The sequence below is a fragment of the Pocillopora damicornis genome, chromosome 10 (genome assembly GCF_964200805.1).
Source record: "Pocillopora damicornis chromosome 10, jaPocDami1.2, whole genome shotgun sequence".
Taxonomy (NCBI): Eukaryota; Metazoa; Cnidaria; class Anthozoa; order Scleractinia; family Pocilloporidae; genus Pocillopora; species Pocillopora damicornis.
This window is the reverse complement of record NC_142679.1, coordinates 20471284-20540597: the sequence shown is the minus strand read 5'-3', so window position 1 is coordinate 20540597 and position 69314 is coordinate 20471284. Positions and strand designations below refer to the sequence as shown.

Below are 69314 nucleotides of genomic sequence, written 5' to 3'. Positions count from 1 at the left end.
ACAAGTTTTTGGTACAGCTATGGGTTCGCCTGTTTCTGCTGTCATTGCTAACATGGTAATGGAAGACGTGGAACAAAGGGCCTTAGCCACTTCACCGGTTAAACCCTTTTTCTGGAAACGATATGTCGATGATGTTATTTCTGCGGTATCCGGAAATGAAGCGGAGCGCCTCTTGTCGCATTTGAATTCAGTAGAGCCGTCGATCCAATTCACCCTTGAACGTGAAAAGGATAGACATTTGCCCTTTCTTGATTTAAATGTGTCTAGAGGGGTTCAGGGTAATTTAGAGACAAGTGTCTACCGTAAACCCACCCACACCGACAAATACCTCGCTTTCGATTCTCACCATCCTATTTGCCATAAAAAGTCTGTAGCCAAAACTTTACTTAGGAGGGCTGATTGTCTACCATCATCACTCGATTCGAAGGCTGAGGAGAGGAAATATGTTTCCAATGTCCTAAAGGCAAATGGCTATACAAAAACTTTTCTCCGTAACTGCCAAAAACCAGTTACAAATAGTAACGCTCTTGATGAAAGGGAACCAGCGACTGGTTTTGCTGTTATTCCTTACATACAGGGTGTTACTGAACCCATCAAGAGAATTTTGAATAGCCACAACGTTAAAGTTGCTCAAAAACCTTTTCAGACTTTGGGGCATATTTTCGCCAAACCTAAGGATCCTGTTACGAAAGAACAACGAACCGACGCCATTTATTCTATTCCTTGCAATGACTGTGATAACGAATACATCGGACAGACCAAACGCCAGTTTGGTACACGGTTAAAAGAGCACCAAAAAGCGGTTTTTCTTTGCAAAAAGGAAAATTCAGCTTTATCGGAGCATACTTGCCTAACCAACCATACAATTGGGTGGGATAATTCTAAAATTATCACTACTAATCGGCGTTACCACCAGCGCCTTTGTTTGGAGGCTTGGCACATTAACTCCGCCCACGCTCCCTTACATCGTGACGATGGCGGTCTGCTTCCTGACGCCTATTTACACCTCGTCAGAAAAAAGGCCGCTAATTAGTGATCATATAAAAGGACCTCTTGTTGCAGCGTTTAGATCACCCCTGATGAAGGCACTAGACAGGAGTGTCGAAACGTTGGGTCTATGAATTGTAACTTCTTCGGTTACATTCATTAAATCTGCAAACCAGTGTAGCTTCAAACTATGTCTGATTGTCCACCTGGTTGCCGTGTGAACTTTAATATAAGATAAGGTTTTGTTAGTTTGTCATCACCTCAGTGGCTCCAGATAAAAACCTTGCTTTAACCTTAAGCTGGTGTTTTTTTTCTGTATTTCAGCTCTTACTTCTCTAAAAGATTCTGTAAAAAATCCTACTTGTTCGGCTCTAGCCTTTGGGAACTTTCACTTGAAATGTGGGCCACACCCTAAACTCCTCCCTTAAAACAGATGTTTTCGTTTGTCTGTAGCATTCTTTGAATGTTTTAATTATTTTTCAATATTTTTTCCCCCTCAGGTTCAAACACAAGGCTGCAAGGTTTGCCTCTGCAGCCTTGCTCGTCTACACACAGCCAAAATTGCAGAAACGAGTTATTAACAGTGCTTACCTCCGTCAGTTGTCATGTCACAAAATACTTTTGAAGAACCTCCTTTTTTTTCAGGGACGATCCAGTACTCCCCATCTCCTTTAGAGTCTCCAGCTTCCAAAATGTGCTTGCAGGACAACGCAGCTGCGAATTTAAATATATTTCATTTTTTAGTGTTACGGTTCAGGCTCAATTGCCAAATTATGTCCTTACAGGAATGACCAGGCTGATTGAAATATAAGCCTCTGGTAGCTGAAAAAGGAAATGAGCTTCAATCTTGATGGATTTACTAATCTTCACTCACTAGTTAAGACGTTTAGAATAGGGGAAAAACCTATACGCAAACTTGAACAGAACTGTCTACACTTATCTTCAAAAATGGGCATTGAAAGGATCGGAGTCCCCAATTGAATATTTATACCATCCTCGTAGCACTTGTAGTGATGTATTTCGTTTGGCAACGTCTAAAGTACAACTTTTCTAGAACAGTCTCACTACTTACGTGTTTCACAATGTTTTCCTTTGTATCCTGGATGACACTGGCCGCTTTTCGTTGTTTGTTTTCGCCCGCGAGAAACATCCATGCAGGAGGCCTGATTAGTAAAACAGAAAGGTGAACTTTTTTCTTCCCGTTCTGCCATCGATAGTTGTTCAGAGTAAACAAAGCTTGTTTTCTCGTAACCAGTATTCAGAGTATATAGCAGTAGTTCCGAAACATTGTTCTTGGCAGTAAATAAGATAGGAAAGTTATCAACAAACCTGCTTAACCCAAAACCCACCTGAACAGAGCTATAGTATGAAGATCCTTTCTTCTTTTTAAAATGACCTGGCTTCATCTGCCGTGTTTTATTATTCAACTCACAGCTACGTTTTCCATTGCTGTCACCGCGATGAACATTGATCGACTTACAGCTGTTATTTCCCATACATTTTAACTGGCATTCAAACTCGTCCACAACAACATTGGTCTGGATAACATGACCTACCAAGGCATGGTCTGAAAAGCGAAAAAACGTTCTTTCTTGTAACCAGTAGCTATACAAAGAGAGTATAAGAATCTCTTTTTCTCTTTTTTCCGTTTTTGTTTTGTTTTGTTTTTTTTGTTGAAGTATTTACTCACCGACTCGAGTTTCAAAAACGCTTCCACAAAAATCTTTGTTTGCCAGGACAATCAGGATTCCCAAAAGGATGTTAAGAGTAACAATCACAGACTGGGTCAGCCATAAAACAGCCATACTAAAATTAGCCGTTTTATCTTGTCCAGGTGGAGCTCCTTAGTTTTCTTGTTGCATATCAGCTTTCTTATATTTGCCTTCCTCTGTACGTAAGCAGAGCGTCATTGACTCTCAGTTGAAATACTTATAATCTATAATTCATGATTCCTTTTTATTCACTGCTTTATCGCTAAGTAGGGCCCCTCCTTATTGGATGACAATTTTAATAAATTTTAAGAGGTCATGGGTTCAAATCCCGTACGGGCCTGAATTTTTTTCCGGTCCAATTTACGACTACTCGTTTCAGTAATGTTCTTAGCTGCGAGGATCTGTTAATTTCATCTCTCCACCGCAGTGCAAATATATGAATTTTCATATATCTAAAATCATCATTCACTTGGATGTTTATTTGTACCCAATTCATTGACCAGCTCCCAGTTGGCTTGTTAGCTCAATTGGTAGAGCGCTGCACCGGTATCGCAGAGGTCATGGGTTCAAATCCCGTACGGGCCTGAATTTTTTTCAGGTCCAATTTACAACTACTCGTTTCAGTAGTGTTCTTAGCTGCGAGGATCTGTTAATTTCATCTCTCCACCGCAGTGCAAATATATGAATTTTCATATATCTAAAATCATAAATATAACACATTTATAATTCAAAGCTCTTCTTCAGTTACGTTGTAGTCCTTTAATTGCTTTTGAGGCCTTATTTTCTCTCTTTTTTTTAAAAAAGGTTTTTTTCATAAAATAAAACTGAGAGCTTTGTTATGTTTTTCCTTTTTCTTTTTTGAAAGAGTTAGCACACTTTTCAGAATGTAGACTGGATCAGCCATAAAACAGCCATCCTAAAATTGGCCGTTTTATCTTGTCGAGGTGGAGCTCCTTAGCAGGTAATTTAGTGTTAACAACTGAGTTGAAAACGTAAATTAGCCACCGTAAAGGGTAAAAAGCTGAAGTTTCGAGCTTTAGCCCTTCGTCAGAGCGATTGGATCTGTGGAGCTCCTTAGTTTTCTTGTTGCATATCAGCTTTCTTATATTTGCCTTCCTTTGTCAGCAGAGCGTCATTGACTGACAGTTGAAATACTTATTATCTGTAATACATGATTCCTTTATATTCATCGCTTTACTGCTAACTAGGACCCCTCCTTATTGGATGAGAATTTTAATTAAATATCAACATCATTTATAATTCAAAGCTCTTTTTCAGTTAAGTTTTAGTCCTTTAATTGCTTTTGAGGCCTTATTTTCTCTCTTGTTAAAGAAGGAGTTTATCTCTTTCAAAAATAAAATTTCAATTTCGTTATGTTTTTTAATTTTCTTTTTTGAAGGAGTTAGCACACTTTTCAAAATTTTCACCTAATCTGCATTTATATCTGTCTCCCTTAAATTTGTTTTCCTACACAAGTAGGGCCCCTCCTCATCGGATGACAATTTTAATTAAATATAAACATCATTTATAATTCAAAGCTCTCTTTCAGTTAAGTCTTAATTCTTTAATTGCTTTTGAGGCCTTATTTTCTCTCTTTAAAAAAAAGGGATTTTTTTATAAAATAAAACAGAGAGCTTAGTTTTGTTTTTCCTTTTTCTTTTTTGAAAGAGTTACCACACTTTTCGAAATTTTCACAACATTTCGAAAGCAACCTTAATGTTTCGAAAGGTCCAAAGTATTTGATTGGCTAACGAAAGAACAGATGTCAATCACAAAGTGAACCTTACCTATAATATCAATTGTAATTGGCTTTTAGAGTGGATACCCATCAAATTACAGTTCATTTTTTAATTAATTTAAAAATTAAGAAATTAAACTTCATGTTTCTTGTTCGTTGGCGTAGAATCCAGCCAAGTCGTGGCTCACGAAAACGTGCACTTTTTCGGTAAACAATTACGAAACAAAGAGCTAAACACTTCCTGATGAAAAATGCAGCAAGACTGACCGAACTTGTGACAAGTGGGAAGATCTGAAAGCTGCCTTCCTGATTAGAGGACATGTTAGAGCGACCTTTTAGTTGATAACTCATTAATTCATGACCATGATAAAAACTCCATTAGGCATAATATATTGGCTTATTTGTTGTAGGTTCAAACACCCGTAAAAACATTCATTTCAAAGTAGAGAATATCGGGAGACTATTGTGCTCCAGAGCAAAGGTATCCTGCCTCACAGGCATTGTTCTTGTGTAGTGACAATAGAAACAAGAAACATCAAAGCGTATAATTCCTTTTTAAATTGATCCAAATCCCGCCATACGAGTCCTGAAAATAGTTCATTACTGTTGATGTATACCTTCGCTTTCAATGCCATAATAATAATGTGTGAGTAAAAATGAAAACAAAAATGGAAACTGTCAGCTAAGTTTCGTGTTTATTCCCAAGTCTAAGGATCCGCTTTCAGAGCAAAAAGCTGACCAAATTAAGAGAGGATGTCGGCGTCCATCGAACAAATTTGAAATATTGTGGCAAGTCGCCCAATATTCAGTTTCACTCCTACTTTCACATTTTGTAGCCCAGTATGTTCTCATAATTGTGGTGTAGTTTTTTTGTGAAAATATATTTTGGTTTTCGAGAAATGACTTTTTTCGTACGACCGCTCAAATATGCAAATTTTCACCGTGAATATTACCCCAGTTGTATGACTTCATGTAACGATTCCACTCGACCTCCGGCATTTCTGTCAACGTAATCCTTTGTTTTATCACCTAAACTTAATCCCCTGTCATTATTGAAGCTGGAAAAGAATGTAAATTTTTTGGTGAATATTTTTGTCCGACATACTTTTCCCATGTCGACTAGTAGCATCAAAACAAAGACAGTTTTAACAATGACCGATATGACAGAATATACTAAGCTTCAAGCTTTTAAAAGACAAAGGGATGGTTATATAGTTACTGTAAAAATTTCCTTGTGCATTTATGTTGTTCTATCTTGAGACGAACTCAAATTCAGGCAAAATTTACCTGATAGCGACTATGAAATATACATGGTGTGCCTACTTGTCGCCACCGTTAACTGGCATAAATCACTACAATCTGCAAAAAAATCTAACATAGCACTCTTGTTTATGATTTTACTAGCTGTTTCGATGATCACGTTAATTATGCTCTACCAAATTCTAGCCAGACTTGAGTTCCAGTTTTTATATCTTCTCTATCTTAATATATCAGTTGCATGACAAGCGTGACACAGAAATTCAAAGATGAGTCAACCTCCGAAATATCAAGAGATGAGTTTTTTCCCTCTTCGCATGACATCTAGAAAAACCTTTCAGGAATCACTGCATTCAGAAAACTAAAATGTCTAGATCCGTCAATGATTCCTTTGCCGGCTGAAGTCAGAAAATGGTTACAATAGTCAATTTGAATGACAAGGTACATCATGATCTGTTTTATAAGCGTCTCATCTTACATGCTAACATGGAGATTTGCTGTTCAGTTAAATCGTTCACTGGTGGAAATTGTGGGTTTAGTTATCGAGAAGACCCAAGTTGTATATCTCAAGTCTTTCTCTTGCGTGGTTGTTAAAAAGACATTTCAAGTCACTTGCGGAGTAGCAAGTTTTCAGACCCAGAATATGAGGTTGATCTTATTTTGTTGCGTGCCGACATCTTCGAGACGCCAAAAGATATTGATGATTTTACAAACTGCCCCACTCATAGATCAAATCTCGGTGTTGGGTGGAGTCGTGGTTCCAGCAGATGTAGGGTACCAAAAGAAGTGTCCGGCCATGGTAAAGGTAGGGTTAAGTCGATTCAAAAAGGCGATAGGGGAATTGGCAAGCGTGTATCACAGATGGAACTCAAGAAGTCTGGAAAATTCGTACAATCTGGCTTCGGTAAGTAGGCTACTTACCACCGTGAGCAGCTTCAATAATGACATGGGATTAAGTTTAGATGATAAAACAAAAGATTATATTGACAGAAATACCGAAGGTCTGGTATATTCGTTACATGAGGTCACACAACTGGGGTAATATTCACGATGAAAATTTGCATATTTGAGCGGTCGAACGAAAAAAATAATTTCTCGAAAACTGAAATATATTTTCACAAAAAAACTACACCACAATTATTAGAACATACTTGGCTTCAAAATATGGGAGTAGGAGTGAAAGAAAATTTTAGGCGACTTGCCGCTGTTTGTCTGATGCATGCTGACATTAGCTCTTAAAACAAAGTAAAAAATAAATAACAGCAAGATGAGGAAATCCTTCCTGATGGAGGTAACTATGAATGAACTGAACAGGTGATGTTCTCTGGGCATGGTACAAATCATGAAAAGATATTTGTGACTTACACGCACTAGTGAAGCGCGTCAAGATCCGAAGTCAATCTTCTCCTTGAATAAACAATGACGTCAGACGAAAGATGAACTTAAGGTTTAAGTTGTTCAAGAGAGCTGTTAGCGCTAAAGATCAAGAAATTTATACAAGATACAAGATAATAAGAAATGAGATTACATCTGAGATAAGAAACGCTAAGGCATAGTACTTCAACGAGAAGTTAGCTGAAGTTAAGTCTGCAGCGGCTTACAGTGGAATTTAATTGCGGAAGCGACAAATCCAGTCAGAAGGAAAAGAATCGGTCCGTTAAAGAGGGAGGACGGAAGCCTTGCTGTAGATGACACAGAAAAGGCAAACTTAATACATGATTTCTTTGCTAATATCGGCACTAGACTTGGACGAGCCAACAGCGATCGCACTGGTTCAGTGCCCTCTGTGACTGATATCACCGTCAGCGAGGATTCGGTGCGACGCAAACTAAAAGCAATCAAGCCGAATAAATCAGCAGGTCCAGATGACATTCCACCAAAATTATTAAAACTAGCTGAGGCTGCCATAATCTCTCTCTTGACTGGTATATTCTCATTCTGTGCTTACCTCGGAGAACCTTCACCGATTGGAAGAAAGCTCGCCTGATTCTGGTGTACAAGAAAGATGACGAAGCTGACACGAACAAATACAGCCCGATATCGCTTCTGAGTGTTCCCAGCAAGATTATGGAATCTTGTGTATCCGATACAGTGGATACATGTTTTCAAAAATAACTTGGTTGCAGATAAACAGTGGGCCTACCGCGAGGGGTACCTTCTCTTTCAATGCCTCAATAATAATGTGTGAGTAAAAAGGAAAACAAAATGGAAACTGTCAGCTAAGTTTCGTGTTTATTCCCAAGTCTAAGGAGCCGCAGAAAAAAAATTAAAACAAAGCAAAACATAAATAACAACAAGATAAGCACATCCTTCGTGATGGAGGTAACTATGAATGAATTGAACTATTGGTTTCATGATGACAAGGCTAAAAGAGAATCATACACAACACTATAATCTGTGGAGCTTAAATTTATTTTGGAAAATACCAACTGCATTAAGTGCTCTAAATTCCAGCTCCTTTCGACTCGTGTCTAACTAACGTATTTTTCTTTTTACATACCTCATTGTGCACTTCTTGGCTTAAATTTATCTGAAAATCCACGATGAACAACATTCTTAAAAAGACAAGTGAGAATACACCTATTTACAGTAAAAAACGATTGAATGATCTTATCAGGAGTCGCAGGGAAGGTTAATTGGACTGATAAATTGTTATATTGTATTCACAACAAAACATCTCATCCCTGAATGGTCGATGATCGATACAAAATGTGTTATAGCATGCCGACTTGTTGTTATAATAGTAAAACACGCAAAGAGTGCGGGCTGCATAAAGTCCATGCCCCTGACAACTTGAGTGACGTGCTTCAGGTGTATATTGCGATTCTTCCTACCCATAACAATACATATAAGTTGAGAAATAGTGTTTAAGACATCCAACAAATACCAATTCCCGAGAGAGGCCCGACGGTTTCTGAGAATACAACAATGGTGCCTTTAGATACGCTGTTACTTAGATATTACATTAACTTTTGTTTTTCCAAGGTGTTAAGTTGATAAGTTGATTTAAAGATCTTTAAAATTAACTCGGTTATTAAAAGATAATAAATGAATAAAGGGGTAAGTTTCTAAAGAAACTGTGGTGCTGCGTCGGTGGGAGAGTATAGCAGGTAATTTAGTGTTAACAACTGGGTTGAAAACGTAAATTAGCCACCGTAAAGGGTAAAAAAGGCTAACGTTTCGAGCGTTAGCCCTTCGTCAGAGCGATTGGAGGAATTGTGGGTTGTGCGTGGGTTTATATGCAGAAAGTGGAGCTACGCCATTGGTGGGAGTATGCTGACGAGAAAACAGGAATAAATTAATTGAATAAAAAGCGCTCGTTGATTCCGTGGGGATTAAGGATGCCGATTTAGAAGATAAATTTTTGTTCTAGTGTTTTATGGCTTTCCGAACTGCCTAGATGTAAGGAAAGGCCGCAAACTACCATATGCTGTTTAGAATGATTTGGAAGATTAAAGTGTCTAGCGGCTGATTTGGATGCGTCCTTGTCATTTCTTTCCACGTCGCGAAGGTGTTCTCGGAATCGGTCACCTAGTCGTCTTCCTGTTTCGCCGATGTATAACTTATTGCAATAAGTGCAAGTTATGTAGTAAATAACATTGGCGGAGGTACACGTAAAAGTCTTAATGGATCTCGTGGGTCCCGATATTTTCTCTACGTTATGAATGAAAGGACAAGTTTTGCATCCTGAGCGAGCGCATTTAAAAGTTCCAGATTGGTCATTGGTTTGAAATGAACTCCTAACTAAAAAGTTGCCTATGTTTTTGTTACGTTTGAATGAAATAAGTGGGGGTTGCGAAAAGATAGTGCCAGTCTCTGAATCTATCATTCTTAAAAATTTTAAATCACTCCAAAACGATGCAGAGACTGGCACTATCTTTTAGCAACATATTAAAAGATGAGTTGTATATTCAATATGAGGAGGTTGCTATTCATGGAAAAAGAACGAATTTTCGACAGGCGCAAAAATCTTATGCTGAAATTTCATGACGCTGTAATCTTAACGTATCTTTGTTTGCTGCTTCCACGTCAGTTGCGGGAGTTTTGACTTAGGAGTCGCAAAGCGTTGCATTCATTAACGGACATAAATCTTCCAAAAGTCGCCGCGCGACAAATCGTCCGCCACGTCATCGCATAGCCAGATGTGATATCCAGGCCACGTGCGCCAATGACATCGACCCCGAATGAATGCTGAGTATATATACAGCTCCTTATACCCTTCATGTCCCCATTTTCCAACACGATACGCGCCGTTTTCCTTCCCCCATTCTACGCATCTACTCGCAAGGACTGAGTTGTCTCCCTTGAGTTTCTCAAATGAGCCACAGGCTTTGGGAAAAACGTCGGTATCACCGGCAAAGAATCTGGCTACAGCTTCACCAGAGCTGTTCGCGGCCGTTTTGACATGAAACGTTCGTCCAGGTTGCTGTTTATGGCAGTGGAATCTCAGCTGAGTGAAAGATATGCGGGATCTCAGCTCTCGCATACCGTCAGGAGAGAGAACCATTCTGTTGTTTCTGTAACGACTGACTCCTTCATATGTCTCTTCTTCATTCAAATTGGTGGGGGGTACTGTTCCCTCAGCAATCACGTTATATATTAAGAGCCAGCCTCCTGCCAGAAATTAAAAAAGAAAATGTGAATTGCACTTCTTGGGAGACCGGAAACAAGTCTATTGTTCTTTCGATAAAAAATGGGCGCGACTTCTAGTTACGCCTTTACGCCACGGCTTTATCCATTTAAAGAAGATAAGGTAGTAGAATGGTTTTGTTCGTTTGTTATCACCTCAGTGGCTTTAGATAAAAACCTTGGCTTAACCTCAAGCTGGAGTTTTTCTACATTTCAGCTCTAACGCCTCTAACAGTCTAAAAAAAACCTGCTCGTTTGGCTCCAGCCTTTGGGAACTTTCACTTGAAATGTGGGCCCACACCCTAAACTCCTCCCCTAAAACAGATGTTTTCGTTTGTCTGCAGCATTATTTAAATGTTTTAATTATTTTTCAATAGTTTCTTTTCCTCAGGCTCACACATAAGGGTTTGCCTTTGCAGCCTTGCTCTTCTAAACACAGCCAAAATTGCACAAACGAGTTATTAACAGTGCATACCTCCATCAGTTGTCATGTCACAAAATACTTTTAAAGGAGTTCCATTTTTTTCAGGGACGATCAAGTACTCCCCATCTCCTTTAGAGTCTCCAGCTTCCAAAATGTGCTTGCAGGACAGCGCAGCTGCGAATTTAAATATATTTCATTTTTTAGTGTTACGGTTCAGGCTCAATTGCCAAATAATGTCCTTACAGGAATGACCAGGCTGATTGAAATATAAGCCTCTGGTAGCTGAAAAAGGAAATGAGCTTTAATCTTGATGGGTTTATTAATCTTCACACACTGGTTAAGACGCTGAGAAAAGGGAAAAAAGCTATACGCAAATTTGAACTGGACTGTCCGCATTTATCTTCAGAAATGGGTTTCAAAAGGAGTCCCCAGTTGAACATTTACACCATCTCCATAGCACTTAATAGTCATATATTTTGTTTGGCAACGTCTAAAAGAGAACTTTTCTAGAACAGTCTCACCACTTACGTGTTTCACAATGTTTTCCTATGTATCCTGGATGACACTGGCCGCTTTTAGTTGTTTGTTTTCGCCCGCGAGAAACATCTGTGCAGGAGGCCTGATTAATAAAACAGAAAGGTGAACTTTTTTCTTTCCGTTCTGCCATCGATCGTTGTTCAGAGTAAACAAAGCTTGTTTTCTTGTAATCAGTATTCAGACGCTTAATGTGCGATTTCAAAAAAGGAAGTTTGACGTTACCCTTACACTCATGTCAACACTCAGAACACGCTATACAAGCAGAAAAAAAACCTTTTGGTTCGCAGGTTGTTGCAAAACGGGAATTGTAAAATGATGAAGATAGCTAAGACGCTTGAAGAAACGTTTTCATAAGATTTTTAACTGCTTGGTGTTCCGTTTACGAAGTGAACGCCTACTCATAAGCCAATAACAATTGATTCTCTCAGTTTCCATAAGTACATAACAGTAGTTGCGAAACATTGTTCTTGGCAGTGAATAAGATAGGAAAGTTATCAACAAACCTGCTTAACCCAGAACCCACCTGAACAGAGCTATAGTATGTAGATCCTTTCTTCTTTTTGAAATGACCTGGCTTCATCTGCCGTGTTTTATTATTCAACTCACAGCTACGTTTTCCATTGCTGTCACTGGGATGAACATTGATCGACTTACAGCTGTTATTTCCCATACATTTTAACTGGCATTCAAACTCGTCCACAGCAACATTGGTCTGGATAACATGACCTACCAAGGCATGGTCTGAAAGGTAAAAAACGTTCTTTCTCGTAACTACTAGCTATAGAAAGAGTGTATAACAGTCGTTTTTTCTTTTTTTGTCGTTTATTTAAGTATTTACTCACCGACTCGAGTTTCATAAACGCTTCCACAAAAGTCTTTGTTTGCCAGGACAAACAGGATTCCCAAAAGAATGTTAAGAGTAACAATCGCAAACTTAGTCAGCCATAAAACAGCCATACTAAAATTAGCCGTTTTATCTTGTCCAGGTGGAGCTCCTTAGTTTTCTTGTTGCATATCAGCTTTCTTATATTTGTCTTCCTCTGTAAGCAGTGTCATTGACTGACAATTGTAATACTTATTATCTATAATTCATGATTCCTTTTTATTCATCGCTTTAATTGCTCTTCAGTTTGCATGAAAATTTATTTTGTGCGTCGCGGTAAGAGAAAAGTTTGTTTCTACTTTTATCATTATCACTGATATTATAATTCGCCAAATTAACAGAGTGACTTTTGTTCTGGGGAATTTCCAATTAACGGATCGACTTTGCTTACGCGAAACATTCAGACAGGAAGTCTGACATAATTGAAACAAAATAAAAGAAAATTGATTTTTTTCACTTTTTTTTTTCTTAAAATAGGCATCGAGAAAACAAAAACTCATCCATTTCATCCTTTGAGTAACTTTTTTTCTCTTAATTAAGTAACATGTGGATTACATCCATTTAGCTCTGATCACCTTATATCACGTAAAAGTAACGAATGGCCGTTCAAAATCATATCCTCTTTTTAAACTAAAGAACTATTAAGAACGTCGATGCAGATGCCGAGAACATACCAAAAACATAATTAACCTGAGAGTTAAAGATGAAGCGTACCTAATTGCATCAGGCTGCAAACTTTTCGTGAACAGGTGACACTACCAACTCGTGCCTCAACACATTATCTTTGCAGAAAAGGAACGGATATATATAAGACACTTTAAACGTTCCGTCTGTACGAATTAACATATCTTTTTCTTGTCATTCTCTGCTCTCCGATCGATAAATAGAAAAAAAAAGGTTAAGTTCCGAATTTCTCTGCCTTGTAACCTATAAAATTAACAAGATCGTTTTATGCTCAATAAGAAAGACGAAATGAAGACCCCCCATTTTTGCTTCGCCTTAAGCAGTCAAATTAGTCAGAGCTATATTTTTTTAGCACTCAAGAACTAAAACCGCTCTCGGCTTCGCCTCGAGCAACTCTTACGCTTTTCTCGGGAATGCATCTGTTTAATCATAATTAACAAACAGAGAAGCCTTGACTGTGCCCTGTTATGTTGTAGATCACGTAGCGGCCAAAGAAAAAAAGAAGTAGCGAGAAAGAATTCTTAAAATTCCCCACACATTACGTTCAATTTTCAAAATAAAATTTATCGCCAAAGCAAACAACAGTGTCGTCAGCATGCTCCGTGCTGTCATAAAGCACGCTACAATAAGCCAATAGGAATCCTTGTTATAATGGTTTAAATAATCAGATTGGTTGACAAGACTAAGCTGTCAAAAATGTCAAACCATCCCAGTTCAAAACCATCAAAGTTCACAATCTGCAATAGTTTACAAACTGAAACAGTTGGGCAGGTCGAATTTACTACTTCTGCCTGAAGTTTTTCTCTATTGTTAGTCTGGAGTTAGTCTCTAATGCAGAATATCAAGCTGAAATGTTCAGTGAAATCCGGCCAAATTGTGGCTCATAACAATACGCAAGTTTTTTACATAACAATCAGAGAACAAACTGCTCAAGGCGTGTGTGTTTTATGAATAAAGGAATGACGTAAATTACGGCGTTTGGCACGTTTACAAACCTTTGTTTGGTTCTTCGGTTGCTACTTGCCGGCTCGTTTGTTCCAAAATTTCACCTTCAATTAACGATAACAAGCAAGAGAGAAGTCCGGGAGATGGTCGGACATGGTACAATTTGGCAGATGGCGTGACAGCTCTAGCTCAGCTCTATACTTTGTACTCTGAAAGAGCACGCTCTTTCAACCAATGACAGCACGCTCTTTGTCATTTAATTTTTTGAGCCCTTTGAGGGCTTGTTTTCCACTCATTTTTAGAAAAAACGTTTTTTTCTTTTTTCATAAAACAAAATTGCGAGCTTAGTTATGGTTTTTATTCTTTTGTGAAGGAGTTAGCCAATTTCTCAAAGGCTAAAAGAGATCATACACAGCACTACAATCTGTTGAGCTTAGGATTCCCAAAATGATGTTAAGAGCATCAATCGTAGACTGGATCAGCCATAAAACAGCCATCCTAAAATTGACCGTTTTATCGTGTCGAGGTGGAGCTCCTTAGCAGGTAATTTAGTGTTAACAACTGAGTTGAAAACGTAAATTAGCCACCGTAAAGGGTAAAAAGCTGACGTTTCGAGCGTTAGCCCTTCGTCAGAGCGATTGGATCTGTGGAGCTCCTTAGTTTTCTTGTTGCATATCAGCTTTCTTATATTTGCCTTCCTCTGTAAGCAGAGTGTCATTGACTAACAGTTGAAATACTTATTATCTGTAATACACGATTCCTTTTTATTCATCGCTTTACTGCTAAGTAGGGCCCCTCCTTATTGGATGAGAATTTTAATTAAATATAAACATCATTTATAATTCAAAGCTCTTTTTCAGTTACGTTGTAGTCCTTTAATTGCTTTTGAGGCCTTATTTTCTCTCTTTTTTTAAAAAAGGGTTTTTTTTTCATAAAATAAAACTGAGAGCTTTGTTGTGTTTTTCCTTTTTTTTTTCAATTCCTTTTGAATTGATCCAAATCCCGCCATATCTTAGCATGTGGGGAAGTCCTAAAAATACTAAAAATAGTTCATTACTGTTAATGTATACCTACGCTTTCAATGCCTTAATAATAATGTGTGAGTAAACATGAAAACAAAAATGGAAGCTGTCAGCTAAGTTTCGTGTTTATTCCCAAATCTGAGGATCCGCTTTCAGAGCAAAAAAACTGAACAAATTAAGAAAGGATGTCGGCGTCCATCGAACAAATTTGAAATATTATGGCAAGTCGTCCAAATTTTTTTTCACTCCTACTTCCACATTTTGTAGCCCAGTATGTTCTTATAATTGTGTTGTAGTTTTTTTTGTGAAAATATATTTTAGTTTTCGAGAAATAACTTTTTTCGTACGACCGCTCAATTATGCAAATTTTCACCGTGAATATTATCCGAGTTGTGTGACCTTATGCAACAATTCCACTCGACCTCCGGCATCTCTGTTAACGTAATCCTTTGTTTTATCAACTAAACTTAATCCCATGTCATTATTGAAGCTGAATATTTTTGTCCGACATACTTTTCCCATGTCGAAAAGCAGCATCAAAACAAAGGCAGTTTTAACAATGACCGATTTGACAGAATCTACTGAGCTTCAAGCTTTTAAGACAAAAGGATGGTTATAAAGTTACTGTAAAAATTTCCTTGTGTATTTGTGTTGTTCTATCTTGAGACGAACTCCAAGTCCGGCAAAATTTACTTGATAGCGACTATGAAATATATATGGTGTGCCTACTTGTCGCCACCGTTAACTGGCATAAATCACTAAAATCTGCGAAAAAAAAGCTAACGTAGCACTCTTACCTTGTTTATTTATGATTTTACTAGCTGTTTCGATGACCACGTTAATTATATATGCTCTACCACATTTTAGCCAGATTTGAGTTCTAGTTCTTCTCTATCTCAAATTTTTTGTTTTTTGACGGGGCCGGGGGGGGGGGGGGGGAGGGAGAGGCGATCGGAAATGGGTGAGAATGCTTGTGTCGTACGTACCTTTTAGGAGTCAAAATCAGCGACCTGCGCCTCATTCATTACGAGCTCCATCTTTCAGGTGATCATGTCTTCCACTTGGGTGCGTTCGTTTATTTTCAATATACCACTGTTCCTTTTTTCGACGTTGATGAGGAAAGTGACAATTCCTACATGGCGCTTTAGCCTGAGTTGTGAATGTCAAAAGCCTATTCGCTGTTGATATTGGCGTTGGTGTCCCTGTTACTTATGGTTGGTTTGTATTCCACAGTCGTGTATACCCTCAACCTACTAGTCTTGGAGATGAATCTTCGCAGCCTGTCGAGAACACCAGCCGGCGAATGCAATTCAGCGGCCACACTAAAGGCTTGCACAAATGAGTCAATCTTGGCTGACCGTTCGCCCATTTCTCGTGTAAAATTTAAATAGGAAAACATAAGTAACGACCATTGTGACTCAAGAAACTGTAAAGGGAAATGAAAATAGAGAACAGGAAAACTTAGGACTTTTCGTATGCAGAGGTTATTTGCTCACGGGTGTCTGGTTGTTTTAAACTCATGAAAGTTATGAGCTTTTAGGACACTATGACTCATTGTGAGACAACTTGGTCCTGGCAGCGTGAAAGAACACCATGGGCTATTACAACGTCTGCACATGCGCAGAAGTTTGACCGCTGTATTGGTGAAAGTAAACGTGCTCCTTTTTACAACACGCTACATTTCTTATTTAAAACATGAATTATGATCACAAAAGCAAACGAATATCGATCGCACACTATTAGTTATGCTATTTATATTTCTACTCGCTAAAATACCTAAACTTCGCATAGAACAGTTTTCAATCCAATTTCGAAAAACTAAAATCAAAATAATCAAAACTACCGATCAGAACAAGAAAGGTTAACTCTTTAACTCCCAGACCAAATTTGTAATTCTCCTTACTGTCAACCGTACAATTCCTATATGTTAGTTCAGAGAATTTAGTATTGGATCGACTAATTGTCCCGAAATTGATAGTTTTCTTTATTCTCATCACTTGTCTGGTTGATATTGCATTGATATTGTATGGAGAGATTCTGTCTCAGTTACTTATGGGTGTTAAAGGGTTAACATCATAATTATCCAATGGGACCTCAAAATAAAAAATAGTCAGCTTACTAGAAGCGCGGGAAAACGCGAGTGGCATTGGGTTTAGCTTTATATTTAATTCGTTGAGATAGCGGCATGAGTTTCCAGATGAAAAGCAATCCGGGGTCACTTTCGTCGCTCAATTGAAACCTGCTCTAACTTTGAGCGCGTATATTGTTACTAATCCTCAGCTCTCTATTGATCTCTTGATTTATTTCACCTGCTGAAGACCGAAACAAATACACATTTTGCCTCTTTTTTTGTGCAGACTGATAGGATAATATAACCGAAGCTTTTAGGTGCATTATATTGTGTGGATCTCCCAAAAATAAAGCAGCAGAACAATAGTTGATAGACACCCACGCTACCAAGAAATATCTTCCTTAATTGAGGAGAAATTACAAACCTGGGTGTCCTGGAAATGGAAATAATCCCCTAATGTGATCATATTTGCCCACTAAAATTTGTTACATGTTGCAAAATTTATGTCTTTTAATTTTTGTGATGCCTTAGTTATTTAGCTACTATCAATTATCAATCTCGAATAAGCAGGTTATGCAATGGGAGATTTCTTGGCAACTTAATAAAAACAATATTTGTAAATGAAAAAAAGAAAAGAAAAAGTTTCTCTAATTTTCTAGCCTACAGAGCAGGCCTAATATTGGGAACGAGTGCTCAGTGACCTCTAGGTGAAAATCATAGCTGCTGTAGTAATTTGATGTTCGGGTTAAGGCTAAGGAAGGCACGCATTTCGTGTTGGGTGTAACTCAACTGTAGTGATCTCTTTCTTAGATCATGTTACATTACGTGTGCAATGATGTAATCACTGCGGCCGCCGTCTTTAATTTTCACAGAGTCGAAAAGCTGGTGCGAGAAATAAATCGCACCAACGGGGTGAGCGACGGTCAAAACGATGGAGAGGGGAGAAAGGGGATAATTGTGCGAAAAAATTTCCTTTTAACAGATCCAAATCTCACCATACGTCAGCATGTGGGGAAGTCCTCAAAATAGTTCATTATTGTTGATTTATGCCCTTACTTTCAATTCCTTAATAATAATGCATGAGTAAAACTGTCAGCTAAGTTTCGTGTTTATTCCCAAGTCTAAGGATCCGCTTTCAGAGCAAAAAATTAACAAACAAATTAAACAAAGTTGAAAATAAATAACAACGAGATAAGCACATCCCTCCTGGTGGAGGTAACTATGAATAAACTGAACTATTGGTTTCATGATGACAAGGCTAAAAGAGAATCATACACAGCACTACAATCTGTCGAGTTTAAAGTAACTTTGGAAAATAGCAACTGCACTAAGTACTCTAAATTCCAGCTCCTTTCCACTCATGTCTACCTAACGTTTCTTGCTTTTTCAATACTTCTTTGTGTACTTCTTGACGTCAGTTTATCTGAAAAACCGCGATGAACAGCAACATTTTCTATAAGACATGTAAGAATATATCTATTTATAATAAAAAAAAAAGATTGAATTATCTTATCAGGAGTCGTATCTTTATCAGAAGATGACTTGTTTATTAAACATGAGGAGGTTACCACTTATGAATAAAGGACGGATTTCGACAGGCGCAAAATTCTTAAGCTAAACGTTCAAGATGCTCTAACCTTACTTCAGTGGCTCCTTCAAGGCTAGTTACGGGAGGTCCCACTAAAGAGTCGCAAAGCGTTGCATAAACTAACGGACATAAATCTTCCAAAAGTCACCGCGCGACAAATCTTTCGCCATGTCATCACATTCTCATCTGTCATGGCCTGGCCACGTGTTCCAATGATTGTAACTCTTAATGAATGCTGCGTGTATATATAGCTCCTTCTGCCCTTCATGTCCCCATTTTCCAACATGATAAGCGCCGTTTTCCTTCCCCCATTCTGCGCATCTACTTGCAAGGACTGAGTTGTCTCCCTTGAGTTTCTCAAATGAGCCACAGGCTTTGGGAAAAACGTCGGTATCACCGGCAAAGAACCTGACTACAGCCTCACCAGAGCTATTCGCTGCCGTTTTAACATGAAACGTTCGTCCATGTTGCTGTTTATGGCAGTGGAATCTCAGCTGAGTGAAAGATATGCGGGATCTCAACTCTCTCATACCGTCAGGAGAGAGAACCATTTTGTTGCTGCTGTAACGACTGACTCCTGCATATGTGTTTTCAATATTCAAATTGGTGGGGGGCACAGTTCCCCCAGCAATAACGTTATAGATTAGGAGCCAGCCTCCTGCCAAAAATTATAAAAGAAAATGTGAATCGCACTTCTTGGGAGACCAGAAACAAGTTCGTTGTTCTTACAATAAAAAATGGGGGACTTCTAGTTATGCCTTTGCGCCACGGCGCAAAAGGATGGTCTCTCCCTCTACCTACCGGCTTTATCCATTTAAAGAAGACAAGATGGTAACGTGGTTTTGTTTTTTTTTTGCTTGTTATAACCTCAGTGGCTCCAGATTGAAACCCTGCTTAACCTCAAGCTGGAGCTTTTCTCTGTATTTCAGCTCTTACAGCTTTAAAAGAGTCCTAAACAATCCTTCTGGTTTGGCTTTAGCCTTTTCGTACTTTCACTTGAAATGCGGGCCACACCTTCAACTCCTCCCCTAAAACAGATGTTTTTTTTTTGTCCGTAGCATTCTTGGAATGTTTTTTCTGTATTTGATTATTTTGCAGCAATTTTTTTACTCATGTTCAAACAGCTTTGCAGCCTTGCTCTTCTAAGCACAGCCAAAATTACAGAAACGAGTTATTTACAATGTTTACCTCCATCAGTTGTCATGTCACAAAATACTTTTAAAGAATTTCCATTTTTCTCTGGGTCGATCCAGTACTCTCCGTCTTTTTGAAAGTAACCTGAGTCCCGGATGTCCTTACAGGAATGACCAGGCTGAAATATAAGCCTCTGGTAGCTGAAAAGGAAATGAGCTTTAATCTTAATGGGTTTATTGATCTTCACACACCGGTTAAGATGTTATGAATAGGAGAAAAAGCTACACGCAAACTTAAACATGACTGTCCGCATTTATCTTCAGAAATGCGTTTTAAAAAGAGTCCCCAATTGAAAATTTACACTATCCTCATAGCACTTAATAATCATGTGTTTTGTTTGGCAACGTGTAAAGTAGAACTTCTCTAGAACAGTCTCACCACTTACGTGTTTCACAATGTTTTCCTTTGTATCCTGGATGACACTGACCGCTTTTAGTTGTTTGTTTTCGCTCGCGGGAAACATCCGTACAGGAGGCCTGATTAGTAAAACAGAAAAGTAAACTTTTTTCTTCCTGTGCTGCCATCGATCGTTGTTCAGAGCAAACAAAGCTTGTTTTCTCGTCATCAGTATTCAGACGCTTAATATCCGTTTTCAAAAAGGAAACCTGACGTTGCCCTTACACTAATTTCAACACTCAGAACACGCTATACAAGCAGAAAAGAAACCTTTTGGCCAAAAGATGAAGATAGCTTGGAGAAACGTTTGCCCGAGACTTTTAAGTGCCTGGTGTTCCGTTTACGAAGTGAACACCTGCTTATAACCCAGTAACAGCTGATTCTATACGGCAGTAGTTCCGAAACATTGTTCTTGGCATTGAGTGACTAAGATAGAAAAGTTATCAACAAATCTGCTCAACCTAGAACCTACCTGAACAGAGCCATAGTATGTAGATCCTTTCTGCTTTTTAAAATGACCTGGCTTCATCTGCCGTGTTTTGTTATTCAACTCACAGCTACGTTTTCCGTTGCTGTCACCGGGATGAACATTGATCGATTTACAGCTGTTATTTCCCATACATTTTAACTGGCATTCAAACTCGTCCACAACAACAGTGGTCTGGATAACATGACCTACCAAGGTATGATCTGAAAGGCAAAAAAACGTTCTTTCTAGTAACTACTAGCTATGGAAAGAGAGTACAAGAATCAGTTTTTACTCTTTTTTTGTTGTTGTTGTTTTTGGAGTATTTACTCACCGACTCGAGTTTCAACAATGCTTCCACAAAAGTCTTTGTTTGCCAGGACAAACAGGATTCCCAAAATGATGTTAAGAGTAGCAATCGTAGACTGGATTAGCCATAAAACAGCCAGCCGTTTATCTTCCATATTTCAAAGAGAAGGAAAACTGCACTGCAGCTTAACAGGGCGGAAACTCTGAAGCCAGGTAAAAAAATGCTCACGTCATCTTATTTACGCACGGGCGTGCGTAAAGAAAGATTTTGTTCACAGCGGCTCAATAGGACTTAGAGAGGGAAAGCACGCGCGCTATGTTATAAATTATATTCACAACAAAACATCTCATCCCTGATTGGTCAATGATCGATACAAAATGTGTTCTAGCATGCCGACTTATTGTTATAACAGCAAAACCAACAAAGAGTGCGGGCTGCATATAAAGAACACGTCCCTGAAAACTTGAGTGACGTGCCTCAGGTATATATCGCGATTCTTCCCGTCCATAATAACACATAAAAGTTGAGAAATAAAGTCTAAGACATGCAAAAAATACAAGTTCCCGAGAGAGGCCCAACGGTTTCTGAGAATATAACAACAGTGCCTTTAGATACGCTGTTACTAAGATATTACATTAAAGTTTTGCCAAGATGTTAAGATGATGAGTTGATTCAAAGATCTTTAAATGAACTTGTTTATCAGAAGCTGACGTGTACATTAGATTTGAGGAGGTCACCAATTACGGATAAAGAACGGATTTTCGACAGGGGCAAAAATCTTAAGTTAAAAGTTCAAGATGCTCTAATCTTAACGTATCTTCGTTTCCTCCTTCAATGCCAGTTAAGGGGTTTCCACTAAAGAGTCGCAAAGCGTTGCACTAATTAACGGACATAAATCTTCCAAAAGTCGCCGCGTGTCAAATCTTTACGACTGTCATGCCCTGGCCACGTGACCCAATGATGGTGATCGTTAATGAATGCTGAGTACATATACAGCTCCTTATGCCCTTCATGTCCCCATTTTCCAACATGATACGCGCCGTTTTCCCTCCCCCATACTGCGCATCTACTTGCAAGGACTGAGTTATCTCCCTTGAGTTTTTCAAATGAACCACAGGCTTTAGGAAAAACGCCGGTATCACTGCCGAAAACCCAACTACAGCTTCACCAGAGCTGTTCGCGGCCGTTTTACATGAAACGTTCGTCCATGTTGTTGTTTACGGCAGTGGAATCTCAGCTGAGTGAAAGATATGCGGGATCTCAGCTCTCGCATACCGCCAGGAGAGAGAACCATTCTGTTGCTGCTGTAGCGACTGACTCCTGCATATGTCTTTTCAATGGTCAAGCTGGTCGGGAGCACAGTTCCTCCTGCAATAACGTTATAAATTAGGAGCCAGCCTCCTACCAGAAATTAAAAAGGAAAATGTGAATCGAATTTCTTAGGGGACCGGAAACAGCTCTTCTTTGACCCTCTCTTGTTCTTACAATAAAAAATGGGCTACTTCTATTTATGCCTTTGCGCCACGGGGTAAAGGTATTGTCTCCTTCTCTACCCACCGGCCTTATCTATTTAAAGAAGAGAAGATGGTAGAATGGTTTTGTTCGCTTGTTATGACCTTAACGTATGGCGTGGATCAATCCAGTGAGGAAGAAGAGCTAGAAAGGAATGAGCTGATAACAGAGAAGGCAATCGAAGAAATGTCCAACGAAGTAACGAAAGCGTTAGCTCTTCAGCATCCCATCATGTACAAAACATACAACATCTCTGAGACCGTAGATCAGTCTACGCTGGCGAAATTTTCGATACAAACGCTGCAGAACATCTGTGGAGCCTTAGAACTAGATGTAGCATCTATGACTGGTAAGCGCAAGCAGCCCAATATGGAAATTATTGAAGGCGTTGTGGCCACGTGTGGCTGTAAAATTAGCACAGAGTAGTTGTTAGGCTGACCAGAATATGCAGAGATTAATCTCCGAAACAGTCAGCGATGTCGAGAATGTCTTTCTTGAGGTAAAATGAAATTGATGGCTCTGTTTGGCGTTACGTGTGTCGTCTAAAGACTTTTTTAGAGACACTCTTTTAAGAGTGAGGACTGACGGGGTTTGTAAAGTGTATCGTCAAAATTATCCTGGTAGCTTTTTACAAGAGAAGAGAGGCAAAAGCCAGCAAAAGGAAAAGTGTAATAGGAAATGTAATAAGTTGTCATAAATTAATAAAGTCTGTGGAGAGAAAAGGACCCACAGCCACGCCCACAAAGGGAGAATCTTGTCCATCCTCGAGTAGATTTAAAGTTTTTTCAGAAATTTAAAAGGGGGGTGGTCTAATGTAAAATATTTTCAAGCTATCTCATGACTTACAATTTAACACCAATCATAAAAAATTTCCAATTTTATGTTTCAAATTTGTTTAAACTACATCACGTGATCAACCACGCCCTATTCTATCAAGTAATCCTTCGAATCGAAAGGCCCACTGGACTGAAAGCAAACCGTTCTCCTTTTCTAGGTCCAAACAGTGGCCAATGATATTCTTCTTGTGAAAACAGTCAGAATGAAAAGAAGTCATAAGCGTCTCGTCCTGACGAAAACTAAGCTAGGGGAGGACTGGCACTAGTCAATGAACACCAGTTGCACCTGCCAGTTGTAACGATTCGGGAACCATTCCGAGCCGATTCCGCATACACTTTATAAAGTCAATGCTTTGATACAGAAAAACTGGAGCTACACGTTTAGAACTAGTGGTGGGAGTCGTTAGTTACAATTTTCGAACATCGGAGGCTAAAGGGCGTAGTCGATCATGTGACCAGAAGTCCATAAGAGTAACAATCGTAGACTGGATCAGCCATAAAACAGCCATCCTAAAAATTGGCCGTTTTATCTTGTCGAGATGGAGCTCCTTAGTTTTCTTGTTGCGTATCAGCTTTCTTATATTTGCCTTCCTCTGTACGTCAGCAGAGCTTCATTGACTCACAATTGAATTATTTATTATCTATAATTCAAGATTCCTTTTTATTTATTGCTTTATTGCTGAGTAGGGCCTCTCCTTATTGGATAACAATTTTAATTAGATGTAAACATCATTTATAATTCAAAGCTCTTTTTCAGTTAAGTTTAGTCTTTAATTGCTTTTGAGGCCTTATTTTCCCTCTTTTTAAAAAAGCAGTTTATCTTTTTTCAAAAAATGAAATTGCAATTTTGTTGTTTTTCATTTTTCTATTTTGAAGGAGTTAGCACACTTTTCGAAATCTTCACATAATCTGCATTTATATCTGTCTCCCTTAAAGCGCCTACGACACGAATCTATTTAAAATACAGTTAACAGCCAGAAAATGTAAAAACAAATTTCGGGTCATAGGCACTTTAATTCGTCTTAATTTGTTTTCCTGCACAAGTAGCTAGGGCCCCTCCTCATTGGATGACAATTTTAATTAAATATAACTATCATTTATAACTCAAAGCTCTTTTTCAGTTAAGTCTTAATCCTTTAATTGCTTTTGAGGGCTTATTTTATCTCCTAAGGGTTTTATTTTTCATAAAATAAAATTGCGAGCTATTATGTTTTTTCCTTTTTCTTTTTTGAAAGAGTTAGCGAACTTCTCAAAATTTTTACAACCTTTCGAAAGCAACCCTAATGGTAGTCTCCCTCGCAGCCGTTTTTTGGATGTCACGCAACGTTCCCCCAAAACAACGAACGTTGCGTGACATCCAAAAAACGGCTGCGAGAGAGACTACCTTACTGGTTCAAATGGTCCAAAGTATTTGATTGGCTAACGAGCGAACAGCTGTCAATCGCAAAGTGGACCTTACCTATAACATCAATTTTAATTGGCTTTTGGAGTGGGAACCCATCAATTTAAAGTTCGTTTTTAATTAATTTAAAAATTAAGAAACTTAATGTCTCCTGCCCGGTGGCATGGAATCCAGCCAAGTTGTGGCTCACGAAGACGTGCCCTTTTTCGGCAAACAATTACGAAACAAAGAGCTAAACACTTCCCGATGAAAAATGCAGCAAGATTGACCGAACTTGTGACAAGTGGGAAGATCTGAAAGCTGCCTTCCTGATTAGAGGAAATGTTAGAGCGACCTTCCAAACTTCCCAAGTTTATCCATAACTCGATATACGCATAGCTAAAAGCATGAGCAAATTCTTTTATAACAGAGCGACAACAAGAATCTGCGCGAAGAACCCTTTTATTGTGATAGAGTGCAAAATTTACACAACGCACAAAAATTAAAAAATAAAAACAAATGTCTCTATTGGCTGGTCAAAAACATGCCACATTTATACTTTGGTTTGAGCGAGAACTTTTGATCCAGTTAACTGATAACAATTGAAAAGCTCAAAATTTACGGGGAAAATGGAGAAAATGAAAGCCAAATGAACTCAAGTGTCACTAAAAAATGTTTTAAAAGTCAAAAACCAGAGGTTATCAAGACAAATTTGCGAAACGTGTAACTTGCGAGTTTTTTTCGGCTTTTTTTTGTTGCTTGTTGGATCAGGACCTAAAAGGTCACTGCCGATAGAAAAATTAGGCAGTTCTTCGGTGGTTTCTTCCATATTTCAAAGAGAAGGAAAACTGTACTGCAGCTTCACAGGGCGGAAACTCTGAAGCCAGGTAAAAAAAAATTGCTCACGTCATCTTATTTACGCACGGGCGTGCGTAAATAAAGATTTTGTTCCTAGCGGCTCAATAGGACTTAGAGAGGGAAAGCACGCGCACTATGTTATAAATTATATTCGCAAAAAAACATCTCATCCCTGATTGGTCAATGATTGATACAAAACGTGTTATAGTAGGCCGATTTATTGTTATAACAGCAAAACCAACAAAGAGTGCGGGCTGCATATAAAGTACATGCCCTTGAAAACTTGAGTGCTTCAGGTGTGAATTGCGATTCTTCGATTCCTATCCATAATAACACAGAAAAGTTGAGAAATAATGTCTAAGATATGCAGAAAATACCAATTTCCAAGAGAGGCCCGACGGTTTCTGAGAATACAACAATAATGACTTTAGATACGCTGTTACTAAGATATTACATTAAATTTTTGTTTTGTCAAGTTGTTAAGATGATGAGTTGATTCAAAGATCTTTAAAATTAACTCGTTCATCAGAAGATGACTTGTACATTAGATTTGAGAAGGTCACCAATTATGGATAAAGAACGGATTTTCGACGGGCGCAAAAATCTTAAGCTAACAGTTCAAGATGCTCTAATCTTAAAGTATGTTCGTTTGCTCCTTCAACGCCAGTTACGGGGTTTCCACTAAAGAGTCGCAAAGCGTTGCATTAATTAACGGACATAAATCTTCCAAAAGTCGCCGCGCGTCAAATCGTTCCGACTGTCATCACATTCCCATCTGCCATGGCCTGGCCACGTGGCCCAATGACGGTAATTTGCAATGAATGCTGAGTACATATACAGCTCCTTATTCCCTTCATGTCCCCATTTTCCAACATGAAACACGCCGTTTTCCTTCCCCCATTCAACGCATTTGCTTGCAAGGACTGAGTTGTCTCCCTTAAGTTTCTCAAATGAGCCACAGGCTTTGGGAAAAACGTCGGTATCACCGCCGAAAAACCCGACTGCAGCTTCACCAGAGCTGTTTGCGGCCGTTTTGACATGAAACGTTCGTCCATGTTGCCGTTTACGGCAGTGGAATCTCAGCTGAGTGAAAGACATGGGGGATCTCAGCTCTCGCATACCGTCAGGAGAGAGAACCATTCTGTTGCTGCTGTAGCGACTGACTCCTGCATATGTCTCTTCAATATTCAAATTGGTGGGGGGCACAGTTCCTCCAGCAATAACGTTATAGATTAGGAGACAGCCTCCTGCCAAATATTTAAAAAAAATGTGAACCGCGTTTCTTCGGAGACCGGAAACAGCTTTTCTACGACTCACTGTTGTTTTCACAGTAAAAAATGGGCTACTTCTAGGTATGTCTTTGCGCCACGGCGCAAAGGCACGGTCTCCCTCCACCTACCGGCCTTATCTATCTAAAGAAGACGAGATGGTAGAATGGTTTTGTTCGCTTGTTATGACCTCAGTGGCTCCAGATTAAAAACCCTGCTTTGACCACGAGCTATTGCAGTCATGGTTGCAGATTTCTAATAGTTAATTCTGATTCATTTCTCCTTCAAGTTCAAAGCAACTAAATAATTTGAAAAGGAAATTTCAATTTCAATTTCATTTTCAATTGAATTGTATTTTTTGGTAAACTTGCCGATCATAAATAACTGAGAAACTCTTTCTAAAAGTCAGAAGATAGATGGAAGCAATGAGACAGAGAACTGACTTCAATAAACTTTGTTTAAACTTAACTCTTAGTGGACTTTTCAACGACAGGAATTAAGTTCCAATAAGCACCACTGATAAATCGATAAGCACGGAAAGTATATAGAAGAAATTCCATCCAAACAGTTTCATTGTTTAACTGCAAAAATAATTCGTCGATTCATTTCCTCGCTCGAAATAAATATCGATGACAAGGTAAGCACTAAACCCGAAGAAATCGTATTTTGTCATTCGAACTTTGTTGAAAAAGTTAAAAAAAAAACAAACAAACAAACAAAAATATATATTTCCCATCATATTTTGCTATTCGAACTTTGTTGAAAGAGCTAAAAATACAAAAATATATGTAGTTTCAGTAACCAAAGAGTGAAAACGCGACTTCGTGAAACGGGAGTTGTTAAGATCTTTAAGTATTAACCAAGAAAATGTAATTTAAAGGAATTCACGCAAACAACTGAACTTACCTGCACCAAACCGTAGTAAGTAGATCCTCTCCTCTTTTTAATATCACCTACATTCATCAGTCGAGTTTTGTTGTTTAGCTCACAAATAACATTGTTCTCTTCCAGGTAAACGTTACACGATTTACAGCGGCTTTCCTTCTCAATACATTTCTCCTGGCATTCAAATTCGTTTTTAACAATACCCTTTTCCATGACATTACCAACAAAAATATGATCTAGGAATTATGAGTACATGAAAATCTTTTAAGAACTGCAAAATATCGTTACTGCACTATTCATGATTGTCTGACAAATGCAAATCGAAAGAAAAAGAAGTAATAGTTTCTACGGGTTTTCTTTTTTTCTTACCAACTTGTGTTTCGAAGACACGTCCGCATAAGTTAGAGTTTGCCATCACAGATAAAATCAGTGAGGAGATGATAAGGATTGTAAAGGCCAACTGAATCGGACCCGTATTAGCCATTGACTGATAAAGGCTTCCCTTGAACTCTTGTAGTAACTGAATCAAAACTCTTTCAACGGCAGCTTTTACAAAAGAGAGATTTCAATGTTTTGTACAGAGGGGCGGTGGTTGAACCGAAAGAAATTATATTTTGTGTATTAACTCTGCTTTTTGAATTCTTTCCGCAACCTTGTATTGTTTTAAGTTGGTTTTCTCACAATTGATAAAATAAACAAAGCTTCCTAATAATTATAGTTTTATAGTTTTATAGTTTAAATTCCAAGGGGCAAATAAGCTCAAAGTTAATTTCAATGAAACTGAAAGCAACCGAAAAAAGACTTTAAAAAAAATGTGTTTCTTATCGATTTAATCATCACCCACTTAACGCAAACAAAAGAGATTCAATCTCCCACCATGAATATTTTTTTAAAACATTTTTGTGCATAATTGTCAGTGTTGTGTTTTTTCTTAAACCCTCATAACAATTTTATAGCAATTTTTGTTTTCTTACTATCATCGTCAAGACTAACCAGGCGTGGGAGCTATGAAAATAACTCCCAACACCTGCTCTTAGTGATAATAAAATACATTTCCTTTTCCATATTTCACCATACCCTAAAAAAACTCGAATTTCTTTTAGTTTCCATTCAAACGTCATTCCATGAAGACGAGTGTGATTACTCTTTATTTATTAATCCGCAGTTACATTCGCAATCATTCAAACCTCATTCCGTTGATCCTTAGATCCTCAGATGTTGTCAAAGCTGTAAAAAGGAAATTTTTCCTCATCGCGATCACTATTCAGTTTCAATGATAATTAATTCAATGTTAATATGAATAAAATTTGAAAACATTCGGGAAAATTGTACGGCTGGAATTTTTTACCTTGCTTTGTGTCATGCAATTGGAACAGAATCTATTTTCAAATATTCTCACTGGTATCCACGGTCTCATCAGCCTGATGTGCTCTGAATACTGCTGATGATAACAAATTATTACTTTTTCATTATTTACGGGTCTCATTTCAAATGCTCTGTGTTTAAGTTTATGTATCAATCTACAGCATTACCTCTGACGTTAGGTTCTTTTTCAACTCTCCAAGAGTTGATAATATTCATACTTTCTCTTCTAAATTTGATTGGATGACAAAACTCCATAGCGGAGCGACTCTCTACAGCGGAGATTTGTACTTTAATGCCAAATGAACTTGCTGATACAATGGAGTACATCAAGATATTGAATAAAGATACCCAAAAGATTTACAAGTTACAGCCTTCAGTACCTGCAGAACATTGCAATGTCCAACTTTAAGACCTTGCGCCTGAATGAATGTAACCAAGTCTATTTCTATTGGACTATAATTTTGCAAGATAATATACTCTTTACTATGCAGCAAGTTTCTAAACTCCTCACATCGTAGTAACGAATGCAGAAGTAACAATAAAGTTATCATCGGACATAAATTCTCCAGAAGTCACCAGATGCAACATCTTTCTTAAAATTATCATCACATTGCCATGTGTTAGAACCTGGCCAAGTGATCCAATGATAGCTACCCACAATGAATGCTGAGTATCCATACAGCTCCCTATGCCCTTCATGTCCCCATTTTCCAACACGATACGCGCCGTTTTCCTTGCCCCATTCTACGCATCTACTTGCAAGGACTGAGTTGTCTCCTTTAAGTTTCTCAAATGAACCACAGGCTTTGGGGAAAACGTCGGTATCACCGCCAAAAAACCCGACTACGGCTTCACCAGAGGCGTTAGTGGCTATTTTGATGTGGAAAGTTCGTCCATGTTGTTCTTTATGGCAGTGGAATCTCAGCTGATTGAAAGATATACGGGATCTCAGCTCTCGCATACCGTCAGGAGAGAGAACCATTCTATTGCTGCTGTAGCCACCGACTCCTTCATATGTCTTTTCAATATTCAAATTGGTTGGGGGTACAGTTCCCCCAGCAATAACGTTATAGATTAGGAGCCAGCCTCCTGCAAAAAATTAAAAAAGAAAACGTGAATCGCATTTCTTGGGAGACTGAAAACAGCTCTTCAATGAACCTATATTTTTCTTACAATAAAATAATGGGCTTCTTCTAGTTATGCCTTTGCGTATTGTCTCTCCCTCCACCCACCCGCCTTATTAATTTAAAGAAGAAAAGATAGTATAATGGTTTTCTTCGCTTGTTATGACCTCAGTGGCTCCAAATTGAAACCCTGCTTTGACCACAAGCTGGAGTTTTTCGCTGTATTTCAACTAGTACTACTCTGAAAGAGTCTTTAAAAATGCTGCTGGTTTGGCTCCAACCCGTTTGGAACTTTTACTTGAAATGTGAGCCTCACCTCAAACTCCTCCCCTAAAACAGATGTTTTCGTTTGTCCCCGTTTGTTTGTAGCATTCTTTGAATATTTTTTTCTGTATTTAATCATTTTTCAGTTTGTTTTCTTTTTCCTTCTTCTCATGCTCAAACAGCACAAAGGTTTTCCTCTGCAACTTTGCTGTTCTATACACGGCCAAAATTGCAGTAACGAGTTGTTTAAAGTGTTTACCTTCATCAGTTGTCATGTCACAGAACACTTTTAACGAACTTACATTCTTCTCAGGGTCGATCCAGTACTCCCCGTCTCCTTTAGAGTCTCCAGCTTCCAAAATGTCCTTGCAGGACAGAGCAGGATGACGGGAAGACCAGACAGGTACAGCTGCGAATTTAAATGTTTTTCACTTTTTAGTGTCATGGTTCAGAGTCAATTGCCAAATAATTTCGAATGTCCTTACGGGAATAACCAGGCTGATTGTAATATAAGTCTCTGGTAGCTGCCACATCATTTCGCTTTGACGAATAGTTGGGCTATGTTTTTATCTATATGGACCATCTTGGTCGCGGATGGCTGTTCTTGGTCAGCAGAATAAATCAGATATGGAGGATGTGAGATATTCAGGGCCATTTACTCATGCAGTCAAACGTAAATGTCTTCTTGGTATAGCTGTACTGAATGAGATGTGAATCATGACACACCCGTGTTTGTGATTCTGTCTTTGTTTTGCTTTTTGTTGTTGTTGTTGTTGTTTTTGTCGCTCGCAGGTACAATGGAAAAGTGCATGGTAATGGCTTGATGAAAGTTGAAAACATAGAATGTTTCTCACGTGTTAGGCAGCCTTTCCCTTTATGTCCTGGATGACAATTCACGGAGTTTCTCGTTGCTTTTTCATCGTGAGAAACACCAATACAGGAAATCTGCGTTGGACAGGATCTGGAAAATATTACATCGGTCAATTGTAATTGTTCGCGTGACACCATTTAAAATTTGACATAATAACGTGAAGCAACTTCGAAACGTCTTCAAATGTTTGGTAAAAAGTTTTACAAATGTTTTCCAAGTTTTTCGAAGTTTTCATGCATTTTGATGACACTTTTGTATTGTACTAATCAAATATTGCAGCTATGGTTGCAGATTTCTATTATTTAATTCCGTTTCTTTTCTCCTTCAAGTTCAAAGCAACTAAATTATTAAAAGAGGAAATTTTGCACATTTCTCACGAACTTTAGTATTTTCATCTCTAAGTTTCAATTGAATTGCATTTTTTGATTTACTTGCCCATCATAAACTACTGAGAAACTCTTTCCAAAATTTAGAAGATCAGTGGAAGCAGTGAGATAATGAACTTAAGTGAACTTTGTTCAAACTTAACTCTTTGTGCACTTTGCAACGACAGGAATTAAGTTCCAGTAGGCACCACTGTTAAATCAATAAGCACGGAAAGTATATAGAACAAATTCTATCTAACCAGTGTCATTGTTTTAACTGCAAAAATAATTTGTCAATTCATTTCCTCGCACGAAATAAATGTCGAAGACAAGGTAGGCACTAAAGAAGAAGGAATCGCATTTGCCTTTAGAACTTTGTTGAAAAAATTAAAAAAAAACAAACAAACAAACAAACAAAAATGTATGTATTTCCAGTAGTCAAAGGGTGAAAACTCGACCTCGTGAAACGGGAGTTGCGAAGATCGCCGATTAATGAATTTAAGTATTAACTAAGAAAACGTAATTTAAAGTAATTCATGCAAACGACTGAACTTACCTGCACCAAACCGTAGTAAGTAGATCCTTTCCTCTTTTTAAAATCACCTGCTTTCATCAGTCGAGTTTTGTTGTTCAGCTCACAAATAACATCGTTTTCTTCCAGGTAAACGTTACACGATTTACAGCGGCTTTCATAATCTATACATTTCTCCTGGCATTCAAATTCGTTTTTAACAACACTCTTTTCCATGACATTACCAACAAGAATATGATCTAGGACTTATGAGTACATGAAAATCTTTTAAGAACTGGTGAATATCGCTTCTGTTCTGTTTATGATTGTCTTACAAATGCAAATCGAAAGAAAAAGAATTTATTTTCTACGGGTTTTCTTTTTTTTACTTACCAACTTGGGTTTCGAAGACACGTCCGCATAAGTCAGAGTTTGCCATCACAGATAAAATCAGGCAGGAGATGATAAGAATTGTAAAGGCCAACTGACTCGGACCCGTATTAGCCATTGACTGATAAAGGCTTCCCTTGAACTCTTGTCGTAACTTAATCAAAGCTCTTTATATTTTTAGTATGAAATCTGCCTTTTGAATTCCTTCCGCAACCTTGTATTGTTTTTTAGTTGCTTTTCGCACAACTTATAAAATAAACAAAGCTTCCTAATAATTGACCTACCGCATTATAGTTTTATAGGTTACATCCCAAGGGGAAAATAAGCTCAAAGTTAATTACAGTGAAACTGAAAGCAACCGAAAAAACTTTAAAAAGATTACTTTCTTATCGATTTAATTATTACCCACTTGGCGCAAACGAAGGAGATTCAATCACCCACCAGGAATATTTTTTAAAATATTATTGTGCATTATTGTCAGTGTTGTGTTTTTTCTTAAACCCTAACAACAATTTCATAGAAATTTTTGTTTTCTTACTATCATCGACTAGCCAGGCGAGGGGGCTATGAATATAACTCCCAACGCCTGCTCTTAGTGATAATAGAATACATTTCCTTTTCCATATCTCATCATAACCTAAAAATTTGAATTTCTTTTGGTTTCTTTTCAAACGTCATTCCATGAAGATGAGTGTGATTCACTCTTATCTTCATGTATTAATCTGCAGTTACGTTCACAGTCGTTCAAACCTCATTCCTTTGATCCTTAGATCCTCAAACTTTTTCAGAGCTGTAAAAAAGGAAATATTGCCTTATCCCAATCACTTTTCAGCTTCAATGACAATTAATTCAATGTTGATATGAATAAAATTTGAAAACATTCGGGAAAATTGTATTTTCGTTATTTTAATCAGCTGGGATTTTTAACCTCGCTTTGTGTCATGCAATTGGAACTGAATCTATTTAAGATATTCTCACTGATTTCCACGGCCTCATCAACCTGATGTGCTTTGAATACTGTTGATGATAACAAATCATTATTTTCTCATTATTTACGGATTTTTTTCCAGTGCTCTTTGTTTAAGTTTTGAAACAATCTACAGCATTACTTCTCAGTTTGGGTTCTTTTTCAATTCTTCAAGAGTTGATAACATTCATACGTTCTCTTCTTCATTTGGTTGGGTGACAAAACTCGAAAGCGGAACTACTCTCTACAAGAGACTTTGCGCTTTAAGGTCAAATTAATTTGCTGATACAATGTAGTACATCAAGATATTGAATAAAGTTACCCAAAAGATTTACAAGTTACAACCTTCAGTACAAGGAGAACATTGCAATGTCCAATGTCAGTACCCGCAGAACATTGCCAACTTTAAGAACTTGCGCCTGAATTAACGTAATGAAGTCTTCCTCCAATCGACAATATTTTAAAAGATAATTTACTATTTGACATGCAGTAACTTCTTATATCGTAGCACTGAATGCTAGCGTGAAAGATAATTTACTATTTGACATGCAGCAACTTCTTATATCGTAGTACTGAATGCTAGCGTCTCAAAAGTAAATAGAAAATGTTCTAGAACGCAGAAGTGACAGCAAAGTTATCAACGGACATAAATTCTCCAGAAGTCACCAGATGCAGCAATATTCTCCAAAGTATCATCACATTGCCATACGTTAGAACCTGGCCAAGTGATCCAACAATAGCTACCCACAATGAATGCTGTGTATACAGACAGCATCTTATGCCCTTCATGTCCCCATTTTCCAACACGATACGCGCCCTTTTCCATCCCCCATTCTACTTAAGGCATGCGCAAATGAGTCAATCTTGGCTAATCTTGCGCCCATTTACGTGTAAAATTTAAATAGGAAAACATAAGTAACGACCATTGTGACTCAAAATTCAGTTCCTAGAGAATTTTAAAGGGAAATGAAAGTAGAGAACAGGAAAACTTAAGACTTTTCGCAGGCAAAGGTTATTTGCTTAGAGGTGTCTAGTTGTTTAAAACATAAAGGTTATAAGCTTTTAAGACGCCGCGACCCATTGTGAGACAACTTGATCCTAGCAGTGTGAAAGCGTCTGCGCATGCGCAAAAGTTTGACCGCTGTGTTGGTGAATGTAAACGTACTCCTATTTATAACACGCTATATTTCATATTCAAACATGAATTATGATCGCAAAAGCGAACGAATATCGATCGCACATTATTAGTGATGCTATTTATATTTCTACTTGCTAAAATATCTAAACTTCATGCAGTGTCGAAAAACCAAAACCAAAATAATAACACCCAATAATCAGAACAAAGGTTAACTCTTTAACTCCCAGACCAAATTTGCAATTCTCCTTACTGTCAACCATACAATTCAACCATATAATTCTGGATGTCCTGGAAATGGAAACAGTGCCCTAACATAATATTTGCCCATTAAAAATTTGTTAAGTGTAACAAAATTAATGTCTTTTAATTTTTGTGATACCTTAACTTTTTAGTTAATATCAATTATCCATCTCGAATAAGCAGGTTATGTAATGGGAGACTTCTTGGAAACTCAATTAAATAAAATTTGTGAATGAAAAAATGAAAAAAAAGGTTCCTTCAATTCTCTAGCCAACAGAACAGGCGTAATATTGGGAACGGGTGCCATCTGCCATCTTTAATTTTCGCAGAAATAAAAAGCTGGGGCGAGAAATATTGGGAACGAGTGCTCAGTTTCTTCTCGGTGAACATCCTACCTGCAATCTTTTATTTTAACAAAAACAAAAAGGTGGGGCGAGAAATAAATCGCTCCAAGGGGGTGAGTAATTTTACAAAAAAAGATTCCTTTTAAATTGTTCCAAATCCCGCCATACGTTAGCATGTGGGAAAGTCCTAAAAATAGTTCATCGTTCTTGATTTAAAACTTCGCTTTCAATGCCATAATAATAATGTGTGAGTAAAAATGAAAACAAAATGGAAACTGTCAGCTAAGTTTCGTGTTTATTCCCAAGTATAAGGATCCGCATTCAGAGCTAAAAAAACAAATTAAAACAAAGCAAAAAACAACTAACAACAAGATAAGCACATCACTCCAGATGGAGGTAACTATGAATGAACTGAACTATTGGTTTCATAACGACAGGGCTAAAAGAGATTCGTACATAGTACTAAAATCTATTGAGCTTAAATTTACTTCGGAAAATGGAAACTGCAATAAGTGCTCTGAATTCCAACTCCTTTCCTACTCATGTCTGCCTAACGTTTCTTGCTTTTTCAATACTTCGTTGTGTACTTCTTGGCTTAAATTTATCCTAAAAAAACCGCGATAAACAGCAACAATTTCTGTGAGACAAATAGGAATACACCTATTTAAAATGAAAAAAAAAAGATTGAATGATCTTATCAGGAGTCGCGTGGAAGGGTAATTTGACTGATAATTGCGAGACCTCTCATCCCTGATTGGTCAATGATCGATACAAAATGTGTCATAATATGCCGAATCATTGTTCTTACAGCAAAACCAACAAAGAATGCGGGCTTCATAAAGTACACACCCCTGACAACTTGAGTGACGTGCTTCAGGTGTGTATTGCGATTCTTCCTATCTATAATAACACATAAAATTTGAGAAATAACAGCTAAGATTTGCAAAAAATTGCAATTCCCGAGAGGGGCCCCATGGTCTCTGAGAATACAACGATAATGCCTTTAGATACGTTGTTACAAAGATATTACATTAACTTTTGTTTAGCTAAGTTGTTAAGATGATGAGTTGATTCAAAGATCTTTAAAATCAACTCGTTTATCAGAAGATGACTTGTACATTAGATTTGAGAAGGTCACCAATTACGGATAAAGAACGGATTTTCGACAGGCGCAAAAATCTTAAGCTAACAGTTCAAGATGCTCTAATCTTAAAGTATATTCGTTTGCTCCTTCAACGCCAGTTACGGGGTTTCCACTAAAGAGTCGCAAAGCGTTGCATTAATTAACGGACATAAATCTTCCAAAAGTCGCCGCGCGTCAAATCGTTTCGACTGTCATCACATTCCCATCTGCCATGGCCTGGCCACGTGACCCAATGATGGTGACCAAAAATGAATGCTGAGTACATATACAGCTCCTTATACCCTTCAAGTCCCCATTTTCCAACATGATAAGCGCCGTTTTCCCACCCCCATTCCACGCATCTACTTGCAAGGACTGAGTTGTCTCCCTTGAGTTTTTCAAATGAACCACAGGCTTTGGGAATAACGTCGGTATCACCGCCGAAAAACCCGACTACAGCTTCACCAGAGCTGTTCGCGGCCGTTTTGACATGAAACGTTCGTCCATGTTGCTGTTTACGGCAGTGGAATCTCAGCTGAGTGAAAGATATGCAGGATCTCAGCTTTCGCATACCGCCAGGAGAGAGAACCATTCTGTTGTTGCTGTAACGACTCACTCCTGTATATGTCTTTTCAATTGTCAAGTTGGTTGGGGGCACAGTTCCCCCAGCAATAACGTTATAGACTAGGAGCCAGCCTCCTGCCAGAAATTAAAAAAGAAAATAAGAATCACATTTCTTAGGAGACCGCAAACAAGTCTTCCATGACCCTCTGTTGTTCTTACAACAAAAAGGTGGGCTACTTCTAGTTATGCCATTGCACCACAGCGCAAAGGTACGGTCTCTCCCCCTACCGACCTTATCTACTTAGAGAAGACAAGATAGCAGAATAGTTTTGTTCGCTTGTTATGACCTCAATAGCTCCAGATTGAAACCCTGCTTCGACAACAAGCTGGAGTTTTTCTCTGTATTTCATTTCGTACTACTCTAGAAGTGTTTGGCTCCAGCCTTTTGAAACTTTCACTTGAAATGCGGGCCTCACCTTAAACTCCTCCCCTAACGCAAATGTTTTCGTTTGTCCTCGTTTGTCAGTAGCATTCTTTGAATGTTTTTACTGTATTTAATTATTTCGCGTGTGTTTTGTTTTGTTTTTTTTTCCTCAGGGACAAACACCCCGACGGTTTTCCCTGCAGCGTTGCTCTTCTATACACGGCCAATATTGCAGAAAAGAGTTATCAGTACAGTGCTTACCTCCATCAGTTGTCATGTCACAAAATACTTTTAAAGAACTTCCATTTTTCTCAGGGTCGATCCAGTACTCCCCGTCTCCTTTAGAGTCCCCAGCTTCCAAAATCTGCTTGCAGGACAGTGCAGAATGACGGGAAGACCAGCCAGGTATAGCTGCGAATTTAAATATGTATTATTCTTTAACGTTGTGGTTCAGGGTCAATTGCCAAATAATTTCGGATGTCCTTACAGGAATTACCAGGCTGATTGTAATATAAGCCTCTCAAATAATTTCGAATGTCCTTACGGGAATAACCAGGTTGATTGTAATATTAGTCTCTGGTAGCTGAAAAGGAAATGAGCTTTGATCTTGATGGGTTTATTAATCTTCACACACCGGTTAAGACGCTGAAAAAAGGGACAAAAGCTATGTGCAAACTTGAACATGATTGTCCGCATTTATCTTCAGAAATGGGTTTTAAAAGGAGTCTTCAATTGTAAATTTACACTATCCTCAGAGCACTTGATAGTCATGTATTTCGTTTAACAACGTAAATCACATCTGAAAAACCGCTGGTATCTCTTCCGAAAACTGGAAACCAAATGCCCCACAAAGGAAAAACAGATAGAGACACCAAAACCAAAAAACCTAATTTTTTCAGCGCAAAAACCAAAAATTTGATAAAAGAAATAGCCAGAATCACAAAACTGAAAATCACAACGTCCCCCCCTTTAAATGGTATTGATTCATGACCCTTGAACTCTGACGTTGGAGCCATATGGAAACAGCTTAAGTTTGATGAGGCCATTAATTAAAGAGAGCATCACTTGAATTTTCAAAAAGACGCGCACTGGATTTGAGTTAAGATAGCACCAGCTGGATTCTCTGTGACCTTTGTGTTCAGTAAACCTTTTCTAGAACAGTCCAAGTACTTACGTGTTTCACAATGTTTTCCTTTGTATTCCGGATGACACTGGCCGCTTTTAGTTGTTTGTTTTCGCCCGCGAGAAACATCCAAGCAGGAGGCCTGATTAGTAAAACAGAAAGGTGAACTTTTTTCCTCCCGGCCGTTCTGCCATCGATCGTTGCTCAGAGTAAACAAAGCTTGTTTTCTCGTTATCAGTATTCAGACGCTTAATATGCGTTTTCAAAAAGGAAATTTGACGTTGCCCCTACACTAAGAACACACTCACACTCAGAACACGCTATGTAAGCAGAAAAGAAACCTTTCAGTTCGCGGGTTGTTGCAAAACGGGAATTGCAAAATGATGAAGATAGCTAAAACTCGTTTGGAGAAACGTTTGCCCGAGATTTTAAACTGTCTGGTGTTCTATTTACGAAGTGAACGCCTACTTATAGGCCAATAACAATTGATTCTCTCAGTTTTCATTAGTATATAGCAGTAGTACCGAAACATTGATCTTGGCAGTGAATTACATAGGAAAGTTATCAACAAACCTGCTCAACCCAGAACCCACCTGAACAGAGCTATAGTATGTAGATCCTTTTTTCTTTTTAAAATGACCTGGCTTCATCTGCCGTGTTTTATTATTCAACTCACAGCTACGTTTTCCATTGCTGTCACCGCGATGAACATTGATCGACTTACAGCTGTTATTTCCCATACATTTTAACTGGCATTCAAACTCGTCCACAACAACATTTGTCTGGATAACATGACCCACCAAGGCATGGTCTGAAAGGAAAAAAGCGTTCCCTGTAGTTATTAGCTAAAGAAAGAGAGTATAAGAATGGTTTTTTTCATTTTTTTGTTTTGATTTTTCATTTTAAGTATTTACTCACCGACTTGAGTTTCAAAAACGCTTCCACAAAAGTCTTTGTTTGCCAGGACAAACAGGATTCCCAAAAGGATGTTAAGAGTAACAATCATAAACTGGGTAATCCATAAAACAGCCATACTAAAATTGGCCGTTTTTATCTTTCCCAGGTGGAGCTCCTTAGTGATCTTATTGCGTATCAGCTTTGTGATATTTGCCTTCCTCTTTAGGTAAGTAGGCGTCATTGACTGACAATTGAAATACTTATTATCTATAATTCATGATTCCTTTTTATTCATCACTTTATTGCTCTTCAGTTGGCATGAAAATTTCTTTTGTTCGTCGCAGTAATAGAAAAGTTTGTTTCCACTTATATCATTATCATTGATATTATAATTCACCAAATCAACAGGGTGACTTTTGTTTTAAGGAATTTGCAATTAATGGGTCGACTTTGCTGACGAGAAACATCCACACAGGAAGTCTGACATAATTAAAACAAAATAAAAGAAAATTGACTTTTTCACTTTGTTTATATTTTACATGGCATCGAGAAGACAATCCATTTCATCCTTTGAGTAACTATTTTTGTCTTAATTTATTAACAAGTGGACTACATCCATTTAGCTCTGATCACCTTATATCGCGTAAAAGTAACGAATAGCCGTTCAAAATCATACACTCTTTTTAAACTAAAGAACTATTGAGAACGTCGATACAGATGCCGAGAACATACCAAAAACGTAATTAAACTGAGAGTTAAAGGTGAAGCGTAACTAATAATTTGCATTAGGCTGCAAACTTTTCGTTAACAGGTGACATTACCAACTCGTGCCGGAACGGATATATATAAGTCACCTTTAAACGCTACGTCTGTACGAAATAACATACCTTTTTCTTGTCATTCTCTGCTCTCCGATCGATAAATAGAAAAACAAGGTCAAGTTCCGAATTTCTCTGCCTTGTAACCCATAAAATTAACAAGATCGTTTTATGCTCAATGAGAAAGACAAAATGAAGACCCCCCATATTTGCTTCGCCTTTAGCAGCCAAATCAGCTAGAGCTATATTTTTTTAGCACTCTTACGCTTTTCTCGGGAATGCATCTGTTTAACCATAAATAACAAATAGAGTAGCCTTGACTGTGCTCTATTATGTTGTATATCACGCAGGAAGCGGCCAAAGCACGAAAGAAGTGGGGAGAAAGAGTTCTTAAAATTCCCCACACATTACTATCAATTTTCAAAATTAGAGAGAAAGAATCCTTAAAATTTCCTACACATTACTTTCAAAGCAAAATTTATTGCCAAAGCGAACGACGGTGTCGTCAGAATGCTCCATGCTGTCATAAAGCACGCTACAATAAGCCAATAGGAATCCTTGTTATAATGGTCCAAATAATCAGATTGGTTGACAAGACTAAAGCTGTCAAAAATATCAAACCATCCCAGTTCACAATCTGCAATAGTTTACAAACTCAAATAGTTAGGCAGGTCGAATTTACCACTTTTGCCTGAAGTTTTTCTCTATTGTTAGTCTGAAGTTAGTCTCTAATGCAGAATCTGAAACTGAAATGTTCAGTGAAATCCGGCCAAATGATAACTCATAAAAATACGCAAGTTTTTTTACATAACAATCAGAGAACAAACTGCTTAAGGCGTGTGTTTTATGAATGTACGATAGCCGAATTCACAGCAACATGAAGATTGCTTGGAATGACAGCGCCGTCAAACTCGGCTGTTTCTACACTACGATTACCGTAAATCGCCATGATGAGTTAGCTGCGATGGACCTCAGCATGATCGCAGTCGCTCTGAAACCTTCCTGATTAGCATGAAATTTAACAATTGTGCCAGTTTGGCTATATTTTTCATAATTTCTGTTTTGTTCTGTTTTGTTTTTGAACACAAAACTTTATATACTATACCAGTGTTAACTATGTTTGATTTTTATTATCGTACATAAGCTTGCAATCTAACTAAGTAAGAAAACCTTAAAAACTCGATCTGTTTAGTTTTCGTCTCTGTTTGCGTTGTAATAACGTAAATTACTGTGCTTGGCATGTTTACAAACCTTTGTTTGGTTCTTCGGTTGCTACTTGCCAGCTCGTTTGTTCCGAAATTTCACTTTCAGTTAACGAAAACAAGCAAAAGAGAAGTCCGAGAGAAGTCCGAAAAATGGTCAGACACAATACAATTTGGCAGATGGCGTGACAGCTTTAGGTAAGCTCTGTACTCTGGAAGAGCACGCTCTTTCAACCAATGACAGCACGCTCTTTTTCAGTTGATATTTTAGTCTTTTTTAGTGCTTTTGAGGGCTTTTTTTTCCTCTCTTTTTTAGAGAAATCGTTTTTTTTTTCATAAAACAAAAGTGCGAGTCTAGTTAAGGTTTTTTCTTTTTTGAAGGAGTTAGCAAACTTCTCCAAATTTTCACAACATTTCGAAAGCAACCTTAAAGGTTCGATGGTCCGAAGTATTTGATTGGCTAATGAGAGAACAGTTGTCAATCACAAAGTGAACCTTACCCATCATGTCAATTTCAATTTTTCCGGTGGTATGAAATCCAGCCAAGTTGTGGCTCACGAAAACGTACACTTTTTCGGTAAACAATTACGAAACAAAGAGCTAAAAACTTGCGGATGAAAAATGCAGCAAGATTGACCGAACTTGTGACAGGTGGGAAGATCTGAAAGCTGCCTTTCTGTTTGGAGGAAATCTTAGAGCGACCTTTCAGTTGATAAGTCGTTAAAAATTCAACTCGAAAACATACGAATATAATCCATAATCCAATATATTATTATGTATGATATATTGGCTTATTTGTTGTAGGTTCAAACACCCGTGAAAACATGCATTTCGGGAGAGAAATATATATAACAAAGTTTATTTGTTCACATCAGATAGTTATTACATGCGTAAGCCAGACAGTTGACAAATAATTTTACACAATTTTATACAATAAATATTCACATACAATTACAACGTGTAGACATTAATCTTCCTTGCTTACAAACATCTAGGTATTAGGATAATATGTAAAGAGGAAAACTACAGACTAAACATAATTACAATTAATAATTAATCTTTCATCTTATTAATTAGAGTATCTATGTCGACATAGGAGTTTTCAGTTTCTAGAATTTCGATTAATTTTGTTCGTAGACGTAGAAAATGTTGGGTGAATCTTGTGATCTTGAACAAAGGTACTCTACCTCACAGCCATTGTTCTAGTGGTGACGAAAGAAACAATAAGCATCAAAGCATATAATTCCTTTTTAAATTGATCCAAATCCCGCCATACGTTAGCGTGTGGGGATGTCCTAAAAATAGTTCATTATTGTTGATTCATACCTCCACTTTCAATGCCATAATAATAATGTGTGAGTAAAAATGAAAACAAAAATGGAGACTGTCAGCTAAGTTTCGTGTTTATTCCCAAGTCTAAGGATCCGGTTTCAGAGGAAAAAAAAACCAAACAAATTAAAACAAAACAAAAGATAACTAACCACAAGATAAGCTAATCCTTCCTGATGGAGGTAACTATGAATGAACTGAACTATTGGTTTCATGATGACAAGGCTAAAAGAGAATCATACACAGCACTACAATCTGTTGAGCTTAAATTTACTTCAGAAATGGCAACTGCAATAAGTGCTCTAAATTCCAGCTCCTTTTCACTCATGTCTACCTAACGTTTCTTGCTTTTTACATATTTCATTGTGTACTTCTGGCGTTAATTTATCCGAAAATCCACGATGAACAACATTCTCTATAAGACATGTAAGAATACATCTATTTACAATGAAAAAAGATTGAATGATCTTATCAGGAGTATGGGCTGCATAAAGTTCACGCCCCTGACAACTTGAATGACGTGCTTCGGGTGTATATTGCGATTCTTCCTATCCATAATAGTACATACAACTTGAGAAGTAATGTTTCAGAGATGCAAAAATACCAATTCCCAAGAGAGGCCCGACGGTTTCTGAGAATACAACAATAGTCCCTTTGATACGCTGTTACTTACTGTCAAGGTGTTCAGAGGGTAAGTTAATTCAAGATCTTTAAAATGAACCTGTTTATTAGAAGATAACTTGTTTATTAAATATGGGGAGGTTTTTAATATATAACAGTAAAGTTTTGCTTTTCCTAGGTGTTAAGAGGACATGTTTATTCAAAGATCTTTAAAATGAACTTTTTTATCAGAAGATGACTTTTTTATTAAATATGAGGAGGTTACCACTTATGAATAAAGGATGGATGCAGAAATTTTCTAAACTCCTCACATCATAGTACCGAATGCCTGTGTCTAAATGTTTTAAAAGGCAGAAGAAACAGCAAAGTTATCAACGGACGTAAATTCTCCAGAAGTCACCGGATGTAACAATTTTCTCAAAATTATCTCAAAATTATCATCACATTGCCAAGCGTTCGAACTTGGCCAAGTGATCCAATGATAGCTACCCACAACGAATGCTGAGTATATATACAGCTCCTTATGCCCTTCATGTCCCCATTTTCCAACACGTATCGCACCGTTTTCCGTTCCCCATTCTACGCATCTACTTGCAAGGATTGAGTTGTCTCCCTTGAGTTTTTCAAATGAACCACAGGCTTTGGGAAAAACGTCGGTATCACCGGCAAAGAACCTGGCTACAGCTTCACCAGAGCTGTTCACGGCCGTTTTGATATGAAACGTTCGTCCATGTTGCTGTTTATGGCAGTGGAATCTCAGTTGAGTGAAAGATATGCGGGATCTCAACTCTCTCATACCGTACAGAGAGAACCATTCTGTTGCTGCTGTAACGACTGACTCCTGCGTATGTTGTTTCAATATTCAAATAGGTGGGGGGCACAGTTCCCCCAGCAATAACGTTATAGACTAGGAGCCAGCCTCCTGCCAGAAATTAAAAAAGAAAATGTGAATCGCACTTATTGGGAGACCAGAAACAAGTCTGTTTCTCTTACAATAAAAAATGGGGGACTTCTAGTTATGCCTTTGCGCCACGGCGCAAAAGTATGATCTCTCCCTCTACCTACCGGCTTTATCTATTTAAAGAAGATAAGTTGGTAGAATGGTTTTGTTCCTTTGTTATCACCTCGGTGATTTCAGATAAAAACCCTGCTTAACCTCAAGCTGGAGCTTTTGTCTGTATTTCTGCTGTTACTTCTCTAAAAGAGTCTTGAACAATCCTGCTGGTTTTGCTCTAGCCTTTTAGCACTTTCACTTGAAATGCGGGCCACATCTTAAACTCCTCCCCTAAAACAGATGTTTTTGTTTGTCCGTAGCATTCTTTGAATATTTTTTCTGTATTTAATTATTTTGCAGCAATTTTTTTCTTCAGGGTCAAACAGCACAAAGGTTGCCTTTGCAGCCTTGCTCTTCTATGCACAGCCAAGATTACAGAAACGAGTTATTTACAATGCTTACCTCCATCAGTTGTCATGTCACAAAATACTTTTAAAGAACTTCCATTTTTCTCTGGGTCGATCCAGTACTCTCCGTCTTTTTGAAAGAAACCTGAGTCCCGGATGTCCTTACACGAATGACCAGGCTGATTGAAATATAAGCCTCTGGTAGCTGAAAAGGAAATGAGCTTTAATCTTAATGAGTTTATTAATCTTCGCACACCAGTTAAGATGTTATGAATAGGAGAAAAAGCTAAACGCAAACTTGAACATGATTGTCCGCATGTATCTTCAGAAATGCGTTTTAAAAGGAGTCCCCAATTGGAAGTTTACACCATCTTCATTGCACTTAATTTTCATGTATTTTGTTTGGCAACGTGTAAAGTAGAACTTTTCTAGAACAGTCTCACCACTTACGTGTTTCACAATGTTTTCCTTTGTATTCCGGATGACACTGGCCGCTTTTAGTTATTTGTTTGCGCCGCGGGAAACATCCATGCAGGAGGCCTGATTAGTAAAACAGAAAGTTAAACGTTTTTCTTCCCGTTCTGCCATCGATTGTTTTTTAGAGTACACAAAAGCTTGTTTTCTCGTTATCAGTATTCAGACGCTTAATGTGCGTTTCCAAAAATGAAATTTGACGTTGCCCTTACACTCATGTCAACACTCAGAACATGCTATACAAGCAGAAAAGAAACCTTTTGGTTCGCAGTGTGTTGCAAACAGGAATTGCTAAAAAATGAAGATAGTTAAGACTCGCTCGGAGAAACGTTTGCACGAGACTTTTAAGTGCCTGGTGTTCTGTTTACAAAGTGAACGCCTTCTTATAAGCCAATAACGATTGATTCTCTCAGTTTTAATTAGTATACAGCAGTAGTTCCGAAACATTGTTCTTGGCAGTGACTAAGATAGGAAAGTTATCAACAAACCTGCTCAACCCAGAACCCATCTGAACAGAGCTATAGTATGTAGATCCTTTCTTCTTTTTGAAATGACCTGGCTTCATCTGCCATGTTTTATTATTCAACTCACAGCTACGTTTTCCATTGCTATCACTGGGATGAACATTGATCGACTTACAGCTGTTATTTCCCATACATTTTAACTGGCATTCAAACTCGTCCACAACAACATTTGTCTGGATAACATGACCCACCAAAGCATGGTCTGAAAGGCAAAAAAAAGTTCTTTCTAGTAACTACTAGCTATGCAAAGAGAGTGTAAGAATCGGTTGGTTTTGGTTTTCTTTTTTTCGAAATATTTACTCACCGACTTGAGTTTCAAAAACGCTTCCACAAAAGTCTTTGTTCGCCAGGACAAACGGGATTCCCAAAAGGATGTTAAGAGTAACAGTGGCAAACTGGGTTCGCCATAAAACAGCCATGCTAAAATTGGCCGTTTTATCTTGTCGAGGTGGAGTTCCCTAGTTTTCTTGTTGCATATCAGCTTTTTTATATTTGCCTTCCTCTGTAAGCAGAGCGTCATTGAATGACAACTGAAATACTTATTGTCTACAATTCATGATTCCTTTTTATTCATCGCTTTATTGCTCTTCAGTTTGCATAAAAATTTCTTTTGTTCGTTGTAGTAGTAGGAGAGTTTGTTTCTGCTCTTACCATTATCATTGATAATCTGATTCGCCAAATCAACAGGGTGGCTTTTGTTTTGAGGAATTTCCAATTAATGGATCAACTTTGCTCACGAAATACATCCACACAGGAAGCCTGACATAATTAATACAAAATAAAAGAAAATTGATTTTTTTACTTTATTTTTATTCGCATGGCACGAGAGGACAAAAACTTATCCCTTTCATCCTTTGAGTAACTTTTTTTCTCTTAATTAAGAAAGTGATCACGAATAGCCGTTCTAAATAATATACTCTTTTTAAACTAAAGAACTATTGGGAACGTTGATAGAGTTTCCGAGAACATATCAAAAACGTAATCAACTTGAGACTTAGGTGAACCTAATAATTTGCATCAGACTGCAAGCTTTTTGTGAACAGGTAACATCACCAACTCGTGCTTCAACACATTACTTTTGCAGAAACTTAACGGATATATAACGGCCTCGGGCAACATTTTCAAGACCTCAGTCACGGTTTTTCACCATAGGAATCGACCCTAAGCCGGTAAATGATATATCTGTTTTTTAAAAACCTAAGGAAATTCTTTCCGAAAGAACCCGAATGAAACGGAAAGATCCTCCATAAACTGATTTGTTAGCGAGTAAATGGTAGTTAAAATTAAGGTGATGCAAATTAAAGAGATAATAATTATCAGCTTGAGGTAGTGACCGGCGTCTTTGCGTAAAAAATACTGCCTAGCCGGAAAAACGAGGGATATTTATGAAAAATGGTAACGGAGTAGGGATGTACTCTGCGACTCACTAAAGCGTTACCGTTGCCCGTGGTCAGAGATAGGAAAATACTACTGACCGGGTGAAGAACCAATCAGATTGTGGGATTCGTTACCATGCCCTCTGAAAAAAAAAATCGATGTCCTACGCGACTACGCGACTAGTCGAGAGCATTAAAGAAGAATTCAATATAAACCTTTCAAAACCTTACGGAGCCTTATATGTGACACAGATGAACAGTGTTTATCGCGCGCCTTGATTGGCTGGTGCGAAAGTGATTAATGAACAGCAAGAGTTTAATTTTCGACCATTTTCGCGGTATCTTGACAAAGACAAACTAATTCATTAGGCTCTGTGTGCTATGTACTAAAATAATTCTTCACTTCGGTGTCAGTGAAAGTGCTGGATGTTTACTTGGCCGTTTTGCCTCTCTAGCTCCACTTTGGTAAATAATTGTTAATCACTGTTTCAAAAAATTGATTTTAATGTACAGTCGAACCTCAATTATCCGGACCTCGATTATCCGGACTATTCGATTATCCGGACTTTTTTATCTGGTCCCAATTTTTACATGAATATTAATTATTTGTGATCTTGAAAACTCAAAGTCGCAAAAAGCCCAATAATCCTTTCAAAAGACTGTTAAAACAGCGTATCATCCTGTGCGCTTTTCAAAATTCGAAAGTGCGTCGAGACAAAGAAATATTCTGATGCGTTCAGCTGATATCTGATTGGCTCAAAAAATAGAAACTGTTATCTGGAGAGCTTAGAAAAAATGTAAGTTTTTGGTTTAATAGTATGATGAATTTAGATTTGTGTTATTTTTTCGAAGATACCTCGAGTAGGCGAAAATTCTCGATAACCGCAAGACAGTGTTACTTCTTATTCATCAATCTTCTCTCTTTTAAAGTTCAGGCCCCGGTTGTTCGAAAGCCGATTAGCGCTAACCCACGATTAAATCGCCCTAACCCAAGAATAAAATTTAACCCACGATTAGTTTCTGTTCCTGAAAGCGCGATTAGCACTATCCCAGGGTTAAAATAAAGGTTAACTTTAACACACCTAGCGAGGTGGATTAACTCACTAATCGAGGGAAAACTTTCCCCAAACAAAACAAAATGGCCGACTTATTACTTGGCGGATTAGGCTTAATGCCGGCCCCAAGAAGGAAAGAAAGGACATTTAGGCTACCAGACGACTTTTCCCTGTCCAATTTTACTGATGAAGAATTGAGAAGTCGATATCGTTTTGGCCGAGAGTCCATAGAATTTTTATCTGAGCTCGGTAAAATTTCCGCACAGCCCCATACTATTGTAAAACAAATCTGTTTTCCCAATGGCAATGTATTGTTTTAGTCATTGTTTTCTCTATTCAAGAACTGAATGCATAATGAAGTATGGGGCTGTGCGGAAATTTTACCCTGAGCTCCTTCGCGACGATCTTGAAAGAGATACATCTCGAAACCGTGCTTTGTCGACAACTGTGCAAGTCCTTGTAGCGTTGCGCTTTTTCGCCTCCGGAAGCTTTCTTCAAGTTATTGGAGATACTCTGGGCCTGTCAAAGTCATCCGTGTCCCGTATAATCGGTCAAGTTTCGCTTGCCCTTGCACAGAAACAAAGAAACTTCATCAAGTGGCCATCGACCGAAGAGGAGATACTTCAAAACAAACGCGGTTTTTTTACTAAGGGGGGATTTCCTGGGGTAATTGGCTGTGTTGACGGCACTCACATCAAGATTCAGGCACCACATGAAAACGAAAACGATTTTGTCAATCGTAAAGGGTTCCATTCCATAAATGTGCAAGCAATTTGCAATCACAAAGGTAGGTAAAATACTCAAATGTCACAATTAGTGTTCTATAAAAATTGCAAAATAACCTTTGGCAGGGAGGGGTACTCCTCTTATGGAAGGTTTTAGATTGAGATTTCTAGCACACCAGCTGCTATGGGGTTGTATTGTTGGGAGTTACTAGATTGCAGTTTCACATATTCAGGAAATGAGAGTAGTGTTGAAAAAATTTTTTTTTAAATATTTTTTGAGTCAAATGGTATAGGTGGAGTTTGGTTTGCAAACACACATACAGAAAATTTACCAAAATTATCACACCAATATTTTAGTGACAGTATAAAAAAGTAAAAAACAAAGGGAAAAAAGCAAGAAATAATGTGGGATATTTGTGAATATATTGCTCAGCTAATGACCAACAGAGTGCAACAATCAGCAGGGATTTCAAAATGATGCAGTCTCCCAAATTTCAAAAAACAAATTAAACAATGAAAAGGTTTTCCAAGTAAACTAAATATTTGTATCAGTTACCCCAGTTCATCATAGACACAATTATTGTCGTTTCTCTCTGCAGTACATTTTTGTTATAAACTGAGATGAGATTCTGAGAACTGGTCACATAACTTCTTTGCTGTTTTATTTTAGGCATGTTTACCAACATTGTAGCACGATGGCCAGGCAGCACCCATGACAGCTTCATATTTAGGGATTCAAGAATTGGCCAACAACTTAATATCCAACACCAGTCCCTGGAAGATGGTTTACTGTTGGGTGACAGTGGTTACCCTTGCAAGCCATACCTGATGACCCCTTACCTGAATCCAGTCACTGACAAGCAGCAAGAGTTCAACAGTGCCCACAAAAGAACAAGAGTGGCAATAGAACAAGCCTTTGGCTGGTGGAAGCGAAGGTTCCATCTGCTTCATTCTGAGATCAGAATGAAGCCAGAAAAAGTGTCCATCATTATCGGAGCATGTGCAGTTTTACATAACATTGCAATTCTGAGAAAGGAACCTTTGGATGGCTATGCTGAGGTTGATGATCAACCTAATCTTGTTTGCTTCCGGGGTCCAGAGGATGGCAAGGTCATCCGAGACCACATCTGCAACACCTTTTTCTGACAATTTTTAATTTTTGTATTTCTGCCTCATGCAATCAGTTTTGCTCTTAATTTAACTTCCCATGAAATATAAAAAATTCATATATGCATTTAAGGGGTTTCTGGTTGAAAAAAACACATTATAATAAGTTTGACTCAAGAATCTGTTTTATTATGTCAAAATACATTTTGAGAACAAAATACATTGTGTATGTTTTATAATAAATTATATGAGAACAACATTTGCCCAAAATATTTCTTTAAGAGGACTTATTACACTATTCCTCCTTTAAAATGAATCGGTATTGGGAACTACAAAATTTGCATTTAATGCAGTTGCGAAGGTTTGGTTTGCATTGACCTGTTGCTCCAGAAGATGAATTTGCATTTTCAATTTTTGTTTTTTAAGATTCAACATTTCCTTCTGAGTACACAGGCATTCGTACTGCATTTTTAAAACATCGCCATTACTTATCCTTTTTGAAGGCTTCCTCTGTTCATCAGCCTTGGCTGGTGAAGAATGCATGTCTTCGTTAAGGCTCAGACAGTCCTCTTCAAACACAGTCTTCGCAGACTCTGCTGGTAAATGAGCATCTTCTCCTACAAAATATTTCAAGCACAATTAAGGTTTCACTCAGGCTCAAAAAGTGTGAATTTAGTTTTATGCATCACATAAATGAAATAACAGAAGGAGCATCTCTCCCGCAAGGAATCTGAGGCTTAAACATGTAAAAAATAAATTATTCAATTTCATAAAATGAATTTGTGTACTGGTAGACTTAACTCAGTGAAATCATTCACGAAAATGCTTTTAAAATCTGTAAATCATGTACCAAAAGTTAAGCTTATTTTAGACAGATAAAGGGGAATCAGAGTGAATCGACAACGAGAACCGTACCACAGTTTAGTGATCGAAAAAATAGGACATGATAACAGGTACAACAACAAATTATTTCGTCAATCAGAAACATAAACAAAGTTGCGTCAAAACGAAATAATAAAAATTAGTTATTTATACATGTAAATAGCCGATCGTAAATATTTGAAGAACACTCCTTAGTACAAGATAAATAAAGAAACAATAGGAGCACTTTGTCTTTGGCAAAACAAATTTTAACCAAATTATAAACCGTATCCAAGACATTCTTCGAAATCAAAGGTTTTTGTCTCACTCCTCAGATCGCTTTCCAAAATGACGGAGCTATGCAATCTTCGACATATGAATTAATCAAGTGAAGCTGAAATTTATATATATGTCTGCTAAATTACTGACAGTCCGTCATGAGCGTTCGTCTATATTCAGCTCAAACAGGGTTTAATCTAATGCAACCCTATAAATGCCGCAAAAGCAGAAAACCGGTTTGGAGTTCTCCGTAGCAGCCTTCGCTTAGTGAAGTACACTCATGAAATGTGACGGGATAATAAACTAAACAAGGTAAAACTTGATTAATACAGTTACGGATATTGGAAAAAAAAAACATGCAAACTTATCTTTTCCTCCCTTGTGTCCGAACATTTCGTATGCTCAAAGACGGGAAAGCGATTGATAAGCTGAAAACCCCGCCGAAACAACATGGCCGGTTGACTGTCTACAATTTCCTAGAAACAATAGAGAATTGTTTACAAACCTGTCTCAAAGCCAATCAAACCGCTGAACGCCGGCGTGTCCTCAAGCACCTCAATAATCTCTTTGCTGGCAACACTCGGCGACTTTGGAGCCCGACCACCTCCAGTTATCTTGGTCTCCCTCTTGAATTCTGCAAATTCTTTCTTGGCGATGCTATGGAGATTTTTCCACTTGTCTTTTACCTCCGTGACTGTTCGCTTGGCTGTTCCCACCGCATTTACCGCTTGGGTTATTTCTTCCCATAGCATTTGTTTATTTTTATTGGTCACAGCATTCGTTAATTTGGATTGGATTAAATCGAGATTTTTTTTGACATTATCGGTGATGACTTCAATGTCATAAACTGAAAAATTATGCTTTCTTTTTCTGTCTTTCGTTTGGTTTCCACTTCCATGTGCACTCTCCCTTTCCGCCATTTTTTCCCTCCAATTTGTTTTCGCGCGTAGCCGCGTAGCTCTTAATAACCGGTTTGACTGGTTTAACCTCAGCTTAATCGTGGGATAGTTAATCAAGGGATAAATCTGCTTTCAGGAACGTTATTTTAAACCTAGATTAGCTATCCTTGGGATAAGAAATTTAATCGTCGATTAACCTCTAATCGAGGGATAATTTAATCGGCTTTCGAACAACCGGGGCCAGAAAGATTACAATGTCCTCTGAGCGATGTCAGATTTAGCTGTCGTTTTCATAGCAATAATTTCCTCCGTTTTAACCTCCTCAAACATCATGGGGAATTCTTTCGTTTGTTGTATCATAAGGACGAATCGGGATATGAGGTCAGTGGCCTAACGAGTGTTATGTTAGTGAGTTAGAGCAGGACGTCTGTTTATTTGTAAGGAAAAGTTAAAGGAGAGGTCGTATTACGAGCCAGCAGGGCATTTCTAGCCGCAGTGTATCCTAGTTTAAGAGGCATGAGACGATTGGGAGTATGGCTACTCTACCTCCCTACCCTCTCTAAGTCCAGTCCATCTAAATCTACCACCCAGGCTACCATCCAGTAGTTACCCCTGTATACTCCTGGGTGGAGAGAGGCATTGTATAAAAGTGTCTACTTTTGAAGAATATTGACGTGCTTGTGAACAGAACAAGGGTTAAGTTCGCTGTTGATATTGGTGTTGATGTCCCTGTTACTTATGATTTGGTTTGTAGCACTGAGCAAATAAGTTTTTATCTTTGAAGAGTAAACGAAGTGAATAGTGTGTTATTTTAGGTTAGTCCGTATAAGGAAGACACAAATTGAAAGTAAATTCTCATTCTTTCTTTTCTTTTCATTTGACACGAGATGAAAAAACTTTTATGGCGTTTCACTCAATCTAGCATTACATAAGAAATCAGCAAGCCACCGGCTGAATTAAAAGTCGATAAAATCATATGGTGACAAGAACTCTTCAATTTTCGATTTGCAGTGTTTGATTAAGGTGCGGATGGGAGTCACGTTTTATTCAGGCCTCATCCTACTGGTCTTGCAGATGAATCTTTGCAGCCTGTCCAAAACACCAGACGGCGAATGCAATTCAGCGGCCACACTTAAGGCATGCGCAAATGAGTCAATCTTGGCTAACCGTGCGCCCATTTTTCGTGTAAAATTTAAATAGGAAAACGTAAGTAACGACCATTGTGACTCAAAGTTCTGTTCCTCGAGAACTGTAAAGGGAAATGAAAGTAGAGAACAGGAAAGCTTAAGACTTTTCACACACAAAGGTTATTTGCTCAGAGGTGTCTGGTTGTTTTAAACTCATAAAGGTTATAAGCTTTTAAGACACTGCGGCCCATTGTGAGACAACTTGGTCCTAGCAGCGTGATAGCGTCTGCGCATGCGCAGAAGTTTGACCGCTGTGTTGGTGAATGTAAACCTACTCCTATTTATAACACGCTATATTTCTTATTCAAAACATGAATGATGATCACCAGAGCAAACCAACATTGATCGCACACTATCAGTGATGCCATTTATATTTCTACTTGCTAAAATACCTAAACTTCATGCAGTGTCGAAAAACCAAAACCAAAATAATCACACCCAATAATCAGAACAAAGGTTAACTCTTTAACTCCCAGACCAAATTTGTAATTCTCCTTACTGTCAACCATACAATTCAACCATATAATTCTGGATGTCATGGAAATGGAGACAGTGCCCTAACATAATATTTGCCCATTAAAAATTTGTTAAGTGTAACAAAATTAATGTCTTTTAATTTTTGTGATACCTTAACTTTTTAGTTAATATCAATTATCAATCTCGAATAAGCAGGTTATGTAATGGGAGACTTCTTGGAAACTCAATTAAATAAAATTTGTAAATGAAAAAATGAAAAAAAAAGCTTCCTTCAATTCTCTAGCCAACAGAGCAGGCGTAATATTGGGAACGAGTGCTCAGTTTCTTCTCGGTGAACATCCTACCTGCAATCTTTCATTTTAACAAAAACAAAAAGGTGGGGCGAGAAATAAATCGCTCCAAGGGGGTGCGTAATTTTACAAAAAAAGATTCCTTTTAAATTGTTCCAAATCCTGCCATACGTTAGCATGTGGGAAAGTCCTAAAAATAGTTCATCGTTCTTGATTTAAAACTTCGCTTTCAATGCCATAATAATAATGTGTGAGTAAAAATGAAAACAAAATGGAAACTGTCAGCTAAGTTTCATGTTTATTCCCAAGTATAAGGATTCGCATTCAGAGCTAAAAAAAAAACAAATTAAAACAAAGCAAAAAACAACTAACAACAAGATAAGCACATCACTACAGATGGAGGTAACTATGAATGAACTGAACTATTGGTTTCATAACGACAGGGCTAAAAGAGATTCGTACATAGTACTAAAATCTATTGAGCTTAAATTTACTTCGGAAAATGGAAACTGCAACAAGTGCTGTGAATTCCAACTCCTTTCCTACTCATGTCTGCCTAACGTTTCTTGCTTTTTCAATACTTCGTTGTGTACTTCTTGGCTTAAATTTATCCTAAAAAAACCGCGATAAACAGCAACAATTTCTGTAAGACAAATAGGAATACACCTATTTAAAATGAAAAAAAAAGATTGAATGATCTTATCAGGAGTCGCGTGGAAGGGTAATTTGACTGATAACTGCGAGACCTCTCATCCCTGATTGGTCAATGATCGATACAAAATGTGTCATAATATGCCGAAGCATTGTTCTTACAGCAAAACCAACAAAGAATGCGGGCTTCCTAAAGTACACGCCCCTGACAACTTGAGTGACGTGCTTCAGGTGTGTATTGCGATTCTTCCTATCTATAACAACACATAAAATTTGAGAAATAACGGCTAAGATTTGCAAAAAATTCCAATTCCCGAGAGGGGCCCCATGGTCTCTGAGAATACAACGATAATGCCTTCAGATACGTTGTTACAAAGATATTACATTAACTTTTGTTTAGCCAAGTTGTTAAGATGATGAGTTGATTCAAAGATCTTTAAAATCAACTCGTTTATCAGAAGATGACTTGTACATTAGATTTGAGAAGGTCGCCAATTACGGATAAAGAACGGATTTTCGACAGGCGCAAAAATCTTAAGCTAACAGTTCAAGATGCTCTAATCTTAAAGTATATTCGTTTGCTCCTTCAACGCCAGTTACGGGGTTTCCACTAAAGAGCCGCAAAGCGTTGCATTAATTAACGGACATAAATCTTCCAAAAGTCGCCGCGCGTCAAATCGTTTCGACTGTCATCACATTCCCATCTGCCATGGCCTGAAAACGTGACCCAATGATGGTGACCAAAAATGAATGCTGAGTACATATACAGCTCCTTATACCCTTCATGTCCCCATTTTCCAACATTATCAGCGCCGTTTTCCCACCCCCATTCCACGCATCTACTTGCAAGGAATGAGTTGTCTCCCTTGAGTTTCTCAAATGAACCACAGGCTTTGGGAAAAACGTCGGTATCACCGCCGAAAAACCCGACTACAGCTTCACCAGAGCTGTTCGCGGCCGTTTTGACATGAAACGTTCGTCCATGTTGCTGTTTACGGCAGTGGAATCTCAGCTGAGTGAAAGACATGCGGGATCTCAGCTCTCGCATACCGTCAGTAGAGAGAACCATTCTGTTGCCGCTGTAGCGACTGACTCCTGCATATGTGTTTTCAATATTCAAATTGGTGGGGGGCACAGTTCCTCCAGCAATAACGTTATAGATTAGGAGCCAGCCTCCTGCCAAATATTAAAAAAAAAATGTGAACCGCGTTTCTTCGGAGACCGGAAACAGCTCTTCCATGACTCACTGTTGTTTTCACAGTAAAAAATTGGCTACTTCTAGGTATGTCTTTGCGCCACGCCGCACAGGCACGGTCTCTCCCTCCACCTACCGGCCTTATCGATTTAAAGAAAAAAAGGTAGTAGAATTGTTTTGTTCGCTTGTTATAACCTCAAGGGCTCCAGATTGAAACCCTGCTTTGACCACAAACTGGAGTTTTTCGCTGTTTTTCAGCTCCTGCTGCTCTGAAGGAGTCTTAAAAAAATCCTGCTGGTTTGGTTCCAGCCTTTTAGAACTTTCACTTAAAATATGGGCCACACCTTTAACTCCTACCCTAAAACAGTTTTTTTTGTTTTGTCTTCTTTTGTCCGTAGCATTCTTTGAATATTTTTCTGTATTTAATCATTTTTCAGTATATTTTGTTTTGTTTTTTTTTAATTTCTTCCAAGGTTTAAATACCACAAGTGTTTACCTCTTTAGCCTTGCTATTCAATACACAGTCAAAATTGCGGAAAAGAGTTATTTGCAGTGCTTACCTCCATCAGTTGTCATGTCACAAAATACTTTTAAAGAACTTCCATTCTTCTCAGGGTCGATCCAGTACTCCCCGTCTCCTTTTGAGTCTCCAGCTTCCAAAATGTGCTTGCAGGACAGAGCAGGATGCCGGGAAGACCAGCCAGGTACAGCTGCGAATTTAAATATGTTTTATTTTTTAGTGTCATGGTTCAGGGTCAATTGCCAAATAATTTGGCTTTGAAGAATAGTTGTGCTATGTTTTTATCCATTCGGACCATCTTGGTCGCGGATGGCTGTTCTTGGTCAGCAGAGTAATATAGACATGGAGGATGTGACATATGCAGTCAAACGTAAATTTCTCCTTGATATAGCTGTACTGAATGAGATGTGAATCACGACACACCCGTGTATGTGTTTCTGTCTTTGTTTTGCTTTGTTTTTTCACTCGCAGGTACAATAAAAAACTTGCATGGTAAGGGCTTATGGAAGTGGAAAACATGGAGTGTTTCTCACGTGTTAGGCAGCCTTTCTCTTTGCGTCCTGGATGACAATGGCCGGAGTTTTTCGCTGCTTTCTCATCGTGAAAAACTTCAATGCAGGAAATCTACGTTGAAAAAGATTCGGGACATATTATACCGGTCAAATCTAATTATTAAACGGCTCTAAATATTTGGTGAAAAGTTTTAAAAAATTTTTTTCAAGTTTTTCGAAGTTTTTATGTATTTTGATGACGTTTTTATGTTCAAATAATCAAATATTGCAGTCACGGTTGCAGATTCTAATAGTTAATTCCGATTCATTTTTTCTTCAAGTTCAAAGCAACTAAATTATTTGAAAAGGAAATTTTGCACATTTCTCAGGAACCGAAGTATTTTTACTTCTTAGTTTCAATTGAATTGTATTTTTTGGTAAACTTGCCGATCATAAATAACTGAGAAACTCTTTTTAAAAATCAGAAGATAGATGGAAGCAATGAGACAGAGAACTTCAATAAACTTTATTTAAACTTAACTCTTAGTGGACTTTGCAACGACAGGAATTAAGTTCCAATAAGCACCAATGATAAATCAATAAGCACGGAAAGTATATAGAAGAAATTCCATCTAACCAGTTTCATTGTTTAACTGCAAATATAATTCGTCGATTCATTTCCTCGCTCGAAATAAATATCGATGACAAGGTAAGCACTAAACCCGAAGAAATCGTATTTTGTCATTCGAACTTTGTTGAAAAAGTTAAAAACAAACAAACAAACAAAAATATATATTTCCCATCGTATTTTGCCATTCGAACTTTGTTGAAAGAGCTAAAACAACAAAAATATATGTAGTTTCAGTAATCAAAGAGTGAAAACGCGACTTCGTGAAACGGGAGTTGTCAAGATCACCGATTAATGAATTTAAGTATTAGCCAAGAAAACGTAATTTAAAGGAATTCATGCAAACGACTGAACTTACCTGCACCAAACCGTAGTAAGCAGATCCTCTCCTCTTTTTAAAATCAGCTGCTTTCATCAGTCGAGTTTTGTTGTTCAGCTCACAAATAACATCGTTTTCTTCCAGGTAAACGTTACACGATTTACAGCGGCTTTCATCTATACATTTCTCCTGGCATTCAAATTCGTTTTTAACAACACTCTTTTCCATGACATTACCAACAAAAATATGATCTAGGAGTTATGAGTACAGGAAAATCTTTTAAGAACTGGAGAATATCGTTACTGCACTATTCATGATTGTCTAACAAATGCAAATCGAAAGAAAAAGAAGTAATAGTTTCTACGGGTTTTCTTTTTTTCTTACCAACTTGAGTTTCGAAGACACGTCCGCATAAGTCAGAGTTTGCCATCACAGATAAAATCAGGCAGGAGATGATAAGAATTGTAAAGGCCAACTGAATCGGACCCGTATTAGCCATTGACTGATAAAAACTTCCCTTGAACTCTTGTCGTAACTTAATCAATTGAAAGCTCTTTAAACAGCAGCTTTTACAAAAGAGAGATTTCAATGTTTTGTACAGAGGGGCGGTGGTTGCACCGAAAGAAATTATATTTTGCGTATGAACTCTGCCTTTTTAATTCTTTCCGCAACCTTGTATTGTTTTAAGTTGGTTTTCTCACAATTGATGAAATAAACAAAGCTTCCTAATAATTTACGTACCGCATTATAGTTTTCTAGTTTAAATACCAAGGGGCAAATAAGCTCAAAGTAATTAAATTACAATGAAACTGAAAGGAACCGAAAAAAACTTTAAAAAAAATTTGTTTCTTATCGATTTAATCATCAACCACTTGACGCAAACAAAAGAGATTCAACCTCCCACCAGGAATTTTTTTAAAAATATTTTTGTGCATAATTGTCAGTGTTGTATTTTTCTTAAACCCTCATAACAATTTCATAGTAATTTTTGTTTTCTTACTATCATCGTCAAGACTAGCCAGGCGAGGGGGCTGTGAAAATAACTCCCAACACCTGCTCTTAGTGATAATAAAATACATTTAATTCCTTTTCCATATTTCATAGTACACTAAAAAAATTGATTTTCTTTTGGTTTCCTCTCAAACGTCATTCCATGAAGACGAGTGTGATTACTCTTATCTTCATTTATCAATCCGCAATTACATTCACAGTCGTTCCAACCTCATTCCGTTGATCCTTAGATCCTCAGATGTTGTCAAAGCTGTAAAAAGGAAATTTTTCCTCATCGCGATCACTATTCAGTTTCAGTGATAAATAATTCAATATTGATATAAATAAAATTTGAAAACATTCGGGAAATTGTATCTTCATTATTTTAATCAGCTGGAATTTTTAACCTTGCTTTGTGTCATGACATTGGAACTGAATCTATTTGAAAATATTCTCACTGATTTCCCCGGCCTTATCAGCCTGATGTGTTTTGAATACTGTTGACGATAGCAAATCATTATTTTTAATTATTTACGGATTTTATTCCAGTGCTCTCTGTTTAAGTTTATGTATCAATCTACAGCATTACCTCTCAGTCTGGGTTCCTTTTCAATTCTCCAAGAGTTGATAATATTCATACTTTTTCTTCTTAATTTGATTGGATGACAAAACTCCATAGCGGAACGACTCTCTACAGCAGAGATTTGCACTTTAAGGCCAAATGAACTTGCTGATACAATGGAGTACATCAAGATATTGAATAAAGTTACCCAAAAGATTTACAAGTTACAATCTTTAGTGCCTGCAGAAAATCGTTAAAAAGATGTAGATAAAATGGCAGGATTCCTCCTTTTTCTAAAACTATATATATTGTATTTCCAGCGCGCAGTGGTTATACCATTAAAATCTTCAACAAGTACACCATATCGTCACGGCAACCATGGCGACTGAGGATATCATCTGAGCCTCTTTAATTTTTTTTGTGGGCCTTTTGTAATTTCTAGACAACACCGAAGACAAATTGAACCTTTTTGATACATGGAAAAGAGATAATAAGGCGACGACTTGTTTTATTTTTTTTCGAAAGTTGAAGGACCCATGATCTGCTTCCTAAGCACTTATCTGTTTTATTTATCTTTTATACCTAACAAATAAAATGATATTTCTAACCCCTGATTTGAGTCTGATTTAGTATTGCACTGGTTACTTAGGGTTCACTAACTCTTTTTCACACAAAAACAAATCATAATCACTTGTGCCTCATTTACACAAGGAACATTTATTTCTTCAATTTCACCGAGAAAAATTTTAATTATATTCGAAATGTTATTTCAGCACTTACCTCCATCAGTTGTCATATCACAATACACCTTTAAAGGGTTTCCATTCCGTTCAAGGTCGATCCAGTACTCCCCGTTCCCTTTAGATCTTCCAATTTCCCGTATGTGCTTGCAAGATTGAGCAGGATAACTGGAATGCCAGCCAAGAAAAGCTGAAAATGAAAAAGGTTGTATTCTATCTAAGAAGAAGACGAAAAAGATTCTCCTCAATTGGCAAATTAATAAAGGGGGTAAAAGCGATTGGCTAACGCTCAAAACTTCAGTTTTTAAACTCTTTAGAGTGGCCAATTTACATTATCAACTCAGTTGATGATACTAAATAACCTTCTTCTACTGTGGAAAAACGGCCGGGTGTTACGATCCAAGGGTTTTTACCATCTTAAATAAACGAAATATAACATATCCAATGGGAACTTGGTTATTGAAGTAGTGTGGAGTTAACGCGTGAAACCCGAAAATTTCTGTTACATAATTCGCTTTTCTTGGAGTCACTATGATATAACAGTTCAAAAATGATATCGTTCATTCTTTGGTCCTGCCTCAGGTCAAAAACCAAGCGTACTCACGCGCGAGACATCCTCCATAGTAGGACCTGTCGTTTTTTCGTCGTAATAACATAGTGGAAGCTAGGACTGTAGGAGATCTGTAACATGTGCAGTTAGAATTGCATTAATCCTTTTTCAACATGCAAACTCAGGAGTTCTTACATTTGACGCTGTTGTCAGTCATGTCACTGACTTTCCAGGAAGTCAGGTGCTTTTGATGCACTTTGTTTGGCTTTTAGATGTCTGCCATCGTATGATCGGAGCGTGGTATTAAACAGCGCGAAACAACGTAATCTCGCACAAAAGGAAAAAGACAGAAACAGCACAAACAAAACAAAAAGTTTATAACAAATACTGTTCATCCAAAATTTCTTAAACTAAGGTTTATAATTTCAATTGGTTTTTTTTCTTTCTTTCAAAAGCAAAGCTCGTATCCCTGTAACACCAGCAAGCACAATATTTGTCATTAAGTTTTGGATGATTGACAATATAAACCATACGTCAATCAATGAGTTGCTTTTGATTAAGTTCCTTGAGGCTGCTGTCTAAGAGGAAGCAACTGAAATATCTTGTTTTATTTCTTCGGGTCATACTGCAGCACGTAGATCATAAGTTATGACCATTGGGTCATAACTGGTTGGTTTTAGACGGATCGAGTTAGAACAGAAATTCTAATCCAGCCTTATTTAAAAGCGAGTCTTAAACAGAAGAAAACTATTTTCCCTTATTAAATAGCACAGGAAATTTGTCAACGGTACTTAGCTCAAACCTTATTAAATTTCTTGAGAAAGACGAATTTGCAAACCCACGCATTGTGGATTATGAAAAAGGCCGATGCCATTTATGGGGTTGAAAAATACAGTGGATTGCGAATCGACTGAAAATCACCGTCTAATTTTTTTAATTGGTCAATTTAGTGGTTCAGATCGTGTGTACCTTTGTAGATATTCGGACTGTCTTGCTCACTTTGTTGGCCTTTCTTAGACTTCGCTACTTTTTAGTTTGGCATTTGTAAAAAGTTAGAACCACTGAACAAAAACAAAATGAAAATTTCCTTATATCTTTCGTCGCTCTTTAAACTTTGAAGGAAGTTATGACGAGCCGAGAGTTGGGATTCAGTTATTTTTTTAATCCGCAGGAACCCCATCCGTTATTTACTGGTTAACTTAGCTGTTGCAGACTTCATGTACGCTGCATTTATTGCTCCGAGCTCCCACCCTGACGGATTTATTGGCTCAGGTTTATACCAAGTTCTTACCGACTGCAATGTTGCATGGATGGGAGCCATATCCTCGATTGTAACTTTGGTTATTATCTCCATTGAGAGGCATTATGCAACTCTTTCTTCATTTGATAACAAAGGGAAATTTAGCGAGCGTAAACTGAAGGTATAATCTCAGTAATCATCATTTCAATTGATCAAGAGGTTGTGGATCAATGTCAGTATCGGATCTACTGCCCACCTACCCCTCTCCTAACTCAACATTAACCCTAACTTGTAACCCAGTTGACTTTTATCGGATTAAAGGAGGGGCAGGTGCGCAGCTGCGCTATGTTCGTATCCAGATCTCGCGTGGTCTTAAACCTTATGGAGCCTCCTTCATTTCGCAATTTTTAACAGTCACCGAAAAACGCGAAATTGAATACTAAGAAGGTAACGTCGTTAGTTGATTTTTACTGGCCTTCTCGGATCACAGAAAATCCAGAAATATTTTGGAAAACAGCCAAGACAGTCAAGTCACAATTTTTTAATCTCCCTTGTGCAGCTCATGATTCCAAGTATTTGGACCTTCTCTCTGATTCTCATTTTACTTCTGCTCCTTGTTACGAGCTTCATTGAAGGGAAAACCTCATGTGTGGACATCTGGCTGGAACAATGAATGCCCAAATATTAACTATTGGCGTGGGTGGCACTGGTCCTCATTACGTTGTCAGTTATGGTTGGGTTATACTCCAGAGTCACCTATACATTATGGCTGAAACGCGACACAGATCACCGACTCACCTTCCAACAAAAGGAAGAGCTGCATGTTCGTGTCGAAGTTTGGCAAGAAATTTCTTTCCCACATCTCATAAGTAAGTTCTGTTGCGTCATTTTGTGTAATGCGATGTCATTGATGAGAAGGGGAGTAAATGACAAAATGTTTACACTTGACTGTAAAAATGGTGAGTTTGTGGTGTTCAGATGAACGAATAAAATAAATGTATAAATGACTAAAGGTAGTTACTCCGGATGCTCCCATGCGGTGATTACCTTAACAAGAAAGCCTGAATGAGGATTACCAGTGAGGCTCTTACCTTTTTTTATCTCGACTTTACTCCATTCTGATATCATGTTTCTATTGACTCGATATGAGCAGATAAATAGACAAATAATTCAATTTTCTTGTTTGGTCTGTTTACTCTGCAATAAGAAACGGTTACGCGTTTTCCTTAGCCAGAACAGACTGATTGAGCTCTTTCCCGATTTATTTCTTAAACAAAAGTTTACGATCTTGCCCTCCATTCTCGCTCCACAGGGTGTCATTAAGGGGCGAAAACGAATTACCTTGATGGACGTGGCTGTAAGTGTAACATTTGCAATATGCTGGGGCACGAATCAAATTGACTACGCTATGATGTACGTAGCATCCTGCGACATTGGTAAAGTTCCCGTTGCCATTTGTAACATAATGGTCTTGTCTAATTTTGCCGTAAACGTGCTTGTATATCTCTCTCTTTAACCAACACTTCAGAGAGAATATGAATGCAACAACATGCTTCAGTAGCCTACCATCTAACAGGATTTACCCCGCTGATAATCCTGTACAGCTCGCTGACATCACCCTTTCGACACAGAGGTGAATCGTCTTTCGTGAAAGGAACAACTAATCATCCTCTGTTAATAAAGGAATGGTCGCTTTCCCTTATAATTGAATTTAACTTACAAAGCTTTAATGAGCATAGAAATATACGATAGCGTATGGCTTGGGTCACGTTAACAATGTCTAAATGATCCTAGACTCTAGGATCGTATAGTGGCTCTAGCGCACTCGGAATCTAACTGAAACAATACTCTGTATCAGCTACAGGTACTTTATCTTTGGTTGTTGATGTTTTTAACCGTTTCCTGATTTTTTTTTAATTTTTTTTTATTCTATTATCACTTGTATCAAAGTAAACAAAAGGTCAAGTAAACCTGATGTCCATTATGTCAAGAAAACACAGAGAACTATGTTTCGCATGGTATTAACCTTCACGTTCTCATGCATGTGGAATCAAGGACAGAGAGCAAGAGGTATGGTTGAGGGTAAGAGAAGCGTTGGCTTAAGGATTAAAGCAGTATCATTTGAATCGAGACCGGGGTACATTTAGATCTATAGGTTTTTCCACTCGCCAAAACCGCAATCTTGTTCCCAGTTCCTCTCTGCCATTAATTTTTTCCAGCCTCGTTTTGATGAAGATTTTATCCCATGAATCTTGCAGTTCCTCGCGACATAGAGAACTGTCGTCCATGCTTGTTTAGCGTTAGTAGAGAAAGTGGTTAAGTTTTCAGACAAATATGGCAGCAGTAGACGGCGCTGGGTTCAATTTGGATGAGGATGTTGGTGCTAAAATAAGTGGATTTCGCAAGGAATACGACAATGACCGCGATGGCCGAGAAGATTACGGTAAGGGACCATTTTTTAACAAATGCAGCGAAGATCGAACTGAGAAATCCATACAGACCTTACAGTTTGATTTGTTTTCTCGATCACCTTCCTACAAATTTTTGGCAAAATTTTTGTTAAGTTCGGCGTGTTAAAATGGTTAACGTGAAGTAGATCTAATTGAATAGTTTTACCGAAAATCCATAGAAGACTGAATAACATAACAAGTCCTAGAGGTGAACGATCGTTTAACGTTGCTATATATATTCATTTTAATGATGCAGTTATAAGCGTTTTGTGTATGAGCTCGCTTTCATGTAGTTTTAAGTCATGTTAAAATTGAATTATGAGATCATCTGATAACTTTAAACTCCTCTTTACTCTTGTATTTGTTTTATATTTCGATTTTCCTAGTATAAGTTGAAACTGTCAAATTATTTAATTGTGTTTCTTCGTTTACACTGATGAGATGATGAGTAGATGATTTCAGGACCACTTTTAACTAAAGTAACACACAGAGGAGTTGTACATTTGTAGATGAGTCAGAATTTGAAGAATTATTTTAATTTCTTATACATTCAGAATTCCAGCCACAGGTATTTTAATGATGCATACATCAAGGATTTAGGAATCATACATACATTTACATAACCGTACACGTTCGGAAGGAGAACAAATAATTGATGTTGTACACTCGTGTGCTACACTCTTTACAATGCCTCAGTGAGGAATTTTATATCATAGCTAAGCAGTGGTAACAAAGAAGAGTAATGAATAGCATGATGAACTAGTGAAGTAGAAGTTTTGTATTTTAGTGGCAATTTGTGTCTTGTGTTCCTGTATCCATCTTTATGTTGTTGTCTATACTTGTTGTGCAATTTTCAGCATGTAAACATAACATTGATGGAAGTGGAACTGATAAGTGCCACCTACTCAGTATCAAAGTATGGTTAATCAAATCTTTTTGACAACCCTGTATCAGTCAGAAGTTGTTATAATCTTCCACTATGCTAATGAGTACTTTTTGGAATCATGGAATTCTGTCTATTTTAATTGTACCTTTTATACTTTTATTATTTTCTAGGTGACCGCTCAAGAGATAGAGGTGATAGAGGCAGAGATCGACGGCGCAGGTCCAGGTCAAGATCAAGAAGTCCTAACAGAGACAGAAGAAACTTTGGTGGTGGAAGGGACAGATATCGAGGGGGAAACAGGTGATATCATATACTCTTTTTTAAGGATATACTTGTACGTAGATTTTAAATAATTTGATGTCCATCTTTTATAATTGTGAAGAAGCCATTTGCTTTTGAATTTTCATAAAAAATGTGAACCCACTGCTTCATGAGGTTTGACAGGAGTTCTATTGTAGTTTGTACATGAGGTGATGGATACTCACAGGGTACTTACAGCTTAAGGCACTCAGCAAGTGAATTATCAGGATTTACCTGGAAGAGTTCATTGTTTGTGAACAAGCACAGGTAAATCCCAATAATTCATGAGCAATGAGTGCATTAACATTTTTAAATTGAAATTGAATACACTGCACAAAGAAACACTTCATTGAAACCACTATACAAAATGCAAAAACACTTCAACTAGCTTGAATGAAAAATGTAAAATTCACAATCTTACCTTTCAAAACAGGTATTCCCTAAGCAGTTGCTTTCTTGGTGTTTATAGGAATTCCATTATCATTAAGAGAATTAATCTCTGCATCTGACAAATTGTCGAACTTTGAGTCAGCCAAAGCCATGGTGTAATGACAGTGGAGTGTTGAATTTACACCAAGTCTATTACACCACAATAATGACATCAAGGAGTTTGTTTTGTCACAACCAAGTATCATGTGTTACTAATCAGCCAATCAGAAAATTGGAATTCATACATTGTATGAAAGTTGAAAGATAAATTTGTTTATTTTTTGACAAAATTTATCCTTAACCCTTTAAATCCCAGATCAAATTTTTAATTCTCCTTACTGTTAACCATACAATTCTTATAATGTTAGTTTAGAGAATTTGGGATTGGATTAACTAATTATCCTCAAATTGATATTTTTCTTTATTCTCATCACTTACTTGGTTGATATTGTATTAATATTGTAAGGAGAAATTCTGTCTTGGTCACTCATGGGAGTTAAAGGGTTAACAGAATTTATATGCTTTTAATTTTTCTTTTTAGGTCCCCCTCACCACCACGGAGAAGGAGAAAGAGGTAAGAATCAAAGAGTTAAATTTTCTAGTGTTACAGGTATACCAAGTGTTACTGTTGTCACATAAGTTCCATATTGATTTTCATTCATGTCTAAGGCTGTATAGTTTGTTGTTTACTCTTTCTGATTTTGTTCCTGGTGTAATGTACCTTACACGTATATTTTCTTTTGAAGGGAAAGCTTATGGGACAGGCCTCCAATTGGATATGAGCATTTGACACCTGCACAGTACAAGGCTATGAGAGGTAAAGTTACATTTCAAGTGAACAATTATTATTGATTTTTACATTATTGCATTAGATCCAAAGAACAATATATATTAGCTCTGCTAAAAATTAGGTGTTGTTTTATGTAGAACTCTTTTGTGAATCTGATAGGAATTTAAAAAATACTGGTTGAACAATACTAGAATAAGATCAAACATAAGTCGAGGTCGGTGCTGTAGATATGTTGTCTATACTACTACAGCTACAATTATCAATAAGGATTCAAAGTATTCTCTGTTTTCAATGTTAGTCACTGAACGTGCATGTATGTTCAATGAAGCAACCAAAAAAAAGCAACTTTCTCCAGACTTGACTTATAATTTTTGTCTATTTCTCTTCAAAGAATTGTTTTCCAAAATTTGAGTCACCAAACTCATGGTGAAGCTTATCTGCATTCATGGCTTATAGTACTTTCAGTGTTTGGGATTGTTTAGGTTATCTTTTAAAAGCTCTTGTTTGTTTGTTGTCAATCAAAATAGCTGCTGGTCAGATACCAGTCAATGCAGGTGGTCCAGTCCCAGGGGGCACCGTTAGTAGTTTGCCACAAGGAAGTCAGATGACAAGACAGGCTCGTAGATTATATGTTGGAAACATTCCTTTTGGTATAACAGAGGTGTGTTCTGCATAATTATAGTTGTAGTTTCATTAGACATGGAACCCTTTCACTCCTAAGATCATTCACCTAATTCTCCTTACTGTCTGTTCTACAACTCTTATGATATTGGTTTGAAGAATTTTGTATTGGATCAACTAATAATCCCCTAATTGATACTTTTCTCTATTCTCATCTCTTACCCACTGATATTGTATTGTTGTTGTAAGGAGAAATTCTGTCTTGATCATTCATGGGAGTTACGCATGTAAAGGGTTAAAGTTAAAACTCTATTTAATTACTTGTACATGTAGAGTGAAGGTGTGGCAGTTGTGTTTTATGGCTTCATTTTTTGTATTTATTGATTTTTTATTGGTCACATACAAGCAATTTAGCAATAATTAAATTTTATTGATAATAAAATAAACTTGAAACATTTAGCTAAAGGTACTAGTAAACTTTTTTTTTATGAGTGGGAAACAGTAGGAGTATTTAAGTGGTCTCAGACATTCCACTCCGCCCACATGTACTATAGTTTCCTCTTTTCTTTCCAATTTTCCTTTTTATCAATTTTTTTGTTTTTCCCCTTTGCTTATTTGATTTTTATTTGGAATTTGTTACAATGACCCAATTTGGAAATATGAATGAACTCTGACTTGGGGTGGCTGTATACAATATTTCTACAAGTGTTGAAAAATAGAAATTGTTAACAGATAATTCTCTTCTCCAACCTGATTTTCCATTTTGAGAGCTTTGAAAGTACTGACATGTGGCAGTTGAAGTAAACATTGTCATGTATTTTTATCTCCAATACCCTGATACCCTGTATTCCTTCTTCAAACATAGAACCTGATGATAGAATTCTTCAATGCCAAAATGCAAGAGGCCAAGTTAAACACAGCACCAGGAAACCCTGTCATTGCTGCACAGATCAACTTGGAGCAAAATTTTGCCTTTATTGAGGTACATTGTTATGGTCTTGTTTCTTTTTTGGGTATTTGTTTGTTTGCTGGCATTTGTGTATTTTATATGATTGGGACCATATATACATGTATTAATGGTTTGAAATTGAAGTTGTCATCAGCCAAAAGTGATAACAAAGGAAAAATAGCAGAGGAAAAGGCTAGCATTGCTGGCCATCTTTCATCAAATTCTTGCTACATACACCTGTATTGTTGCCATCTTTTTGTCAATCCTGTCTTTGTTGTTGCTGGTGGAGGTGGTTTTAATAAGATCTTGTTATGTTTTGAATGTAGAATACACTTGCATGGTGTGTGTATTTAATTTAAAGCAATCAATATATTCTGCAGTGTTAACTCATTTGTTGTTCTCCCAAACTTACCAGCTTCGTTCAGTTGAAGAGACCACTCAAGCTATGGCTTTTGATGGAATTATTTTAGAGGTACAGTTCAGAAACTGTTGTAGTTTGGTCTTAGCAAATCTAATGTCAATGAACACAAGTGGAAAGAATTTGACTACTGTAACTATTAATTTAATGGTTACTTTAAGGGAAGATAAAAATCACTCTATTTCCTCAAATAAGTGCCCATCCCTTAGGCCATAACATCAAACAAGCACTCCTCTCAAATAAGCACCCCCCTTCTTCCCTCGCTTTTCTTTTTTATCAGCACTCCATTTACATTTTTTTAGCTTCAATTACAGTGGAATCAGTACAGGTTAATAGTTTCTTAATGAGCGCCCCCTCAATTGAGTGCCCTTCTTTCAATAAACACCAGGGGCTTATTCAAAGAAAAAAAGAGTTTCATTTATTAAGAAAGACTATCTTGTTACACTATACCTGTAGTTTGCAGAATCAATAATATTTTAGTATATTTGACATTTTGTTTGATTATTATATTTTAGGGCCAATCATTGAAAATTAGAAGGCCTAAGGATTACCAACCTATTCCAGGAATGTCAGGTACTGTGGTCATATGTTTATTTATTTTTTTTAATTTGCATGTCTGTGTCTGTACAGTTTAAGTCTTATTATTTTCTTTAATCAAGTTTTCTCC

The 69314-nt window shown here is 37.6% G+C and overlaps 7 protein-coding genes and 4 pseudogenes across 10 annotated transcripts in view; 1 reads left to right on the top strand and 10 right to left on the bottom strand.

Moving 5' to 3' along the window:
* Positions 1 to 2905, bottom strand: part of LOC149039331 (uncharacterized) — a 6744-nt gene extending 3839 nt beyond the window's left edge. Inside the window, exons 1-4 of the mRNA XM_089185330.1 lie at positions 2678 to 2905; positions 2337 to 2554; positions 2060 to 2150; positions 1579 to 1701 (exon numbers count right to left, since the gene is read on the bottom strand). Coding sequence (XP_089041456.1) covers positions 1579 to 1701; positions 2060 to 2150; positions 2337 to 2554; positions 2678 to 2792 — 547 coding nt within the window. The 5' untranslated portion in view covers positions 2793 to 2905. The remainder of the gene's footprint in view (positions 1 to 1578; positions 1702 to 2059; positions 2151 to 2336; positions 2555 to 2677) is intronic.
* Positions 2906 to 9644: 6739 nt separating this feature from the next.
* On the bottom strand, positions 9645 to 12312 carry LOC113664616 (uncharacterized). The gene is made up of 5 exons (XM_089185331.1): positions 12127 to 12312; positions 11808 to 12025; positions 11276 to 11366; positions 10799 to 10921; positions 9645 to 10308 (listed from the first exon to the last, which is right to left on the bottom strand). The coding sequence occupies exons 1-5, from the start codon at positions 12239 to 12241 to the stop codon at positions 9770 to 9772; spliced, it is 1086 nt and encodes a 361-aa protein (XP_089041457.1). The 5' UTR covers positions 12242 to 12312; the 3' UTR covers positions 9645 to 9769.
* A 6148-nt stretch (positions 12313 to 18460) lies between these two features.
* On the bottom strand, positions 18461 to 20997 carry LOC149039330 (uncharacterized; annotated as a pseudogene). The gene is made up of 5 exons (XR_016180648.1): positions 20868 to 20997; positions 20540 to 20757; positions 20057 to 20147; positions 19666 to 19811; positions 18461 to 19135 (listed from the first exon to the last, which is right to left on the bottom strand). The product of XR_016180648.1 is annotated as an uncharacterized LOC149039330 (transcript).
* Positions 20998 to 21725: 728 nt separating this feature from the next.
* On the bottom strand, positions 21726 to 23505 carry LOC113664628 (uncharacterized; annotated as a pseudogene).
* A 2126-nt stretch (positions 23506 to 25631) lies between these two features.
* LOC149039329 (uncharacterized) lies at positions 25632 to 28067 on the bottom strand (annotated as a pseudogene). The gene is made up of 3 exons (XR_016180561.1): positions 27953 to 28067; positions 27530 to 27819; positions 25632 to 26825 (listed from the first exon to the last, which is right to left on the bottom strand). The product of XR_016180561.1 is annotated as an uncharacterized LOC149039329 (transcript).
* Positions 28068 to 29495: 1428 nt separating this feature from the next.
* On the bottom strand, positions 29496 to 32622 carry LOC113664591 (fibrinogen-like protein A). Its single transcript, XM_089185338.1, has 5 exons — positions 32477 to 32622; positions 32129 to 32343; positions 31191 to 31281; positions 30596 to 30745; positions 29496 to 30037 (listed from the first exon to the last, which is right to left on the bottom strand). The coding sequence occupies exons 1-5, from the start codon at positions 32589 to 32591 to the stop codon at positions 29496 to 29498; spliced, it is 1113 nt and encodes a 370-aa protein (XP_089041464.1). The 5' UTR covers positions 32592 to 32622.
* A 2811-nt stretch (positions 32623 to 35433) lies between these two features.
* LOC113664630 (uncharacterized) lies at positions 35434 to 39642 on the bottom strand. The gene is made up of 5 exons (XM_089185318.1): positions 39315 to 39642; positions 38990 to 39207; positions 38448 to 38538; positions 37535 to 37684; positions 35434 to 36984 (listed from the first exon to the last, which is right to left on the bottom strand). Exons 1-5 carry the CDS (start codon positions 39532 to 39534, stop codon positions 36446 to 36448), a joined length of 1218 nt encoding a protein of 405 aa, XP_089041444.1. The 5' UTR covers positions 39535 to 39642; the 3' UTR covers positions 35434 to 36445.
* A 3992-nt stretch (positions 39643 to 43634) lies between these two features.
* Positions 43635 to 46081, bottom strand: LOC113664627 (uncharacterized; annotated as a pseudogene). The gene is made up of 5 exons (XR_016180570.1): positions 45967 to 46081; positions 45643 to 45864; positions 45115 to 45204; positions 44720 to 44869; positions 43635 to 44185 (listed from the first exon to the last, which is right to left on the bottom strand). The product of XR_016180570.1 is annotated as an uncharacterized LOC113664627 (transcript).
* Positions 46082 to 50088: 4007 nt separating this feature from the next.
* LOC149039328 (uncharacterized) lies at positions 50089 to 52206 on the bottom strand. The gene is made up of 2 exons (XM_089185380.1): positions 51571 to 52206; positions 50089 to 50542 (listed from the first exon to the last, which is right to left on the bottom strand). Exons 1-2 carry the CDS (start codon positions 51983 to 51985, stop codon positions 50232 to 50234), a joined length of 726 nt encoding a protein of 241 aa, XP_089041506.1. The 5' UTR covers positions 51986 to 52206; the 3' UTR covers positions 50089 to 50231.
* A 2378-nt stretch (positions 52207 to 54584) lies between these two features.
* On the bottom strand, positions 54585 to 58374 carry LOC149039327 (uncharacterized). The gene is made up of 5 exons (XM_089185384.1): positions 58107 to 58374; positions 57762 to 57973; positions 56818 to 56908; positions 56325 to 56474; positions 54585 to 55745 (listed from the first exon to the last, which is right to left on the bottom strand). Exons 1-5 carry the CDS (start codon positions 58219 to 58221, stop codon positions 55207 to 55209), a joined length of 1107 nt encoding a protein of 368 aa, XP_089041510.1. The 5' UTR covers positions 58222 to 58374; the 3' UTR covers positions 54585 to 55206.
* A 5661-nt stretch (positions 58375 to 64035) lies between these two features.
* The window catches only part of LOC113664618 (splicing factor U2AF 50 kDa subunit), a 10747-nt gene continuing 5468 nt past the window's right edge, over positions 64036 to 69314 (top strand). Inside the window, exons 1-8 of the mRNA XM_027180241.2 lie at positions 64036 to 64247; positions 65311 to 65440; positions 66411 to 66443; positions 66616 to 66686; positions 67187 to 67320; positions 68146 to 68262; positions 68645 to 68701; positions 69163 to 69220. Coding sequence (XP_027036042.2) covers positions 64139 to 64247; positions 65311 to 65440; positions 66411 to 66443; positions 66616 to 66686; positions 67187 to 67320; positions 68146 to 68262; positions 68645 to 68701; positions 69163 to 69220 — 709 coding nt within the window. The 5' untranslated portion in view covers positions 64036 to 64138. The remainder of the gene's footprint in view (positions 64248 to 65310; positions 65441 to 66410; positions 66444 to 66615; positions 66687 to 67186; positions 67321 to 68145; positions 68263 to 68644; positions 68702 to 69162; positions 69221 to 69314) is intronic.

Excerpts from the sequence above, each read along its gene's own strand:
- LOC149039328 (XM_089185380.1), bottom strand. The coding sequence starts at position 51,985 with ATGGCGGAAAGGGAGAGTGCACATGGAAGTGGAAACCAAACGAAAGAC. Across the intron at positions 50,543-51,570 it reads TTTGATTGGCTTTGAGACAG|GAGAAGATGCTCATTTACCA; the intron begins GTTTGTAAACAA and ends AATATTTTGTAG.
- LOC149039327 (XM_089185384.1), bottom strand. The coding sequence starts at position 58,221 with ATGGCTAATACGGGTCCGATTCAGTTGGCCTTTACAATTCTTATCATC. Across the intron at positions 56,475-56,817 it reads AGAGAAAGGCTGCCTAACAC|CTGTACCTGGCTGGTCTTCC; the intron begins GTGAGAAACACT and ends TTAAATTCGCAG. Across the intron at positions 55,746-56,324 it reads TGACATGACAACTGATGGAG|GAGGCTGGCTCCTAATCTAT; the intron begins GTAAGCACTGCA and ends AATATTTGGCAG.
- LOC113664591 (XM_089185338.1), bottom strand. The coding sequence starts at position 32,591 with ATGGCTAATACGGGTCCGAGTCAGTTGGCCTTTACAATTCTTATCATC. Across the intron at positions 32,344-32,476 it reads TGTCTTCGAAACCCAAGTTG|ATCATATTCTTGTTGGTAAT; the intron begins GTAAGTAAAAAA and ends CATAAGTCCTAG. Across the intron at positions 31,282-32,128 it reads CTTACTACGGTTTGGTGCAG|ATTTCCTGTATTGGTGTTTC; the intron begins GTAAGTTCAGTC and ends TGTCCAACGCAG.
- LOC113664630 (XM_089185318.1), bottom strand. The coding sequence starts at position 39,534 with ATGACGCCTACTTACCTAAAGAGGAAGGCAAATATCACAAAGCTGATA. Across the intron at positions 39,208-39,314 it reads CGTTTTTGAAACTCAAGTCG|ACCATGCCTTGGTGGGTCAT; the intron begins GTGAGTAAATAC and ends TTTTCCTTTCAG. Across the intron at positions 36,985-37,534 it reads TGACATGACAACTGATGGAG|GAGGCTGGCTCCTAGTCTAT; the intron begins GTAAGCACTGTA and ends AATTTCTGGCAG.
- LOC113664616 (XM_089185331.1), bottom strand. The coding sequence starts at position 12,241 with ATGGCTGTTTTATGGCTGACTAAGTTTGCGATTGTTACTCTTAACATT. Across the intron at positions 12,026-12,126 it reads CGTTTATGAAACTCGAGTCG|ACCATGCCTTGGTAGGTCAT; the intron begins GTGAGTAAATAC and ends TTTACCTTTCAG. Across the intron at positions 11,367-11,807 it reads CATACTATAGCTCTGTTCAG|GCCTCCTGCACAGATGTTTC; the intron begins GTGGGTTCTGGG and ends TTTATTAATCAG.